Source organism: Cajanus cajan, chromosome 1 (assembly GCF_000230855.2).
Source record: "Cajanus cajan strain Asha chromosome 1, NIPB_CcT2T_4, whole genome shotgun sequence".
Classification (NCBI taxonomy): Eukaryota; Viridiplantae; Streptophyta; class Magnoliopsida; order Fabales; family Fabaceae; genus Cajanus; species Cajanus cajan.
The window spans coordinates 23,984,178-24,040,786 of record NC_138517.1 but is presented as its reverse complement, the minus strand read 5'-3'; the positions used below and the strand labels follow the sequence as shown (position 1 = coordinate 24,040,786).

Here is a 56,609-nt window from a genome sequence, read left to right as displayed (position 1 = left end):
TGTTGATTGTCTCATTACCTTCTACCTATAAACACTTTAAAGAAATTATGTTGTATAGCAACAATGATACCTTATCCTTTGAAGATGTTAAATCTAATTTGTTGTCCAAAGAAAAGTTTGATCTTGATATCCACTTTGAGGACAAGGGTGAGGGTTTAAGTGTTAGGGGTAGAACTCAAGAAAAAGGGAGTACCAGTAACAAGAAAAGTAGATCCAAATCCAGAGGGCGTAAATCCAACAAAACCTGTCGTTATTGCAAGAAATTTGGGCATGATATCTCCGACTGCTTTATCTTGAAAAAGAAACAAGAAAGGCAGGAAAAAGGTAAAAATCCTGCTGAAGCTGCTAATGTTGAAACTGATTCTGATGGTGATGTTATGATATCTGTCTCTTCTGATAAGAGGAGCAAAACTGAATGGATTCTTGATTCTGGATGTACATTTCATATGTGTCCTTATAAGGACTTATTCACCACTCTTGAACCTGTTGATAGTGGTGTTGTCTTGATGGGTAATGACACCCAATGCAAGATTGCAGGAATAGGTACTATTCAGATCAAGACTCATGATGGCACTATCAAGACTCTTTCCAATGTTCGCTTTATTCCTGACTTGAAGCGAAATCTAATTTCTCTTGGCACCCTAGAGTCTCTTGGGTGCAAGTATTCAGCTGAAGGTGGAGTTCTAAAGGTATCAAAAGGTGCTATTGTTTTATTAAAAGCTAATCGTATTGGTAGTTTGTATATCTTGCAAGGATCTATAGTGACAGGATCAGCAACTGTCTCATCTTCTATGTCTGATAAAGATGCCACCAAATTATGGCACATGCGCCTGGGCCATATGAGTGAAAAAGGCATGCACCTTCTGAGCAAGCAAGGTCTCCTTGGTAATCAAGGCATCGGTAAGTTGGAGTTTTGTGAACATTGTGTGTTTGGGAAGCAGAAAAGAGTTAGCTTCTCCACTGCAACTCACCGCACAAAAGGTACCCTTGATTACATTCATTCTGATCTTTGGGGTCCTTCTAAAGTTCCATCTTATGGAGGATTCCGTTATATGATGACTATTATTGATGATTTTTCTCGTAAAGTCTGGGTCTATTTTCTAAGGCACAAAAATGAAACATTCCCCACTTTTAAGAAGTGGAAAACTCTTGTTGAAACTCAGACAGGAAAGAAAGTCAAGAAGCTCAGAACGGATAATGGATTGGAGTTTTGTGAAGGTGACTTTAATGAGTTCTGCGCAAATCATGGTATTGCTAGACACAAAACCATTCCAGGTAAACCCCAGCAGAATGGTGTTGCAGAACGTTTAAACAGAACTATCCTTGAGAGAGCTCGTTGTATGCTCTCAAATGCTGGGTTATGGCATCAACGTGAGTTGTGGGTCGAGGCAGCATCTACAGCTTGCTACTTGATCAACCGATCTCCACACTCTTCACTTAATTTCAAGATTCCAGAAGAAATTTGGTCAGGTAATCCTATTGATTATTCTAATTTAAGAATTTTTGGATGTCCTGCATATGCACATGTTAATGATGGAAAATTAGCTCCTAGAGCTATTAAGTGCATATTTCTTGGTTATGCATCTGAATCTAAAGGTTATCGTTTATGGTGTTCTGAGTCTAAGTCACGAAGATTAATTCTTAGTAGAGATGTGACTTTTAATGAGGATGCATTATTATCTTCTGGAAAACAATCATCTGTGTCTTCTTCCAGTACTAATAATCTGCAAGGTACTAGCGAGAAGGTGGAGTTAGAGTTAAAATCTGTAGCTCCTAATGTTGATGTTCCATCTTCCTCTACCACTGAGTCTAGCATTGATGATCATGGTGATGATCATCCTATTCAGCAACAGGAAGAATATAACATTGCACGAGATAGGACAAGAAGACAGATAAAATTGCCAGCTAGATACATTGATGACAATTTGACTGCTTATGCATTGTCAAATGCACAAGAGGTAAATGATGATGTTGAACCTGCCAGCTATAGTGAAGCTGTTTCTTGTGTTGATTCTGCTAAGTGGCTAGTGGCTATGAATGAAGAAATTGAAAGTCTTCACAAGAACAACACTTGGAATTTGACAAAGCTCCCCAAAGGCAAACGACCTCTAAGGTGTAAATGGATCTATAAGAAGAAAGATGGCATTCCAGGGGTTGAAGATCCTAGATGCAAGGCGCGATTAGTCGTTAAAGGCTTTTATCAAAAGGAAGGTATTGACTTTAATGAGATTTTCTCACCTGTTGTTCGTCATACTTCCATTCGTATTTTGCTTGCTTTTGTTGCTCTGTTTGATTTAGAATTAGAGCAACTTGATGTAAAGACAGCTTTTCTACATGGAGAGCTGGAAGAAGAAATTTATATGGATCAGCCTGAGGGATTTGTTGTTCCTAGTAAGGAGCATCTTGTTTGTCAATTAAAGAAATCTTTATATGGCCTCAAGCAAGCACCCAGACAATGGTATAAAAAATTTGATTCCTTTATGATTGGGCAAGGTTATTCCAGGAGTAAATATGATGATTGTATTTATTTTCAACAATTTCCTGATGGAACTTTCATATACTTGTTACTTTATGTTGATGATATGTTGATTGCATCACGTGACAAGTCTTTGATCAGCAAATTGAAAGCTCAACTCAATAATGAGTTTGAGATGAAGGAATTAGGTGCAGCTAAGAAAATTCTTGGCATGGAGATTCATAGAGATCGACAAGTTGGTAAATTATTCTTATCTCAACAAAAATATATTGAGAGATTACTTGACAGATTTAATATGAATAATTGTAAACCTGTTTCTACTCCACTTGCTGCACATTTCAAGTTATCTTCAGACCTTTGCCCACAAACAAAAGAAGAGATGGAGCGTATGTCACACGTTCCATATGCTAGTGCAGTTGGCAGTTTAATGTATGCTATGGTGTGCACTAGACCTGATTTAGCATATGCTATTAGCATGGTGAGCCGATACATGCATAATCCTGGAAAGGATCACTGGAGTGCTGTAAAATGGATTTTTCGGTATCTTAAAGGTACTAGTAATATTGGCTTGGTGTTTGACAGAAACAAAGCTACAACTAATAATGTTGCAGGTTTTGTTGATTCGGATTATGGTGGTGATCTTGATAGAAGAAGATCTCTTTCTGGCTACATTTTTACTCTCTGTAATTCTGCTATCAGTTGGAAAGCTTCACTTCAATCTATTGCAGCATTATCTACAACAGAAGCAGAATATGTTTCAGCAACAGAGGGTGTGAAAGAGGCTCTCTGGATCCGAGGTTTGGTCAAAGAACTTGGTCTCACACAAGATGTTCTTACTGTATTTTGTGATAGTCAGAGTGTCATTCATTTGACTAAGAATAGTCGTTACCACGACAAGCCCAAACACATAGATGTTAAACATCACTTTATCCGAGATATTGTTACTATTGGTGAAGTTCTACTACAAAAGGTACATACATCTGAGAATCCAGCAGATATGCTTACTAAGCCACTTCCGAATGCCAAGTTTCAACATTGTTTGGGCTTGGTTGGTCTCTACAACAAATGATTGCCCCTCTGGGGCTTTATCTGGCGATGAGCAACTTATTAAATTTGAGCCAAGGTGGAGATTGTAAAGTTATGGCACAAATTTCTTCCATATTTCCTGTTTTAAGGAAAACACGTTTCCTTGATTTTAGGCCATGATTCCATGCATGGTTTCCTCTTTTTCGCTCCTTGTTTTGTTCCAGGTTTCCTTATTCTGGGTGCATACGCTTCTTCTCAATGCCTATATAAGGCATCAAGCATTTGGAGCAAATTGCAATTGATTCAGCAATCTACACACTTGAGAAAAATCATACATAGAGAGGAAAGATTCAAGAGAGTATTTTTAGTCTATATTTGAGAGATTATCTTTGTTCTCATGATATTAGAGAACTTCTTGTACTCTCCTATTTCTACATAGTGGAATTATCTTGCTCTTGATCGCCCGTGGTTTTTTCTCCGTCTTTGGAGTTTCCACGTAAACTTGGTGTGTATTTATTTTTCTTGTCTCTCTACTTACTTCTCTCTATCTCTAATTAACTTGATCCGGTGCTTCCGCATTCCGCTCATTCTTTCTGATACCCAACAGTTATAAAATAATTGTTGTTGAATGTATAGCATATAGTTGTACAAGTATGAGATTATATAATTAATTAATTATTGATAATTTAAAAATAATTAATTAATATTATTTATATACTAATAATATGTATGAATTAATTTTTAAACGATATTTAACAACTACATATTTAAGCATGTTTGGCTAGTAACAATTTAGGAATGAGTGATTTTTTGAAAAGTTTCATAATATGTGTGTGAGTAAGAGTAAAACATATTGAAAAATTTTGTATTAGTTTGTAAAGATAATCATTGATTTTAAAAGCAAACAAACATATCGAAAAATGAAGAATTCTAACTATTGAAGGGTTCTAAACAATGAGTTAAGGAAATACGATCATGTAAAGTATCATGAAATACAATCACTGAGACGTCAAATATAAGAAATGTTACAAATATTCTTTTGTTTTTACTATATTTTGCCCCCTTATAGAAATTCTTCCTTTTTTAAAGGGCTTGAAGATTCTCAGAAAAGATTTTGTCTCTCTTGCAATGGCATAGGATCCTCTCTCTGTTCACTTGCTCTCATAAAGGTCATAAGTAATAACTAAAGTCCATTATCAGCTTAAGGTTAATCTCAAGGCTTGATTTCCAATCATTATAAAATATATTTATTATTTTATTCCATTTTATCTCTTAATATTTATAAATCTTCAAATATTTATTATCCAAAGGCTATGGTTCGTTTTGTAAAATGAACTTTATGTCAAGTTAATAAGATAATATAAAGAAAATTTAACTATAGATACTTGTGTAGTTGTTTATTTGTCCGAATAATTAGTAGTAAGACCAAAAAAAAATTAATGTATTGTTTTATTTATCTTTAAATGTTTATTATCAAATGGCTATAATATAATATGTCATAATGTATACAGAGAAGAGAAAGAATAACTTATACTATCTTCTTACTTCCTAATTCAACTTTCTCTTTAAAATAAAAATACATTATACTAATAAGATGAGATAAAATGTGATAAAATTATCATATCTTATTTTCACTATAAACAATAGTTATAACATAATAAAATAATTATCTTATTCTATTCTATCATATTTTGACCACCAAATTGGTCATAGAGTGTTTGCAAACTTTGTATAATTGATGATTTCTATAATTTAATATCTAATATTATTTTTTAAAATTGTGTAGAGTTGAGCAGAACAAAATTTTGTAAGAAGTTGACACCTAGCTAGCAAGTAGCAACATAGGAAAGACTTTTATTATACTATACTGTAAAAGAGTGTGCTATATACTAATCTAGAATATACACGAGCCTAGAATTTGAAAGGAAACCTAGACTGTATGAGAAACAGTCTTACCATAGCTAGAGTATTTTGATACTTCTCTTCATGACTATTATGTCTTTTGTACACATTTTCAATGCATTGAGGAATATTTTCTTAATCAGTGTTTTGCATAATTACATCTCACTACACTATGGGAAAGGAGGATTCTAAGTAAGTTATTTTGGATTACAAAGTTGATTTTGCAACCGACTTTATTGTGGACGATATAGTTAGGTGGTTATTTCTATGTAGTTTTTAATCAATGTAGAAATGACACATTTTAAGTTGGTTAAGGTTATAACTAACTTAGATGTGAAGACATTCTAAAATGGAAGGAAGAGCCAACTTGGAGATAGTTATTTTTTTTAATGTTTATTTGCTTTTGTATGATACCATATACCTGCTAACAATACACTACTAGATTTTAATCCTTTAGCAACATTTTCTTGTTTACATTTGTTAAAATGTTACTATATAGTAAATAAATATATTATTTTGTAACACTTTTTAAAAAAATGTCATTATAAGTAGAGTAACATTTTTTATTTCAATATTATTCTTTCTAATTGTTTTCAAAATCAAAGTCTCATATCGAGTAAAAATTTTTTACATAAGTTATTTTACAATATTTTTTTGAAAAATGTTACTATAATTGCTTCTAAAGTCAAAGTCCTACATCGAGTAAAAAAAAGTATATTTCTCTTATATCTAATTGTAACTCATAATTAAAGTCTCACATCGAATAGATTAATGACTCATAAAGAGTATATATACTCATATAGTTATACTTAAGATAAATGAAATTTGATATTCTATATATAATTAGTGGTGACTAACTAAAAATGTCTTTCCCTAAAAACTTAAGGAAGGCTAGAAGTTTAGGAGACATAAAAATATAATAATTGGTAGTAATATTTAAATTAAAATTAATTATTTTATAAAGTTATCAAAATCTTGGCAACATATATCATTAAAATGTTACAAGAATACTACTTTGATAACATTTAAAAAATGTTATCTAATTATGCAAAAATGTTATTAAAAGTCTTTAGCAACATAGACTATATACAACATTTGATAATATGTTGCTAAAATAAATTAGCAACATTTATACATAATTAAGTAACATTTTTTAAATGTTGCTAAATACCATTTGTGTTGTAGTGATAAAACTTTTATAGGTAGATAAACAATTATATTATTTACGAAATGAAGCATTAGAGTAAGTAATTCAATATAAACAATAAAACTAACATTGAAATTTAATGAATTGACATAAGTACTCTAAATTATCCATAACACATCAACTATAAGAAGAGCTTCTTATATTAGCTTTTTGTATTACTAAACTACATGTTGTAACAGTGTGTGTTTCAGGTGTTTTAATTTAATTATATGTGATATATGATTAAAATATTATTGTGTTTTTATTGATGTTGCTTTAGAGCTCTGAGGGTTTAGAGATGTTGAGAGTTAAGTTGTCTCTAAGATAGTTGAATTAAAGTTATGTTGGTTTAACTTAAGGAAGAGTATATAAGATTTTTCTTAAAATGAATCTCATAAGTTCATGTTTTAAGAAAAACTAGAGAAAAGTTCTTTTGAGTCTGAAAAACTCTCCTTCATTCTTCTTTTTTTGAATTCTCCCTTCAACCTTCCATTGCAGCTGATCTGACTACTGGACTTAGAGATTTTAGTTCCTAGAGTAGGATTCTCGATGTTGAAATTATGCAGAGGAGCCTTCTTCTTCTTCCCCTCTTCTCTTTTGGATCTACTAGAGGTAAGGAAAGTTTGTGAATTGGATTTCATTTGATGAATAACTCTTGTTTCATCGCCTAGAATCAAAAGTTGCATATTGATTTGGTGAAAATATTGGATTTGAGATGCTTTTGAAAAGTGCTCTTGAATGATATTCTTAAGTGACTTAGGTGATTCTTACATTTTGATGGTTGCATGTGTTGTTTTGTGTTGGATTAGTGTTGTTTATCATGCATATGTGTAAAATTATATGTTTCATGTTGGTATCCTTTTGAATCTCAAGTGATTGAGCCAAAATGAGATTATGCTAAAGTGTAGAAATTCTCGTCACGTTGGGCGTGCATGCCTTCATGGCACTAACATGGATCAAATCAAGGGCCCTCTATTTCATTACGTTGGACATAGGATTGGTGACACCGAGCGTAAGAAGAGAGAAATTTCTTTGACTTGGTCAAGCTGGACATGAGGTGAGAAAATCATCTCTACCTGAATTGGGGTCGAGCATGGGTATAGCTACACCAGACATGATTGTCTAGGGGATCTTTGATCTCACCCATGTCAGGGGCGAGTTGAATGGTGTCGATCGTGGGCGAGACAAAAAGCCTCTTATCTCAATGGTGTTGGGTGCCCAAGGAATGACACTGAGTTGCTTGATAAAATGTGATGTTTTAAGTTTATTAAAAGATGAAGAATGATGATTGAATTATATGACGAACATTGTATGATTATAACTCATTATGCATTTAGTTGATATAATGTATAGTGATGTTTTTGTTGCTAAGATGTAAGATGATAAATGATTAAGTTGCAAAGTCGTATGATGTTATAGTTGAATAAGTTGTTAAGCTGTTAAGCATGTGGTAAATATACATGTCCTAGTTGAGATACTTAAAAATTAAAGGAGAGTTATGTTGTTTAAAGTTGTCCCCTCTAGGATTTATATGGAACAATATGGAAGTGTGGTCGATCCATATTGTAATTGAAGTGATTAACTGAGTAAGGTATAAGGTCAAGAGCTTAGTTCCTAACTGAGTATTATAAGGATGTAGTATTTGGAGGATAGTCGGTAGGTTGATTCCATAGAAGGCTTAGTGATGCAAGCTATTGTCTTGGTAGACTCATATCCAAGTTATTCTACTTTAACAAAAATACTAGACTTCTTAGTTTAAGTGGTAAAATCCAAGAAATAAAATTAAGTTGTATACCTAACACGCTAAGATACCTAATGTTGTTTATACTCACTACTACAGGAGGGACATTTTACATCGGTTCATTTAGATAATTTACATCGGTTCTAAAACCGATGTAGATTCAGGCGATGTAGAATGTGTAAGATATTTTACATCTGTTTCGAAAACCGATGTAAAAAGTACGTAAAACTACATCGGTTCTCATGCAAACCGATGTAGTATATTCAACACTTTTTACACCAGTTTATAGCATAACCGATGTAGTATATATATATATATATATATATATATATATATATATATATATATATATATATATATATATATATATATTTTGTTTCCTTCTTCTAATTATTACCGAACAATTAAAGAAAAAGAATGGCCATCAGACTTCAACATCCAGTGATTCGCATCTTCGTTGATTAAACATATATAGTAAGAGTACAATTGAATATATATTTTGAAACATACTTGTGGTCTTGTACAACTAGTATGAGTTTAAACATATATTGTAAGAGTACAATTCATAATTTGCATCTTCGTTGATTCGCTCAAAAGGAAAGTACAATTGAGAATTCAACATCCAGTGATTGTACATGAGGAATGGAAGCAGCTCATACCCAATGCCTAAGAAGCCTAGAACCATATATAGTAAGAGTACAATTCATAATTTGCAGCAGGGAACCAATCTCAGACCCATCACAATGATTTTTTAGAACCTGAAAATACAAGAAGCATTCATTGGTGACAAGAATTACAGGGAATATTAAGTTGGTATTAAAAAAGATACTTTTACATTATAGAAGAACACAAGAAAAAAAAAATAGTGATCATAGGCAAAACATTTTTTCAACAGCTAATGCATATGAATATGATAGGACACGCCTGGATCTGAATAGTCTGGAGAGTCCATTATTTACCCAGCTATAATCTCTGAGTGTAGAATCTTTTTCTTCTGAAATAGCAACCTTCCCTTGTATAGTCTCTTTCAGTTTACTTTCAATCTTAAAAGAGTCTGTGTGAGCTTTATATCGGTTATGATAGTGCATATACTGATATAGATCCCTCTTTGCCCGTTCAGCTGTTTTCTCTTGCTCTTTGTAGCGACCACAGCTATGACCAGCTATACTTGACCAAGTATGCTCTCTACCAGTAGCTCCACCACACAACCAACTGCATAAAAAGGGAAATTGTTATGCAAAACATAAGTAAATGTCAACTTGAACAATCAAGTAGGTTCAACTTCTGATCCCTATTACCATATTTTTATAACCAACAAGATAAAATTATTACATAGAATACGCTAATTATGAGAGAAATACTGGGTGAAAAAATACGATGCAGGAAGGAAGAAAACTCACCAAAATGCTTGCCCACAGATACAGCTAACCAAGTTACAACCACCATTCTTCTCCACAGGTTTGTGACACTTGGGACATGGTTTTGTATGAACTGTTATCCAATTAACAGTTTCTGATTCATCTCGGCACTTATTAGCCCAAAGCTCCCACATCAAGCATGAACAAGGGGAGTGTGCTTCTGACAAACATCTAAAGCAAAATTGTACAACAGTAAAAGGGGATTCCTTTAAGATACAATAAGCCTTTCCAAATCCCAACACCTAAAAACTTAACCGACAAAGTCTGGACGTTCACACACCATGTGACGCAGCCCGAAAATTCAACAAAAACTTTGGCAAAACAGTTGTAAAAGGCGAACCTTCAATAATCCTATCTCAATAGAAGAACAAGAGGTAATGCACTTGACGAATATAACAATCAATTCAGAAACAAATAGAATCAGATAAGGGGGAAAATAGAAATAAGAAAAGACAGCAACAGAGATAAAAACATACAGACGTAAATCATGGGGAGAGCGAAAATGCGAAAGAGTGAGGGTTTTGACAGGAGAAAAAGAAAAGGTTAGAAATTTGGGGCGTGCGGTATCGGAAGGGAATAGATACCTGAGTAGTGGGACCCTTGGAAGAGAGCAAGGCGTAATCTGGGTCGTCGTTTTCGTAGGCATCGACGGAGTCCTCCTGATCGGAGGAATAATGGTAATCGTCATCGCTGGTGGCGTAATCCTCCATCTCCGGCAGCGCCACCCCAATGCCTATTGAATTAGAATTGATGATGAAAAAGGTTGGGCTGGCAATTAGGGATTGGGGATTGGATCGAATCCGGTGATCGGAAAAATCAAAAACTGAAATTCCGACGAGAGCGCCGGCAGGAGAGAGCGCAGCTACACACACGCCACTCCACGCAGCAACACATATATAGAGAATAGAGAATGAAAGAGAATGAAAGAGAATGAGAGAGAGAGAGAGAGAGACGCACAATACAATACAACACAACCTATGTGAGCAGCGCCTCCACGGCTTCATGAACGAACCTAACGGTCTCAGAGTCGCCGCACGATGCAATCGGGCTTGAAGCCCTCGCGGTGGAGGACGGCGAGGCGCATGGCCTGTCGGAGGTTCTTGGAGTTGCAGATGTTGTCGATGAGCATGGTGTAGGTGACGAGGTCGGGCTTGAGGGCGAAGTCGCGGCACATCTCTTCGATGAAGGCGTAGACGGCGTGGTCGAGGCGGGAGGCGGAGCAGAGGGCACGGACAACCCCTTTCCTCTCTTTCCCCTTTCTCTCTCTTTCATGCACCCATGGCCGTCGAGCTCATCATGGCCTTTAGGAACAACGACACCTTCGCCGAGGAGAATGTCGTTCGCGAAGCAGCCTCGGGGTTAGAGAGCGTCGGGAAGCAGTGGCGGCGTCGGGGGCGAGGCCAGAAGAGAGGATGAGGTTTAGGGTTTGGTGGATGGGGGAGAGGGATTGGGAGTGGGAGGAGGCGGATGGTTTAACTGCGCGAGAAAATTAGGTCTCATTTCTACATCAGTTTTAAGCAAAACCGACGTAGAACAACTCCCTGAATTTTATTTCTACATCGGTCATAAGTAAAACCGATGTAAATATGTTTATATTTTCTATTTATTTACAAGTTTGCCACCGCGTTTATGATTTACATCGGTTCTACTAGAACCGATGTAAATATGGCGATGTTAAACATTATTTTTGTAGTAGTGACTTGACCTAGTTGTGATAGGTCAGACACTATGGTTTAGTAGGGTCTAAAGTTGTTAAGTTGTTTGTGTTGTAAGTTGTTGAGTTGTTAATTTGTATGATGATATTGTTAACAAGTTGAAAGTTGTGAAGTTTGAGTTACATTGAATGTTGATTTAGTTGTTTATGTTGTATTGTTGCAAGTTATTGTTGTGAATGTTCTTTCACAAGCTTATCATTTTTTTTGTGGTTGAAATTATAATGATTATACTTTGTATGAGAGTAAGATAGCTAGTTCAGCTAGTGGAGGGTCACACAACTGATGACCTATTTTGGTGATGTTACTCTATGTGACATAATAGTTGTATAGACATTTAACCGATGATTAAAAATATTTTGTGTATATTTATGTAGTTTATGTGGATTATATATGTGCACATGATGTATATGTAACCCAATAAAAGAGTTATATTTTTTAGTATAATATATGTTTATTGTCTTATACATTTATAGATTACATGAATAATTAAGTAATTGTTACATGATAACCTTAAGATAGTTAAATGTTATTTAAGTAATTTCATTTCATAGTAATTAGATTATATTAAATATAGTGATAGGTCAGATCATTACACATGTACTTTGAATTAAAGTGAAAATTTAGTTGCAATTTCAAGCCTACTAACTATAGTTTAAATCTAGATTATGATATAACATTTTAATTTCCACTTTATCTCAAACTTTAGTGAAAAAAAAAATGCTTAACAAGATAACTTCATAATAAAGTGTTAAACTACGGGGACAAAAGTGTAATCTATCCCATTAATTTTAAATATCAGCGCATATATTAGATTAAACTTTTAGCAATTAATTGAAGGTGATAGCAACTAGTAAGATGAGAGAGCATGAGCCATGAGAGTGCGTACAATTGACCAAAGACATTAGAATTGACCCATCAAAAACCTCCATATATTCTGTTCTTTCATAACAGTTAATTATATATATCTTAATGGCTTTGGACCACATACCAATGATAAGTCCTGCATGATCAGAAGAACCTAAACCGTAGGTGGATTTTCATTCGGATGTAAAAAAAATCTTGGATTGTTTGCCATGAAAATCAGAGAAAAAGTTGCCCATCTAATGAAAGTCTAGCTATGATCCTATATCAACAAAGTAATCTAGATTCAACTAATAGAATAACTAAATTTCTATTTATGGTTGTTGGATAGTCATAGTTGTTGAGACTCTTGTGATGAAATTTATCTTTCCTGAGCTAGTTGTGTTGATTTTGAGTTGACACACTCAAAATTTTCATCAATATTTTTAAGCTTTAATATCTAAAATTGTCTTGTGCAATTTTGAAGATTTAAATCAATTATATATGTTTAATCAAAATATATTGTAATTTTATCATTACATCATGTAAATTATTATTTTTTCATATATTATTTATACTATTAACAAAGACAATACCATTTTTAGTAATTATTTTCTAACATGAATCCCTATGGAGATCTTCATCACTATCATGTTCACTTTTATATATGTGAAATATTTATCCTTAAATAATTGAGTTCAAGTTAGACTCATCATTATTCGGTTTCTTTTACTAAAATGATAAAAAAAAGATATTTTCATAATTATCAGACCGAAGTTAATGATATATTAAGGATTCTAAATCAAACACCACCATCTATTTAATAGATAACAAAATTTTAGAATGTCAAGTTTGATCGTAATTCATTTAACATCACTTTTGGAATTTCTTTGCCACTTTTATTAAAAGGTATTGTAATTTTTTTAAAATAAAATACACACAAAGACAAAAAAAAAGTGTCTTTTATACTAGTAATTATTATGTAAATAACGAAAAATATCATTATATAAATCTCAACCATAGATAGAATTTCCTTTCTTAACAAAAGAAAAAATTGTAACTTATTACATCTTTATCAAATTAATTAAGAAAGTATTCGGTAGAAGAATTCTTTTAAGGTTGTTAAGAATCTTAAGTTAAAAATGTTAAATTTCGATGTCTAGTATGACAATTTTAAAATTAATTCTTAAGAATCTAACATTTACAAGAATATTTTTTAATTAAGTTTCTCACAAAAAAAAATCATAGCAAAGTTGTCAATATATCTAATATTTCCATGAAAGAAGAAAGTTTATACATACATTAGATGTTTTCAATATATTTATGATATTCCAAGAAAACACATTATTTTCAAAAAAAAAATATAATTATAAAAAATATAATTTCCAATACTAAACACCTCCCAGAAATAAAACAGTGAACCAATTCATTTTTCCAATGATGAGTACCTTCCTCCAATGTAATTCTCCTACATTCTTTGGTGTAAAATACAAGAAGCAATTCTTTACACATTGCATTACCATATTCACAATATGGGTAAGATCAATATTCCCATTATTATTCATAGAAAAGAGAATTAAGAACTAAGTAACGCGCTTTCTTTTCCTCATTTCCCTGCCGCAATCCCCATTTTCCATTCTGTAATGACTATTTCCTTTTCACGGATCCTCTTTCTTTCCCAATTTTTTTTTTTTAATAAATTACATATATTTTTTTACACGAGCAATATCTTTTTTTCACAAGAATAATACACCTGATCAAGTCCATTAACTTCTAATAAACTTGAGATCAAATTCGACTTCTCATGTATTTTATATTTTTCTATATAAAATTATATTAAAAATAGAGTAAACTATCTATAATTCCACTAAAATACTTTAAAAAGAAATTAAGGGGTTGATTCACGCTTAAGCAAGATCAGGGGTTCGAATCTTGCCTTGTGTATGCAGCCACGTTAAATCTTGGGGCCAGCTATCCCATCTTTTGAGGTGCCTCTAACGTAGCAGGAAATTAGTCACTGCTGTCGGCGGTGGATACTCCATGAACGAACAAAAAAAAAAATTAATTGAGTCTAATATTACATGATATATATGGTTTGATATTTATGTTGAATGATTTATTTTTGCAGCTTCTTGGAATTGTCTAGGTTTTGGTCCCATCTGAAGTTTGAATGAGTAAAATATATGAAGCAAGTTGTGGGTCTAGTTTTTGATATGGGAATGGGTCCCTTATGGATCGAGCAATGAACCTGACCTCATTCTCTCTTTTCAAGCCACCAAAGCTACAACCTAAAAACCCCATTCCCATTTCCTCGAATATTTTGTGGTAATTGCTATGAGAGAAGAAGACATCATCTTGTACTTATCCATGTCTTTCACTTACTTTTTCATTCTTATTCCTTTTCTCTCACCACATCACGTGAATGTCTTGCTTTCTTAATTACATCCAAACCGAGAGTGTCTTAAGTTATCCTCAAGAGAAAAAGGGCAATTAAAAAGTGAGTCAATTTTACACTAATATATTCGGCTTCACCACTATTGTTTTTCACCAAAGATATTTGTAATATAAAAAAATATTTGTAATAATATAAATTTTATAAATTATCACACCATTAAACAAGTTTTATAAAATAATTTTATGTCAAAATCTATTGTTAAATTTAAAGTTGTTGTTACTCTACTAATATTTTAGTTTGTATATTGTAAATTAATAATAATTATTGGTTTTAATATTTTTCAAAGTATATTATATGTGGTCAAGTAGATTTCTACTCTACATAAATTAGAGTAACTATGTCAAACAAAAACTTTTTGGAAACCATTATTCAATAGTATTTTTAATTGATTTTTTTATGAAGATATTTTTATCTGTTTTTCTTCAACAAGAACATTTTAAAAAATGAAGTATATATCCACTTATCTCTTTTGATCTATTGTTTTATTTTTATTTTTATTTTTAGATTAAATTTTAATATTTTTAAAATAAGTTATCAATAATTTAAAATATTTTTTATAATACAAAATATTTATTAATTATAAATTTTACATATTTATAAATATATATATATATATATAAATCAAATATTATATTTCAATAACTTTTTGTATAATGCAAATTTAATTGATTCAGTTATTGAATTATGTGATATTATACTTATGATTATATATATCAAATTTCACATGGTTTGGACATTTCAAGATATATTATTTAATTATTTATATTTATATAATTTAAATATCATATTATGTTAAAATATAGTAATGTGATGATTTACTAAATAATTTTTGAATCATGTAAAATTTAATATTTAAGATCTTGTGTATAAAATTACACAATTCAATATTGGATTTATTAAACTTGCGGTATACAAAAAGTTATTAGAGACAGAATTTGGTGTAAGTGTTTAGACTTACACCTATGTCAACGAATTTGAATATATGTGTGTGTAGGGAGGAATCCACTTATTACGAGAGTAAGTTTTAATAGACTTATTTAACTCAATAATTCATTCTTAATATTAAATTTTAATAATTTAACCATTCAATTAAAAATTCTTAATGTATATATCAAGCTTATAAATTTTTTAAAATTGAAAATTGTATGATAGTTTGTTATATGAATTCAAATAATGTATAAAATAATTTTATAATTAACCGTCAACTTGAATGAATGAAAAGAAATATTAAATACTTTTTAAATGATTTAAAAATTTGAAGACTTAATTTAAATATTAAAAATTTTTAATTTATAATAGTTGAATCATTAAAATCTAATGTAAAACATAAATTATTGAGTCAAATAAATTTATAAGACTTACTCTTAAAATAAGTAAATCTTCTATATATATATAGATAGATAATAAGTACAAATATAAATATAAATGTTAGTTACATTTTTAAATTTTGACAACTTTTTATCCATAGACATGTTTACGCAATTTCTCAATTTCTTAACAAAGTTGAAAACTATGAATAAACTGATAATCTTTTTGGTTAATATTAACCAAACTTTTAATTTATTGGTACAGTTATAAGACTTACTTTAGGATACAGAAGTTTACCTAATTTTTCAAGATTAATTTTTGTGAATATTAAAATAATATTTGATCAACTATAGTTATATTTAATTTTTAGTTATCAATTTTAGAAGATTACATAAATATGTCTATACATAAAAAATATATATTAACATTAAAGCGACAAGGGAATCGTAAAAACAATAAACCGATTTAACTTTGTCGACATGTATTTTTTTTTTTTGGTGAATAGTCTATATGTATTTAATATAGGAAATAACAAATTTATAGTAATTAAATTTAATCTGTTATAACAACTAGTTCAACCCAACTTTCCGTCCCATATTGATCACAAAGTTTAATTAATTGGATCAAAATAATTAAACTATTAATTTGATTTTAAAAATAAACCACAATGAGTATCATGATTAAGTCTACAAAACGTCTAATTTGGTTCATTTTTATTCTAACAACAATTCCTTGTAGAAGCAGTCACTTTGATTATTTAGGTCATGTCATAATAATTATGAAAGAATCACGTGATTAACTAAATTCAACTACTTTATCACGCATCATTGTAATTAATTACCAATGCAATTCAAATTCTTGAAGAAGGGGAAAGAAAGCAGCCACCTCGTGTGTGAGATTAAATATTACTTCCATTAAATCAGGGGCCAACAGAAACTAAAAAAAAAAAAAAATTCTTTAGTTGCCTATTTTGACTTAAATGAAAAAAAAAAATAGTATTGTTTTTCTGTTAAATAATTAAAAGATTTTTTTAACAACTATTGTATAAGTTATGAATTAAAAATATATAAAAAATATTTAACAAAAACATCAAATATTTTTAATTGGTATATTTAAAAAAAAAACTAGTTAATGAAAATAATTTAATTAGAATAGCCTAACAAAATAAAGTCTCTTTACATTATTATCTAATTATATATTCTTATGCATAAAATAAAGTGTTAACTTTCATATGTAACATTATTTCTGATTATTACAGTGTAGTTTTTTTCATTACATTAATAATGTATAAAAAATAAATTATAATACATATATATATATATATATATATATATATATATATATATATATATAAAATAAAATAAACCACTAAAAGACTTAATTGTGAAGACAAAGTATTTACTTAAGGTGTTAACTTTATAATCAAAAGAGTTTTATTGATATCTTTTATAACATATATACTCTTTTTAATTAATTAAAAATTATAAAATTATGAGTGAGATACATTAATTAAAAAGTTAGAGATTCACATAATTTTTTACTAATTTATAATTAAATTTAACCAATGTATTAAAAATAATGTGTTAAAAGTGTGTCGTATTTCTCTTATTTTTATGAAATTTTTTATTAAAAATAAATAAATAAATAATTTAATCTTAATTTTTCTATATTAATTATCTATTCATATATTACTTTATAATTAAATTATTATTTTGTAATAATAATATAAAATATCATGTTTTAAAGTATTTTTTAAACTAATTAACAATGTATTAAAATTAAATCCATAAATAAGTACATAAATAGAATGTCCCATGACACAAGTTTGAGAAGTGACTATTACTTATGGAATTAATTAAAGCCAAAATATGTTAATCCACGGGTAATCATTAATTATAGAATCCATTCTCTCTTTTTTGGGTGCTGCTGATGTAGGATCCATCGTAATCATTCATGTAACATTTCGTTATTATAAGTTAAAAAATACGCCAGACTTGGTCAGAAAAGGAAATAGTGTTAGTGCCACACTCTTACTTAATTTTATTTTTTACTTTTTTATACCTTATTTGTTTTTTAACTTATAAACTTCAAATATGTGTTTTGTCTTTAAAATTTAAATATTATTATCAGTATTATTTTTATATTTAATATTTTTAACCTCTTATCTTTTGATACATATTTTTGTATTTATTTAAATATTTTTAATAAGATATTATTAATAGTTTAAAATAATTTTATATTACAATATAAATTATTTATTATAATATACAAAACATAATTATTTGTTCAGAATTATTTATTTATTATAAATTTTAATTATATAATTAACATAAATAATTATCTTATGCAAATTAAAATGGTATCCCATTTCTCATGTTAAAAGAAAAATTAAATTTTAAAATAAGTGTCATGTTAACTTTTTCTTATAATATTAAATATTAATTATTTCTTTTTTAATTATACTTTTAATTATATTTTATAGAAAATGATTTTTATTTTACATCGTTTTATTTTTAACAAAAAAAGTAAGATTAATTTTATAAATTTATTATTGTCCTACATTTATTTATTAGCTTTTCTTTATATATATGTATGAAAAGAAAATTATAACTACACTTATTATGAAATAGAGAAAATAATTAGACTCGCATATTTTACTAAATAAATAATTTTAAAAAATAAATATTAAGAACATCTAAATAAAAAGAAATTAAATAAAAACCAAATTACTTTAAATCAAATTGTAACGACCCGCCTAGCCGCCACACAGCGCAACACCACACAGAAAAGAGCATGCATATATATAAGCAGCTAAAATATATACACAAGGTCTAATTTGGAGCTTAAAGAAATCAAAGTACAAAAATTACAGCTCAATTACTACACTAAGTAGTCAAGACAGCAAAAACATCAAAAATACATCCATTGCATCTGTCAGCTACAAACCCGCCTCAAGACACTAACCTAACCCTGCTCTGCTCCCATACACAGTATGATCATTATAGTCCAAACTACATGAAAACAACAAAGGGTAAACTAGTGAAAAGAATCAGCATATATAGATATATAAGTACAACAATTAGAAACAACTACAGCTTATCAGCACATCATCTAGTTCAGCAATCATCAACATACAACTCATCACATATACAGCTCACACCATTCAGCAAAAGCAGTAGTAAACACACAATGCGTCGTCACGCATATCAGCTCGGAGATCTCCTTCAACAGCTCAGCCTTACGGCCTACAACATTTTATATCAGCATGCAACACAACACAACAATAACAGCATATAACAACATATAGCACAACTTGACATTATACAGCACAGCTTAAATAACTCACAGCACAACAATATTATAAATCAGCTCAATATTCATCAATAACAGCTCAGCTCAGCATATATCAACATTTATCATCATTTCACAACATATATCAGCATATAAGTGAATGTCACACCCGCGCCCGGCGCACTCATGATCGCGCTCGGCGTGGCCCAACCAAAGAGCACCAGGACTCAAACGTGCCCGGCGCAATTCCAATTATGCCCGGCGTGCTAGGAGGCAGAGACTCCAAAGAGTCTCACCCGCCCGTCGTGCCAAACCCGCGCTTGGCGTAGGGAAGGCAGAGACCTCCCCAAGGTCTCACGCCCGGTGCAATACCAATTGCGCCCGGCGCCACCTCTTGTAGAGACTCCCAAGGAGTCTCCACGCCCGGCGAGACTTAGTAACGCCCAGCGCAGTACCAGAAACCAAAAAGCTAAGTTACCTACTGATATCGCGCCCAACACGGTCCAACCACGCCCAGCGTGGGCCATCTAGAGGCTCTCATTCTCAAGCTCGCCCGACGCACACAACCTTGTGCCCAGCGGGCTTGCCCAATAGAGTCCTCTGATAGTCACGCGCCCGGCGCCAAGAACTGCGCCAGGCGTGATACCAAGCAGCAACTCACCAAGTTCACAAATTTTCTTCAAAACCTGTGAAAACAAGTCATCCAAACACATGCAATCGGCCCAAAACTCCACATTTTCATCACACAACCCGAAAATTAGCTCATTTCCAGCATGCAACCACAAATCATCAAAATCCTCAAATTTTCACCCAAAACCCCGAAAACGAAAATTTCTCCCATCTCAGCCAACAATCATCCATCATCGAGCAACTAATGAGTTTCTACACTCATTTCCACACAATCCAACAAAACCTAGCTTTCCTTACCTCGGTGTGAAGACTCCGAGCTCCGGGAAGAAGAAAAAGCTTGAACGGAAAAGAAGCTTGAGAAAGCTCCGCATGGCTCAGCTAGAAATTTGATACTCTTGACCAGCACCTAAGCTCACCAAAGAAGGAAGAATCACCAAGTGAGTAAGAAATTTGGGGGAAAAATAGTGTATGAGAGAGTGAGAATGAGAGTGTGAGTGATAGTGAGGGAGAGAAAAGGAAACGGAAATGGGGGTCTCACAACCCCCCTCCAACAACAGGAATTTTCGTCCTCGAAAATAGACTTACTTGGGAAAAGAAAAGGGTACCACTCCTTACACTGCTGCTCAACCTCCCAAGTAGCCTCACCAGTAGTTGCATCCCACAACACCTTCACCAGAGCAATGGACTTGCCCCTCAACTCCTTCAGCTTGTGATCAACCACAGTTATCGACGACTTCTCAAATGTCAGATTCTCCTTCACCCGCACATCATCCAACTCAACCACATGACTAGGGTCATGGACATACTTCCTCAGCTGGGATACATGCATGAAATATATCGTGTAGGTTTGAAAGAGACGGTGGCAAAGCCAACCGATAAGCAACCGGACCCACACGCTGTATGATCTGGTAGGGACCAACAAACCTAGGTGTCAACTTCCTTGCCTTCAGCGCTCTACCCACACCAGAGGTTGGGGTCACCTTCAAAAATACAGAACAGAATAATAGAAAAAGATATATTAATATCTTAAACATATATTATTAATATCCTAAAAAAGATGTATTAATATCTTAAAGATATATTGATAATATCCTATTATCCTAAAGATACATTGTTAATATCCTATTACGTCACTAGTACAAAATATACATTCTACGTCGATTATTTTACGGATTTTACGTCAGAAAAACGTGCAACGTGGAAGCGGGAGACGTAAAATTTACGTCGGACATAACAAATACGACATAAATTTATGTCGGACATAACAAATCCGACGTAAAAAGTTGTAAAAAAATTTAAAAAAAAAAAGAAAAGAAAAATGATTGCAAGAAGAACGGCCCGTTCTGCGTGGAGAACGGGCCGTTCTGCACGGAGAACGGACCGTTCTCCAAGCAGAACGACCCATGCTGCAATCCGGACTTGGCTCTCCTCCTTATTTTCCTCTGCTGGTTTTTCCTCTGGCTTCTCTTCTCTGTTCTCCTCAGGCTTGACTTCAGCCACTGGTTGTTCTTACTCAAAATATAAAAAGGAACACACATAATAAGTACAAGAACTAATTAATGTAGATCAAGTTATAACACTATCAGCAAGAAAAAATGTTTCACCAAGAAATATCACCTGTTTTTGCTTCCTCACCCATTTGCCGTATGAATGGAGACTGAAATGTTAGAAAAATTATAAGGAAGGAAGGAGTATAGGAGGCGGAGGGATTTCAATGCGCGGGAGAAGAAGTTTTTGAAATGTCTCCAAATCTCCAGCTGCTAGTGACCTTCTTTTAAGGGCAGTCATGTGCATTATTTACGTCGGACAAGGGGGGTCCGACGTAAATTATGCAATCTACGTCGGAGGGTAATTGTGTCCGACGTAGAATGTATAATTTACGTCGGACCCCCCTTGTCCGATGTAAATTAGTTAGCTTTTATTTACGACAATGTCACCGCGTATTTATAACGTCGTATTTTGAGAGTTCTGTCGTAAATGGGGTGACATAAAATCCTATTTTTGTACTAGTGCGTGTTTGGCTCCCATGAATCAGAAAAAAAGTTTTCAGGCCATGAAAAGTTTTAAGCATAGTGCAACTTTAACACGTAAAAGTATTATATTTTCAATTTTATTTTTTCATTTAAGCCACTATAACCCCGTTTGTGACAAGGAAATGAAGGAATCGGGTATTTTCATTTGAATAAGTACAAGAAAGTTCTCCAATTACATTCCATCAATTTACAACTTATAAGATGCGACTCCAATATACATTTTCTATACACATTTAGAATCCTAGCTTCTTGTCGCCATGGATAAAAAGAAAATATACATTTTGATAATTAGCTGTAACACTTACATAAGTATTTAAAGAAGGAAAATATATACCAGCATTTCTAAAGTATTAATTAAAATGATTATAATAAAAAAATATTAATATATTTTAGGTAATTACAGTATCAATAATTTTTTTAATTATTTTTAATTAATATCTTTAAAATACTTATTAGTAAGATCTTAAAAAAAAAAGACAGCAAAGGATGAAAACGTGTTTGAATCACAATCTAACCTAAAATCTAGAAGCATAAATACTTAACCAAACTGATGTTTACATTCCATCGAAAATCAAAACGCTCCGACGTATGAACATGAGAAGAGGTAGTTGGCCCTCCTTTGAACTTGGAACAAAAGATTATTAAGTGAATTGAAAAGGAAAAGATCATTTATAAAAATATTATTGGTAAAAATTAAATGTAACATTAAATAATTTATCATTCATAAAATTACGTTACTTTTAAAATTAAATCCATCTAAACATATTTTATTTCAATAAATTCAAAAAAGAAAAAAAACTTTGGTGTTACATGCAGAAAGCCAAAAACTAAATCTTCTAATCAACCTCTACTAAATCTAAGCTTGACAAATAAAGTTTTAAGTTAGGAAACATTATTGAACTTCAATTAATCATCTCAATCAAGAATATAGTTTGGTCCAAAATTTTATAATATATCATTAGTTGTATGCTATAACTTGCTCAATTTAGTAGTGAAGAGGGTCATCATATCTCTTTCTTTACCATTTTATGAATAAAAAAATGATTTTTTTTTTATTTTTTTAATGTAATAGGCATGATGGAGAATGATTCCAACCGCACGCGCTTAGGGACCTCGTGATAAACATGAAATTAGTTTAATAGTGTGTAAAAGATCATGGAAACTCATCGGAAAGGGAAATAACATAAAATGAAACATGTCATGGGGTCATGAAAATGAAACATTGGAGTTTTGTGATGATTATTGGCAAATTAATGCAATGTAATGGGTTATGTAAGGAGAGGCAGGGACTGACTTGTTTAGTTATCAGTCTACGTAGAAGGATAGGAAAAAGGTACCGAAGAATATATTGAGTGTTTTGGTAGTTATACCAAATGTTTTGCACCCTTCACAAGTGTGTACAATTGTTTGGCTACTTGACTCTCATAAACCTTCTTTACTCAACAAATTTTGAAATGGATTCATGGTTTGGAAAATTAGAGGCCTATTTTTTTTTTCGCTTTTTTTTTTTCATAGTATCTTTTATTAGGGATGGTTTTGTTTTTAGTATAATCACATTAAATATGTAAGTACAATCAAGTGTGTATATTAACTTCAAGATTGTTTTAAAATGGATAGAAGTTGTATATTAACAACTAATTTATTGTTATTCATGATTTTTAAGATAAGTAAAATAAAATTCAATTTTATTTAGATAAATAAATATTAGATAAATTTTTATACAAACTGGTTTTATTATTTTTAAGATGTCAAATTTGAACCTCTAATTTTTTTTAAAAAAAATTAATGTTATCTTTTCCTCTAATATTGTTAGTATCAATTTGGACAGAAGTACAATATTGAATATTTTTTAATAAAAAAATTAAAGGGTTAAATGGAACCTTCTAAAAATAATAAGATTAAATTAAATCTTAAAAATAAATAAATAAATTTAAAATATAATTATCCCATTCAAAATAAAATTTATCTCTTCTAATACTTTAGATTTAAATGACTAAGCTCTTTTGTTTGTGCCTCTTAGGATATCCCACCAATTCAAGAGGCTGAGAATGCTATATACTTGCATTTATATATATATATATATATATATATATATATATATATATATATATATATATATATATTAATGTCTATTTTTAACCTTGTGCTTTCTAACTTTACATTTAAACCTTGAAATTTTAATTTTTAATTTTTTCAGAATTTTAAATTTAATGTTACAATTTGTCTCTTCATATTTTAGTTCTTTCCGCTTCTCTTCTATCATATGTTAAATTTCTGCCCTCTAAATAAAATTTTTTTTTTTTAATGTTCCATCCCCATGGTCTATTAAAAAAATAATAGCTTGAAATGGAACAAATGGGGCATTTATAATGGTAACTTGGTAATTTCAGTAATGAAATGTTATACTTGATGACTTAGATAGATTAGGTCAATGTGTTTTTTACTTCCACTTTCAGCCAAACACCAATAAAGAAGTATGTTAAAAATGCGTATTATGTTGACGCATGAGCATCAACTGAACTACCAAAGTCTTTAAAACTCGTATGAAAACGTTACTAGTTGAATATCCATTGCATCATGTGTTGGATCTTCTATCATTATGAACAAGAAATCCCCGATAATAAAGAATTGTTAGTGACACTTTTTTTTTATTAAAAAAAATATTTTTTAATAATTATTTTTATATTATAAGTTGAAATTTATTTAAAATTAATTTAAAATTTATAAATACCGTATTTCATTTAATTAGTGTCCTTTAATTTAGCAATAAAATTTACTAAAATTTGTAATTTTAAATTAATAATAAAGAGATTATCAAGAAGAGTTTTAGCGACAGCGTCTCCAACACTGTCTTAATAAAATGAAACGAAATAGACATTAGATTTTGCACTCAAATTCGATGTGCTCGTGTCGTGCCCTCTCCAAGATTTAATTATATTCTTTATTCTTTTAGTTGTGTGATTTTGGTTTTTAAATTATTATTTTGATAAATTAAATTTATGTGTTCTAAATCAACCAAACTTATTTTGTCAATTTTTTTCCTCCTAAAATTTATTTTCTCATCATCTATTTATTCAAATATTTGAGAGTTTAAACAATTTAAATAATTTAATTTAAGAGTTTTAAATGGGAAAAAATGACACTGTGATCCAATATGTTTAGTTGTTTATTCTTTACATATATTGTTGCATGAATATTGAGGAACTTCTGGCATGATAATCCTAGGTTAGATTTTATTTATATTTTCTACTACATTGTGTTGAGTTGTAAAGTGTAGAAACCTTCCAAGATCGTTTCACTTTTATGATATCAGGGTCGTTAAAGTCTTCTAAGCATTCTATGAGGGTGATCCCATTATGTTTCTGTTAAGAAGTTGTTAGGTGTTAAATGTTGTTTTGTGTGTTGTTGTGGAATAGTGTTACTTATGGTTTATTGATCTTAGCATAGAATGGTTGGTGAACCTTATTTTGATGAGAACCAAATAGTTAAGGCCATGAAGATGAAGGCTATGACTATGTATTAGCAGAATGTTGTTTTTTTCTTAGATGAAAGTAAATAGGGTTATAACTAAGGCAACTAGACTAATTGTATCCTAAAAGTATAGGGTTTGGTTGAGTTTAGGCAGGGTAATCCGCCTTAGTTTTAGGGTGAGACTGATGGTAGTTAACTAGTGGATCAGTGAGATGGAGAAGATTTTAGAGTGATGGGATGTCCGGAGGTCAGAAATCTGATATATGAAATGTACATGTTGGTTGAAGAGGATAAGTATTGGTGGAGGGGTACACAGAAGATGATGGAGGCAAGTGAGATAATGGTGGACTAGGAAGGCTTTAAGAGGATATTCATCGAGAAGTACTTTTCGAACAATGTGAGATATGCTAAGGAAACTGAGTTCCTGAGATTGCACGTAGGGAACATGTCTGTATAGAAGTATGCTATGAGGTTTGAGAAACCGGCTTATTTTTATTCTCAGGCTATCTCTGAAGCTTGAAGGTGTAAGAAGTTCAATGAGGACTTGAGACATGAGCCCAAGAGAGTGGCGGTTCTTATGATCATCATTGAATTTTCTGCCTTAGTGGAGAAGGCAAAAATAATGGAGAGATTAGAAAGTGGAAGCAAGGTGGTGAAGGGACATGAAGGGCCAGTTGGGTCCAAGATGGGTGGTCAACAATAAAATCCTTATGATAGACCTTCTTAACATTAGAGGTGTTTTGTTACAAGGAGACCACATATGACTTCACAAAGTGGAGCTCTTGGTGTCTAATGTTATAGGTGTGGAGGAGCTCATTTTGTGAGAGATTATTCTCTAAAGAAGAAAAAATACTTTTAGTGTGGCAGGCTAGCCAACATAGCCAAAAGACTATACTATGGGGGATAATCAACCCAAGGGTGCATAGAGGGTGGAACGACCTATTACTACACGTTAGGTCTAACAAGAGCTGAGGCTTCCACTTCTTTTGACTTAGTGAAGGAGAAGGGGAAGATTGTTATAAGGATATTTATAATGTCTTATATTTCAGATACTGTTTTTAAAATAGTAGTCTAAATTTTTAGTTATTATTTTAATATATATATATATATATATATATATATATATAGAGAGAGAGAGAGAGAGAGAGAGAGAGAAAGAAAGAGAGAGAGAAAGAGATAAATGTAAAATAGAATTATATAATATTTATTCCTAATTTTATTATTATCCTATTAATAAAATAGAATCATATAATATTTATTCCCAATTTTATTATTATTAATAATAATAATATGATTCTTAAATTTTAGTTACCATATTTAAAATTAATAGATAAACACTAGTGTTTTATATTTTATAAAATTTTATATTTTCGGTAGACTAAAATAAATAAATAAATAAATAAATAAATAAATAAATATATATATGATATTCTATTATATTATAAATAATTATAACATTTTAATTATTATAACTACATGTGAAACAAATTAGATATAGTATACTATATATAATAACATATACATATAAAATGGAATGGTTCAATAGCTTGTGTTTGTGAGACCCCTTTTCTCCTTTTCCTTTTCTACCCCCGACTCTCTTTGCTTACTCACTCTCATTTTTCCCCTTCACTCATACTTTCCTTACTCTCTTCTCACTTCACTGATTTTCACTTCCGCTGTTTGGATTCAAGGTGGTGTGGTTGAGTAGGTGAATCGGAGCTCTTCTTCTTCTGATCAGTTGCTCAAGTTGACCTTTCTCGTTCAAGCTCCATTCCTTCTCTTTTCTTCTCCGATCAAATTCCCGGAAGCTCGGAAATCTTTGCCTGAGGTAAGGGAAGCTAGGTCTTGCTGCTTTTGGTTGTGAACGAGTTCTAGGAACTCAAAATTGTTGGCTGATGTTACTGATTTTTGGCTGAAGTGCTGAAAATGAACTTTGGGGTTTTTAGGGTTTTTGATGAATTTTGGGTCTCTCATTGTTTCATGGTTGCATGTGTAAAAAGGAAGTGTTTTTGAACTGTTGGATGAAAATGTGGAGTTTTGAACTGATTGCATGTGTTTGAATGACTTGATTTGTGCAGTTTTGATGAAATCTTCGAACTTGGGGAAGCTGCTGTTGAGTTTGCGCTGGGCGCGATGACAGTTGTGGCATGTTATCTGGTGCCGCGTTGGGCGCACGTTTAGCATCGCTGGGCATGGAGGCTCCTTGGGAGTCTCTGCCAAGAGGGTGCTGGGCGCAATGCGAATTGCGCCAGGCGCGAGACCTTGATAGGTCTCTGCCTTCCCCACGCTGGGCGCGGGTTAGGCCACGCTGGGCGCGGGTTAGGCCACGCTGGGCGCGTGGGACCCCTTAGAGTCGCTGCCTGGGCTTGCGCTGGGCGCAATTAATATTGTGCCAGGCGCGTGAGAGACTTGAGCTCTCTGGCTGGGTCGCGCCGGGCGCGAGTACCCTTGCGCCGGGCGCGCTGGCCTCTGGTGCTCTCTGGTTACGCCACGCCGGGCGCGACCATGAGTGCGCCGGGCGCGAATGAGGGGGATGATTTTTATACCAATAGCTGTTAAATCTGACTGAAATTGTAGATAGATGTTGTTTAATGCTGAGCTAAGCTGAAAATTGATATTAAGCTGAAATAGATGAATATAGTTGTACTGAGCTGGGCTGTTATTGATGATTTTAAATGTCGTATTATATGATATTGTTGTGCTCTAGAATGATGAGTTGAGTTGTGAGTAGTAAGCTTTGTCGAATACTACTTAGTTGTGCCGTATGCTGATTTGTTGTGCTGTGCTGTGAGTTGTTTTGCTGTGTTGTTTATTGTTGAGCTGTATGCTGTATTATAGCCACTATTGTGGTGCTGTTATAGCCGCTTTGTCAGTGTTGTTGTAGCCACTATTGTGGTGCCGTTATAGTTGCTATGTCGGTGCTGTTGATAGCCACTATCGTGGTGCTGTTATAGCCGGTGAGTGGTGCTGATATAGCTGATAATTGCTGATATTGTTGAGTAGTATAAGCTGTACAAGTGTGCTGACAACTGTAGCTGTTGTTTATCATATTGTTATATATTTGCATGTTGATTTTTAATTACACTGGCTTACCCTTTGTTGTTTCCATGATGTTTGGACTGCAATGATCATACTATGTATGGGAGCAAAGCAGGGATAGGTGGGTGTCTAGTGGTGAGTCTTCGGCGGACTGGTGGAGATGATCGTTTTTATGATTATTTTGTTGTGGAGCTACTTGGGATAGTAGCATTTGATTGTAATTTTGTACACTTTAACTCAGTTCAGACTGGATCATGTATATGTATATTCTAGACTCTATATGTATACATTTGTTCTTTTCTGTGCGGTGTTTCAAGTGTGTTGTGACCCGGGTCATTACAGTGTTATTGTACATAAGAGCTATAAGTTCCATGTCATAAGTTCAAGTCATGTCATTGCTCTATATAATTTTATATATTATAGTAATTAAATCATTTTTAAACAAATGAAATGCTTATGTAAATACATGCAGATAATAAATTATGTAAAGAAAACGGGAATTAGAGTAGTATTTAATTATGTTATATTTTGTGTGTATTTATTTAGTGAGGTGTTCCTAACCTCATTTATTTGCTTAATCTATGATAATTTTTACGCATAATAATTAATAAGGTGCTCCTAGTTTGTGTTGTTTTATGATATTTATCAATGTCAATTATTTGATTAATATTCCATAATACATTCCATTTACGTAATTTAGTTCAAGTATTTTTTTTATATTAATATTAATTATAATATAGTTTTATTAAGAATATCTTAAATTTATTGTTATTTATTCATTCATTTATAAAGATAAAAATTATCTCATGGCCATAAAAATGAAAGTTTGAATTAATTTGTAGTTAGAGGTTTACCTTGAGAATTTAAATGAGTAAAGATTTAAGGTGAAATAACCTTTAGTTATTACTTGTTATTATAATGCTCATTTATCTTGACTAGTCACTACAAGTATATTCAAATTTTTATATCAAGAAAAATTAATATATATTTACTTGTATTAAATATTTCTATGCATATTATGTGATTGTTGATATTTATTGGATTATTGTTCTCACTCCTTATGTTTCTTGTTTAAAATTTGTAATTAATTTATATAGAAAATAAAGAAATAAATAAATATATATATATATATATATATATATATATATATATATATAGATGGATGTGTCAGCCATTCCAAGACCTTTTCCCTTAGTGATATCTGCAGTATTTGTTAGAACTACATGGAGTGTAGACGCGGTAGCAAACGCAGTCACAGTCAATGGAGTGGCGATGTCAACTTTTACCTTCTCTCCAAATCAAGAAATCCCTACAGTGATCGACGGCTCAATAATAGTCACTTTCTTTTTACCACCCGCTAACCATGTGAGTCCAATTATAAATTTGTTTCAACCACCCATGTAAATATTATAGTAGAAGTAGAAAAGAATATAGGCACGTAATGTAAATATGTTTAGAATAATATGTAATGTAAATATTAAAATCGTATGTGAGATATACGAAGTTATAATTATGTACGTCATTATAAATATTATCTGTAAAAAAAATTTTGTTATCACGTATAATATTAATAATAATATACTTGTATTTTCAATATATATATATATATATACGTATAATATTGGGATTAATATGTATACAATTAGACGTTACAATATTTCTTCTATTTGATTTAGGTGCTATTGACTTTTTTGTATTTGTTACTTATGTGGTAAGATTGGATTCATCTGTTAGTTTTCATGTTGATCTGCTTGTATCTACTCCTCCTTCTACTTTTTTGATGACTTATAAGGTGTGTTTGAGGTATTTAGTAGAGGTGTATGGTCACTGTTATAGGTGAATCTCATTTTTTTGCCTTTGGTTGAGTTAGACATGATCTTAGAGATAGATTGGTTGTTTGCCAATCATATTCTTATAAATTGTGCTAGAAGGAAGTTGATCTTTTCAAAGATTGAGAATGATGGATTGGTGATTGCTAAGGAGGTGGATGATCTCTTGGGAGAAAGAGCCCAATGTTTTATTGTTTTCTCTTCCTTAAGTGTTAGAGACTGAAAAGTTGGTTGATGCAGTTGAGGTGGTCAAAGATTTTCCTAAGGTGTTTCTAGATGAAGTTTCAGGGTTTTCTCCTAACAGAGAAGTTAAGTTTAGTATTGACTTGGCTTTAAGTGTAGGGTTAGTGTTAATAGCTCCTTATCGAATGGCTCTAGTTGAGTTGGATGAGTTGAAGAAGTAATGTTGAAGAGCTCTTGGGAAAACAAGTGGTTAGACTGAGTGTATCTTTGTGGGGTGCACCGATGTTGTTGGTGAAAAAGAAGGATGGTGGTGCTCAAGTATGTGTTGATTACAACTAGTTGAATGAATTGACTATTGAAAATAAATATTCACTACCTATGATAGATGACTTGATGATCAATTGAAGGGAGATTTTGTGTTTTTCAAGATTGATTTGTATACCACCAAATAAGGGTGAAGGCAAATGACATATCCAATACCATTTTCAAAACTTGGTATGTTCATTATAAGTATGTTGTGATGTCGTTTGGTGTGACAAATGTCCCTACTGTGTTCATGGATTATATGAACATGATATTTAAACCCTTTATTGATAAGTTTGTGTGTTTATAGATGATATTTTTATTTATTCAAGATCTCTAAAAAAGCATATGAAGCATTTGAGATAGTTGTCGGAAGTGTTGAGATAAGAAGTTGTATGCCAAGTTATCTAAGTGTAACTTTTGGCTTAGTAAAATGAAGGTTTTAGGTCATGTGATTTCTGCTAAAAGGATTTCTATGGATCCTAGTAAGGTGGAATTTTTCCTACAATGGAAGCATCCTCAAACAATTATATAGATCAAAAGTTTTGTTGGGTTGACGGGTTACTATAAGAGATTCATAGAAGGTTTCTCTAAAATAGTAATGTCTCTAACTCAACTTACAAGGAAGGGTCAGTCTTTTGTGTGGATAGATGACTGTGAGGAAAGTTTTCTAGAGTTGAAAATAAAGTTGACTACTTTTTCAATGTGGGTGTTGCCTAACCTTGGTGAATCTTTGATGTTTTCTGTGATGCTTCTCATCAAGGGTTAGAATGTGTGTTAATGTAGAACAAGAGAGTAGCGGCTTATGCTTTTAGACAGTTGAAGATTCATAAGAGGAGTTATCCCATTCATGATTTAAAGTTAGGAGTTGTGGTGTGTAGACATTATCTTTATAGATAATCAAAGTTCAATGTATTCAATGACCATAAAAGTTTGAAGTATTTGTTTGATCAAAATGAGTTGAATATGAGGCAGGGGAGGTGGATGGAATTCCTAAAAGATTTTGACTTATAGTTGATGTACCATCTTAGAAAGGATAATGTGGTAGCATATGCTTTGAGTAGGAAACTCATTCACATGTCATCTATGATGATTAAAGAGTTGGAGTTGATTGAGAAGTTTAGAGATTTGAATCTATGTGTGATAATGGATTGAGAACACATTAGTTATGGGTTGACTATCATTACTAATGAGTTCTTGGAGCAAATGAAGGAGAAGTAGAAAGCAAGATTCAAATTTGATAAATACTAGAGAGTTGTTGGGTATAGAGAAGGCAATGGGGTTTTTACATTGGGGGAGATGGGATTTTAAGGTTTCAAGCCTGAATTTTCCTGCATCAAGATTTTGAGCTAAAGAAGGTGTATTTAGAGGAAGGACAAAAAAGTTGACTTATTTTGCATCCTAGCATGACTAAGATGCACTAGGACCTTAAGAAGGTTTTATGGTAGTTTGGTTAAGAAGGTTTTATGGTAGTTTGGTATGAAGAGGGAGGTGACAGAGTAAGTGGTTGCTTGTCTTAAAACAAAGATGGAGCATCAGAAATTGGGTGGTTTGTCAGCTCTAGGTACTATATCTATGGAAAACTCTACCTTTCTCTTAGGTGGTAAACTAAACAACATTCTTAGGGAACAATTCATGAAACTCTCTAAGGATATGTTGTGTTGCACACTTGGAGCATTACACTTACATTTGATTACAATTCATACATCAACCACAAGAAAAAATTAGGAGACTATATTTCTTGTAGTGCACTACTTGATAGGGAATTGCGCTAAGGATTTTTGTTGAGATCAAACTACAATTTGTGTTGGAAATTCAATCCTTATATCCATGTTCATTGTTCTTTATGAAGAAGCAAAACTTCACTAGTCTAAATCCTATAACAAAACATCAAAGATCCTATGATATACAACATGCTTGATTATTAAGGACAAGATAAATACTTGGATCCATAGCTTTGTTTCTAATCTAAGCCATTTTTAATAACTATCATGAAATCTCATAACAACTGATTTTGATCACAACCAAAGGGAGGCCAATAGCTTTATGATTCTACCTGAACCAAATATCTTGAAATTTCCTAGGGACCTTAGCCTTTCTTCAGATGGGAAGAGAGCATAAATTTTCTGTTATTTGGTATATAACCTAAATTTTTTTTCCTAATAAACTATCATTGACATTTGTTCATTTAAACTTGTATCATCTAATTTAATAGTTTAATAGACTCACTTAAAATTTGACCATATAAAATAAATTGTCCAAAAATGATATGTAACTAATATAATTATTTATAATATTAGCTCATAATAATTATAAATTTATAATAATATAAAATTCCAACCATCTGTAGTTTATGTTTGGGGACAAACTCATAGATCTCTACTTGCGTGGTTTGTTATACTCGGAAACTCACCCATTTCTGGGAAAATTAAGAAACTACATATAGCATCTCGATCATCAACTGAGGTAAAGTTTCAATTTATGCATGGGTAAAACCACATGCGAATTAAAATGGTTGTTGCTATCACTTGGTGTATAGTAACCAAATCCCATATAAGACTTTATTGTGATAAGTATAATAGGTACAAGGAATCCGATATACATAACAAATCACAAACACACAGAATTCATTCACAAAACCTATATAATTTCACATGAACCTTAAACATAACAATCATATAGAACAGTCAATCAAATAATTAATCATGCAATCCAATCAATTCAAGACATAAATTCGGGTGCTTGAGGACGTTCATTAACTCATTTAAAAGACATGTGTGACACCCTCTACCCCATCATCAATTCACAATTAAATAATAAGAAAGATTTCTTTTTTTTTTTCTTTTTGGATAAATAAAACCTTTCATAGTTTAATAACATCTTTCATGTATAAAACAATTGTTTCAAATATTATAAGGTAGAAGATTCACATTCGTAACTCATCAATCATAAAAATTCAACATATAAGTATTAAGATTCAAGAAATCATATAAAGGAAAATATAGATTAATTCCAGCAAAGGTGGCAGAGCCTCCTAGTTAGGAATTAATTTATAACTTTGAAATCATATAATAAAATAGTATAATAAAGATGTACATTTTGGTCTTTTCTCAGGAACGTTCAAAATTACATAAGAAGAGAAAATTAAAGCTTTTTAATATAATAACATCCAAAATAAACCTAGCTATGCCCGACGTCACATCCTATCAGAGCATGCCCCACTGAAGCCTTTAAGCCTCATCACCAACATCCCCATGATGCTGATCATCTGCAACATAATTTAAAACATATACAAAAACAACAAGGGAGTGAGAAACATCTAACTCAGTTTCAGGTGAAGAATAAAGGTTAGATAGCACCCCCACACACACACCACAAATATAAGTCACATGTAAACAATACACATACATAATCAATATTACAAATACATTCATTTATCATGCAATGATGTCATGGACTCATCTCATAAATGCATGCATGTGGCGCCATAAGGAAGTTTCACATATCATCACTGGTGACCCTAAGGCACACCTGCACAACTGTCGGTGACCCTAAGGTGCACCTGGTTAGCATATCATCAACTGTCGGTGACCCTAAGGTACACCTTGTTAGCATCAACTGTCGGTGACCCTAAGGTACACCTGGTTAGCATCAACTGTCGGTGACCCTAAGGTACACCTGGTTAGCATCAACTGTCGGTGACCCTAAGGTACACCTGGTTACATCACTGGTATGCGGCCTCAGCGGCACACCTGGAATAAGATATGCATATGATGCATGTCATACATTCATTATTTCATGAACTCAACATTTAACTTATTACAGAATTTCATTTAGTACATCATGTCCTCATTTGTCATAGTCTCATAATCATAGTTTGTCTCAATAGTCAATTCTTAGGTCTCATGTCATTTGTCCATATTTCACATGGTCATGTCATCAATACTCCTCATAAGGTCCGCATAGGTATTCACAGAGATTCAGAGAGCATTCTTATTCATATTAAAACTCATGTATTATTAACATTAATTTCATATTCATTTATTACTTCAACAAAGAAAAAGGTAGAGTAAATAGAAAATCAGACAGAACAACGGCACTTTCAACAAAAACAAAGTAGAATAAATAGAAAATCGGACAGAACAACGGCACCTTCAACAAAAAGCAAAGTAGAGTAAATAGAAATTAAACAGAATAACGACAAAGGATTGGGGGCCAATCCGACAAACAACTATCCAACAATTATCCCCATACCCCTGAGCGAGGTTCTCACTCCCCCCCTTACCTGGATAGGCGGAGTTGGAACTTGGGCAGGGTCTCCTCCTCTGGATCCCCTTTTTCTTCCCTCTCTTTCTTTCTTTCTTCTCTCTCTCTCTCTCTCTCTCTCTCTCTCTCTCTCTCTCTCTCTCTCTCTCTCTCTTCTCTCTCCTCTTTCTCTCTCTAAGATTATCACTTCTTGCTCGGTATAAAATTTTCACCCCCCCTTAGCCCTATTTATAGGCCTCCTGGCGCAACCGGAACGGCCGTACTGATTTCGGAACGGCCCGTTCCGGATCCTTCAAACGTGGGCAAATTTCTCAACTGGAACGGCCCGTTCCAAAATCGGAACGGCCCGTTCTCAAAAAGCAGAACGGCCCGTTCTGAAACCAGAACGGCCCGTTCTCAAACCCAGCAGAACGGCCCGTTCTCCCTCCGGAACGGCCCGTTCTCCTTGTTGGAACGGCCCGTTCTGGGCCCGTTCCCAACCTAAAATTTTAGCTTATTTTAAATGCTCAGAACGGCCCGTTCCACTTTCGGAACAGCCCGTTCCGAGTTACTCAAATGCCCCTAATACGTTTATAAAATTACGAAAATGCCATCAATAATTACGAAAATGCCATTACTAATAAAAATATCCTTTTAAGGAAATTGGGGTGTTACAATTCTCCCCTCCTTTTAGAAATTTCGTCCCCGAAATTTACCTGAAAACAAAAATAGATAAGTTTCTCGCGTCTTGCTTTCTAACTCCCATGTAGCACTTTCTTCAAAATTTCCTTATTGATGTACAACTCTATCAATCTCTCCAAGAAATGTCTAATGTTAATAAGTTCAAGGTGAGCAGACCTGGTAAGCTTATCCATTAATCCAAATAAGATCAAATTTCTTAAGAATATCATACATAACTACAACTAAATCCATAGATACAGAATCTTATTTTCAAATTAGAACGTCTAAAGGTTGTATTAAATCTGAAAGTTTTTGGTGTTCTACCTTAACTTTCTAACATACTAAGCAAGCATACACAAATTCCTCCACTTCCTCCGTCATCTTAGGCCACCAAAACATCTTCTTAAGATATTGATACATCTTAGTAACTCCTAGATGAATACTAAGACTGCTCTTATGACCTTCTTCCAAGATTGATCTCTTAAGTTCTGGCACATTTGGAATATACAACCCATCCTTAAATCTCAACACTTCATCCACTCCAAATTTAAACTTACTTTCTACACCTTGATTCAACTTCTCTACTTCTCTTTAGACCACCATGTTTCCGCTGCGCCACTCTGATACATTTCAGTAACTCTTAAATAAATGCTAAAAATATTCTTATGTCCTTTCTCTAAGATCATCTTCCTTAATTTTGGGTTTACGAGGCACATAGATTATATCCTTGTATCCCGAAACACCATCAACTTCCACTTGTAAAAGGCTATTTATATTCCTACCAATCTTTTTCACTTGGGTCACTAAGAAAGAATCTAACTCCTGAGTCTTCTAATCTCATTATTAATCCTTTCAACATATTCAATTCAATGTTCCTAAGGGTGAGCTCACACATCATGCTTAAGTTTCTAATCTACTCAATCAAACTCAACCCTTATATCATCAAAATGATAGATAAATGCTCATCCTACTCAGGACATTTGTCACCACATTAGTTTAACTTGTATAATCTTCTCCAATGATTAGGCACCTAATTATAAGTTCACTATGTACTCATACTCGGTCTTCAAGTCTTACCACTTTATTTATACTCCAAGAAAACTCTTATTCACTACCTTGTCCTATAATCTCATACCTGGCCACCAAAATGAATCGACTAATATACTTATTCAATATCCTTTGAATAATCCATTCGTTAATCGAGTCATACATAGTCCCTTACTACAAGGAGTAATTTCACAAATCAAACTTAAATTCCTAACTTGAGCCAAAAGATATATCTCTTTGATCATAAAGAAAGATAAATATAGATATTTCCTATTCAAAGCATCGACTGCTATAGGTTTACCCAGATAACAACTAAGATTAAAATCTTAATCCTTACAATTTCCAACTATCTCTTCTATTTCATATTCAATTCCGTCGGATCAAACAGATATTTAAGATCCTTATAATCACTAAATATCTCAATAATGTTTTTAAAATCTCAAGCGTAACTATTACAACTTCTAATTCAAGGTAATTTCTCTCATGAATTTTCCATTTCCTAGATGCTTAAAAACATAAGTTACTACCTTTGCATCAATAATCCACCCAAACCTGTCTTCAAAGTCATCACTATATCCCACATAAGACTTACTAGAGTCAGGTAATATTATCACTAGTCAATTTTGCCATAAGAGTTAGAACTACTCTTATACTTACTATCTCACATAAAGACAATACCCCTCATAGTGAATGTAGTCAAGGGCAATGCTATCCTAGAAATTCTTTCAATAAATCTCCAATAGTAAGCCTCATAAAACTTTTATTCTCGCTAACTTGCTTAGATATCTTTCTACTTAAACATAACTTCTACCTAAGACAGATTCATGTTCACCTTAACTGAAATTTACAGGGACTAGAAAACTTAACATACAACCGTCTTGGATATATCTTCACCTTCAACTACAATATGATCATATCACATCCTAAGATCAATATCACTAACCATACAACATTCACCATTTGATCCCTAAGGTCTTCTATTCACATATCGACATACATGCACATCAAGTCATATTAGAATGCCTACTTTAAACCTTCATATATATCATCCATAAGCATGTACATGAACAACCTTTACCACATAGCATCATATAACCTTAAACAACCTCTCAATCTACACGAAAACACCTCAAAACATGTCAATTCTTATCCTTGCATTGCCTACTAGCCCGAAAACATTATTATACAGACTAACTTCTATTTTTTAACAACTATCAAAGAAAACAACACATAAAGAGTTCTACTCATCCACGTGATATCAACCTATCACTAAGTGAATAGGCTACAACTCTTAGTGAGACATGAGATTTAAAAAAAAAACAAATCATCTTCTTAGCTAAAGAAAACTTCAAAAATCACAACAAATATATTCAGTGCTTATAACTATACCTCTAATTACCAAAGCAGCTATACTGGAGTTCTAGACCTCTGTTTTACCTGATTCCAATTCCATTAGAAAGATAACATCCAAGGCTACCACTTTCCTGAAGACTAACAAAAATTCTAATTTTGTCAGTATAGCACTTGTACTGTCACAACAAAACATCTCCTACACCAGACAACAATAGTGTATCAACATCTAAAACCACAAAAATACCTCAATCCTTCCAAACTTACTCCTTTCCACCTGAAATTCATATCAAAGTTTCCCACTACAAATCTAAACCAAATAACTCACCTATTCAGTACAAAAGGCTTAGAAAATAAAATTTTCATGCAACCATCAAACTCTAAAAAAAATCATCAACACTTCAATCTCTCCTTAAGAATACCAAAACTCCAATTTTCAACATACCTCATCTTTGGATTCAATTGCTACAACTATAGCTTTCAAAAATTTCACCAATCATAAATTCATAATACACTTTAAAATAAATCAATGTCTTACCCAAATCTAAGGCCTCAATAGTTCCCACAATATTAACAACATATTTCGTCTACCACTACTCGCACATATGCTTGCAACACAAGCGATATTACTCAACCACCACTTCTTACGTAAGTATCAAACAATTAAGCAATCATAAGAATGAAGAAGAAAGGTCATAATGGTATTAGCTGATACTATCATGACTATCATTCCTCTAATTAAAAAAAAATAACTTAACAATATCAAACTTTACAATATCAACACAAGGAGAACATCATCATCATCATTATCAAAGCAAAACATCATCAAAGCAAAGCATCACCAAAGTATACAACAAACAAAACAATGTCAGAGTACACAACAGAATCTCGATAAGTCACGGCCGATTAGATCGACCTGCTCTGATACCACTAAATGTGACACCCTCTACCCCATCATCAATTCACAATTAAATAATAAGAAAGATTTCTTTTTTTTTTCTTTTTGGGTAAATAAAACCTTTCATAGTTTAATAACATCTTTCATGTATAAAACAATTGTTTCAAATATTATAAGGTAGAAGATTCACATTCGTAACTCATCAATCATAAAAAGTCAACATATAAGTATTAAGATTCAAGAAATCATATAAAGGAAAATATAGATTAATTCCAGCAAAGGTGGCAGAGCCTCCTAGTTAGGAATTAATTTATAACTTTGAAATCATATAATAAAATAGTATAATAAAGATGTACATTTTGGTCTTTTCTCAGGAACGTTCAAAATTACATAAGAAGAGAAAATTAAAGCTTTTTAATATAATAACATCCAAAATAAACCTAGCTATGCCCGACGTCACATCCTATCAGAGCATGCCCCACTGAAGCCTTTAAGCCTCATCACCAACATCCCCATGATGCTGATCATCTGCAACATAATTTAAAACATATACAAAAACAACAAGGGAGTGAGAAACATCTAACTCAGTTTCAGGTGAAGAATAAAGGTTAGATAGCACCCACACACACACTCCACAAATATAAGTCACATGTAAACAATACACATACATAATCAATATTACAAATACATTCATTTATCATGCAATGATGTCATGGACTCATCTCATAAATGCATGCATGTGGCGCCATAAGGAAGTTTCACATATCATCACTGGTGACCCTAAGGCACACCTGCACAACTGTCGGTGACCCTAAGGTGCACCTGGTTAGCATATCATCAACTGTCGGTGACCCTAAGGTACACCTTGTTAGCATCAACTGTCGGTGACCCTAAGGTACACCTGGTTAGCATCAACTGTCGGTGACCCTAAGGTACACCTGGTTAGCATCAACTGTCGGTGACCCTAAGGTACACCTGGTTACATCACTGGTATGCGGCCTCAGCGGCACACCTGGAATAAGATATGCATATGATGCATGTCATACATTCATTATTTCATGAACTCAACATTTAACTTATTACAGAATTTCATTTAGTACATCATGTCCTCATTTGTCATAGTCTCATAATCATAGTTTGTCTCAATAGTCAATTCTTAGGTCTCATGTCATTTGTCCATATTTCACATGGTCATGTCATCAATACTCCTCATAAGGTCCGCATAGGTATTCACAGAGATTCAGAGAGCATTCTTATTCATATTAAAACTCATGTATTATTAACATTAATTTCATATTCATTTATTACTTCAACAAAGAAAAAGGTAGAGTAAATAGAAAATCAGACAGAACAACGGCACTTTCAACAAAAACAAAGTAGAATAAATAGAAAATCGGACAGAACAACGGCACCTTCAACAAAAAGCAAAGTAGAGTAAATAGAAATTAAACAGAATAACGACAAAGGATTGGGGGCCAATCCGACAAATAACTATCCAACAATTATCCCCATACCCCTGAGCGAGGTTCTCACTCCCCCCCCTTACCTGGATAGGCGGAGTTGGAACTTGGGCAGGGTCTCCTCCTCTGGATCCCCTTTTTCTTCCCTCTCTTTCTTTCTTTCTTTCTCTCTCTCTCTCTCTCTCTCTCTCTCTCTCTCTCTCTCTCTCTCTCTCCTCTTTCTCTCTCTAAGATTATCACTTCTTGCTCGGTATAAAATTTTCACCCCCCCTTAGCCCTATTTATAGGCCTCCTGGCGCAACCGGAACGGCCGTACTGATTTCGGAACGGCCCGTTCCGGATCCTTCAAACGTGGGCAAATTTCTCAACTGGAACGGCCCGTTCCAAAATCGGAACGGCCCGTTCTCAAAAAGCAGAACGGCCCGTTCTGAAACCAGAACGGCCCGTTCTCAAACCCAGCAGAACGGCCCGTTCTCCCTCCGGAACGGCCCGTTCTCCTTGTTGGAACGGCCCGTTCTGGGCCCGTTCCCAACCTAAAATTTTAGCTTATTTTAAATGCTCAGAACGGCCCGTTCCACTTTCGGAACAGCCCGTTCCGAGTTACTCAAATGCCCCTAATACCTTTATAAAATTACGAAAATGCCATCAATAATTACGAAAATGCCATTACTAATAAAAATATCCTTTTAAGGAAATTGGGGTGTTACAACATGCAATTAAATTTACTACATAGTTGAGAGACAGCCCGGTTACCTACAAATCTTGTACACTATATTGTGCATCCAAATTATCAATCCATCCAAACATCAAAATCAATCATCAAAACCCTAACATTAAGCAATTCTATAGCAATAAAAAGAAATTTATTAATTCTCTCAACACAAACAAGTCAACCATTACAAAAACAAAGTCTCAAGTATTCACAACCTGTTCAAAAAACATGCTATGTAAAGTCATAACAAAAACTTATAGGACTAATAGTGAATCTTGCTATCCACAATTTAAATCACATACTTGATAGATAATATTATTTTATTTTACCTAAACTATAGAAAACCCGTGTGTTGTATGACATTTGTGTGTGAACATATAAGTATATTGTCATTTAATTAAATGAAGCATAATAACGTGTGATATCTCTATATTTTTACAAGTATTTTGAATTTGTCTTTCACATGTTCATATACGTGTATAATAATGCGATAATATATGTTAGATCACCCACGAAGGAGCCTTTGGTAAGCTCAATATATATAAAGCTTTTGTGCTAAATAAAATAAGAATTTTTTTAATAAAATATCTACTTTAAAATATTATGTTTTTAAGTCATTCAAAAATATTTTTCATGTCTATCAATATTTGATATTCCATATAGCAAAGAAGTTATTTTTTTTCTTAAATTGAGTATCGAAATTTAATTTTATAAATAAATAAAAATACGACCTACAATATTTTTTTAATGATTAATAAATGGATCAATAATAATAATAGGTGTGTTGTGGTCAATGTATATTCTCCTTGTCAGCTACACTACAAGAAAAATGTTGATTTCCGACGGAAATTTCCAACGGAAATAGGTAAATTTCCGACGGATTTTGCTTTTTTCGACGGATTTCCGACGGATTTCAATCCGTCGGAAAAAGTGGCGTCGGAAAAAAAATCCGTCGGAAATAATTTTTCCGACAGAATTTTCTGACAGAAAATTCCGTCGGAAAATTCTGTCGGAAATTTCCGACGGAAAAATCCGTCAGAAATTGCTGTCAAAATTTCCGACGGAAAAATTCGTCGGAAATTGCTGTCAAATTTTCCGACGGAAAAATCCGTCGGAAATTATAATTTTTTTTTTAATTTTAATAAATTTATTAATGTAACAACTCTCATATTTGGCTTCTCAAGGGTTCTATTTCACAATATTTCACTGTTTAGCGTGTTTTATTCTTAAATGTGCAATTTCTGGGAGACTTCCCAGAAGGTCACCCATCCCAGTACTACTCCAGGTCAAGCACGCTTAACTGTGAAGTTCTGATGAGTAAGCTACCGAAATGTCTATGTATGTTGTCAGTATAACTTGTACAAATTAATTCATTTAAGTCATCCTCAAATATACAATCTCATATTTGTACTATAATAATAATATATAATAATTTTATATTACGAATAATAATAATAATAATAATAATAATAATAATAATATATTTAATTATTCTTTATTTATATGTACTTACTTTTATAATTAACATCTACTTACTTTTATTTAAAATTATAATTTAAATTATTTAATTTTATAATTTATAATGATAATATAATTTATAAAATTATAAATATTTATTTATTACATACTTATAAATTAAATTTTAATATTTTAAATAAATTATTAATTAATTTAATATATTTATTTACCTTAAATCAAACATATAAAATTTAAAAAATGTATTTATCCTTTTTTTTTTCTAATTATCAACTATTAATAAATTACTAACTTAAAATCTTATCTAATTATATATAATATTTTCATATCAAATTTAAAACCAGATATTAGTTATACAAAAATATTAAGATCATATAGTAAATTGTCAATAAGATTTTAGTTAAATAATTTAAAATAATTAATATTTCAATTATATTGTTAATTAGCAAATAATTTATTTCAAAACTAATTAATTTTTTATATTAATTATTAGTAAAATTTAATAACTTTTAATTTAACAATTAATTGGATCGATGAAATTCAACACACCATGAGTTATTGAGCGGAATAACTTTACCAAGAGTTATTTTGTAAGTTATCTTAAATCAAACATATAAAATTCAAATAATGTATTTATCCATGTTTTATTTTTTAATTATCAACCATTAATAAAATACTAACTTAAAATCTTATCTAATTATATCATAATATTTTCATATCAAATTTAAAACTAGTTCTTACATTTTCGACAAATATAAATTTGTCTGAAATATTCTATCAATAATATAACTTTTCTTACAAAAATTTTCTCATCAAAAATATAAATTTTTTGACAGATTTAATTTTATTTTATAAAAAATCATCTTCGATTAATAACATTTTGTATATATGATTTAAGAGTAAAAGATTTTCAATTGAACGGTTAAATTTACAAAATTCACATTTAATATAAAGTTATTGAGCGGTGTAACACTTAGTAAAATTATACCATTGTAATTCACATATATAATGTAATATATTAAAACAAATAATTTTTTGATAAAATAAAATTTGTTGCATGCATGTTTTTCTTTTGTGTTTTTTATTTATTGTATACGTTGATTGAAAAAATCAAAATTGTAAAATTGTATACATTGATTAAAAAAATCAAAATAAGAAAAATCATAAGATTTATATTCTATTTAGAATTGTTATTATAAGATATATTTTAAAATAAATTATCATCTAAAAATATATATTAGATATTAAAAACAGATTTATATCATAAATAAATTAAACTTTATTTTTATAAATTTAACATATAGATTTTTATATTTTTAATAGTGTTAAATTATTATAAAATAAAAGTCTATATAATTGTAGTTCTACCCAAATATTTAAAAATTATCTATGATAGATAAATAAGTCACACTTAAAATATATATTTTTAAAGAAAGTTAGGTTCAAACCAAGTAAATTATAATAAAATATAGTATAACCTAATTTATTTTCATCTTTAATACTAATCGTAGATATAAAAAACTTGTAATAAATAATTATAATATATATTTATACCTTTAAAAGATATATAAAATTTTTAATACTACAAATATATATAAGAAATTAAAAATAATAAATTAAAAATAAGAAATTAAAAATAAATTAAAAATAAGATTTGCGACGGAAAATTCCGTCAGAAATTTCCGACGGAAAATTTCGTCGGAATTTCCGACAGAAAATTTCGTCGGAAATTTCTGACGGAATAATTCCGTCGAAAATTTTCCGGCAGAAATTTCCGACGGAATTATTTTTCCGTCGGAAATTTCCGACGAAATTGTCCGTCGGAAAATTTCTATCGGAAATTTCCGACGGATTTATATTTCTGTCGGAAATTTCCGACGGAAAATTTTTGACAGAAAATTCTGTCGGAAATTTCCGGCAGAAAATTCTGTCAGAAATTTCCGACAGAAATATAAATCCGTCGAAAATTTCCGACGGACCATATCCGTCGAAAATTTACATTTTTCTTGTAGTGGCTAGTGGATAAGCGGCGGTTGTGGGAAGAGATAATTATGTCTAAGCGTGGTTTTGAGAGTTGTTTATGGTGTATAGTGGGGGATTTCAACACGGTGAGAAGACTGGATGAAAGAAAAGGGGGATTGGTGACTACGGTGCACGGGATATGGAGGAATTTAATTCGTTTATAAGAGATATGGAGTTGATTGATGTACCAATGGTTGGGAAGCGATTTACTTGGTTTAGGAGTGATGGTTCTATGATGAGCAGGTTGGATAGGGTGTTGGTCTCAGAAAGCTGGAGTGCTCACTGGGGTGCAGGATTTGTGGAAGTGATTCCGCGTGATGTATCTGATCATTGTCCTTTGATTTTGAATCATAAGGTGCTAAACTGGGGTTCTAAACCGTTTCGCTTTAATAATTGTTGGCTTTCCCATCGTGGTATTGAGGGTGTGGTGAGGGCTGCATGGGAGAAACAGGTCCAAGGTTCGTGGGCTGCCCAAAGAATACGAGGAAAGCTCTTGAATGTTAAAAATTCTCTAAAGAAGTGGAACATTGAGGTGTTTGGTAATGTGGATACCACGATAAAAAGCTTGACTAATGAATTAAAGGAGCTGGATGTTAAGAATTAGGAATACGTTCTTACAGAATCAGAAAGGAGTAGGCAAAAGGAGTTAGTAGATGGGATTTGGTGTGCTCGGAGGAACAAACTAACCTTGCTAGCTCAAAAGGCGCGAATTCGTTGGGGTAAATATGGTGATTTAAATTCCAAATACTTTCATGCTTGTATTAGGGGAAGACAACGACGTAACCAAATTATAGCTTTGAAGATGGGTGAGCGTATGGTAGAGGAGGTCTATGAGATTAAAAAAGTAGTGAGGTCATATTTTGAGGAGCATTTCAAAGCAAGAAGTTGGCTTAGACCACGATTGTCACTTGTTGGTTTCCCGGTGTTGTCTAATGAACAAAATGTAAGGTTGGTTGGTGACTTTACTGAGGAGGAGGTGTGTTGTTTAATTAGGGAGAGTGACGGTGGCAAAAGCCCAAGACCTGATGGGTTCAATTTTGCTTTTTTGAAGAGATTTTGGCCTCTTATGAAGGTAGATGTGATGGATTTGCTTGTTGAGTTTCATACTAACTTGAAGATTCCAAAGGCTCTTCTGTCTTATTTTGTGGCTTTGGTCCCCAAGGTTCCTTGCCCTCAAGGTATGACTGACTTTCGTCCTATCTCGTTGCTGGGGTGCTTGTATAAAATTATCTCTAAGGTATTGGCGAATAGATTGCATGGTATTCTTTCATCAATCATCTCAGAGAATCAGTCTGCTTTTATTCCTGGTAGACATATGTTGGACAGTGTTCTAGTTGCTTCTGAGGCTATTGATTACGCTCAGAAATATAAGAAGCCAATTTTAGTTATGAAGATTGATTATGAGAAGGCATATGACTCTGTGGAATGGGGCTACCTGTTGTTCATGCTCCGAGGGTGTGGTTTTCACGAGAGATAGGTCCGATGGATGGAAGCTTGTGTATGTGGGGGAAGCCTATCAACCCTTGTGAATGGGAGTCCTACGGAAGAAGTATCTGTGGGTAGGGGATTAAAGCAGGGTGATCCATTGGCACCATCTATGTTCTTAATTGCTGCGGAAGGCCTTAGACTGTTGATGAGTAGGGCTTTAGAGATGAATCTTTTTAAGGGATTACACTTAGGCGGTGAAGGTTCACCGATTTCTCTTTTACAGTTCGCGGATGATACTCTGATTATTGGAGAAGCTACTATACAGAATTTGTGGTGCTTAAAGGCCATCTTGCGCTGTTTCGAGTTAATTTCAGGCATGAAAATTAATTTCCACAAGAGTTGCGTGGTCAATATTCATTCTGGGGCAGATTTCACTAACTTGGCGGCTTCTTTTTTACATTGCAAGGTGGGTCAACTACCGTTTAAGCATTTGAGCTTACCTCTTGGTGCTAATCCTAGGAAGTTGTCTACTTGGAAACCAATGCTTGATGGCTTACGAAAGCGTCTATCCTCTTGGAAGCATAAACATTTATCCATTGGGGGGGCGAGTGACCTTAATTAATTCGGTTTTGAATGCTATGCCCATCCATTTCCTTTCATTTTTTAAAGCTCCAAACTCGGTGATTAAGGAAATTGTGGCCATCCAACGTGATTTCTTGTGGAGAGGTGTCAAGGATGGCTCAAAGATTCCTTGGGTAAAATGGGAAACGGTGTGTAAGTCAAAGGTTGAGGGTGGACTAGGAATCAAAGATGTCAGATTGTTCAATTGGGCACTACTAGGGAAATGGGTGTGGAGGTGCATGCTCTCTCCGGGTATGTTGTGGGCTAAAGTTCTTCATGATAGGTATGGTCGTATTGAGTCCTTTTCAAATTGCTCAAATGTGGATAGGAGGGCCTCTTGGTGGTGGAAGGATATAGTGTGGGTGCTACAACAAGGGAATTTTTGGTTGGACGAAAAGACTAAACGTTGTATTGGTGATGACACTATGACCCGATTTTGGGAGGATAAGTGGATAGGTGGTTTGCGCTTGTTGGATGTCTTTCCTCGTTTGTACTCCTTTGCCTTGGACCCGTTGTCAGTGGTGGCAGATAATGGAACTTGGGAGGGATCTACGTGGGTGTGGCAGGTTAATTGGAGAAGAGAACCTTTTGTCCATGAAGGTAGGAGTGTGAATACCTTGTTGGATATGCTTCAGGGCTTGCAGGTTATCTCTTCAAGGCAAGACTATTGGAGATGGATTTATGATAAGGACGGTGTATTCTCGATGAAAAGTGCGTACCTTTGGCTACAACGCTTGGTAGGTGGAGAACTCAGATACTCTTCGGATTTTCAACTAGTTATAAAAAGTCTTTGGAAATGTAAGGCTCCGATCAAGTGCTTGGTGTTTTGTTGGTAGGTGTTATTGAATGTGTTCCCGTGCAAATCATTGTTACAAGTACGTGGTGTGGAGTTGGATAACAATTTCTGTTCTTTTTGCTTTCTATTTGTTGAAGACCCTCTTCATCTCTTTCTAATGTGCCCGATGGCTTTTAATACTTGGTTAGTTGTTGCTAATTGGTTGGAGGTTGTGGTGGTCTTTCCCAATTCTTTAATTTCTCTTTATTTATATTGGACGAATCTTGGTATATATAAAAAACATTCTCACTTTTTGCGGGTGGTTTGGGTTTCTGTTATCTGGTCACTATGGCTTCATCGAAGTGTTATTATCTTTTAGCAAGGTACTACAGATTGCAAGGAAGTGTTGGATAATATTAAATTGCGTTCATGGAAGTGGATTAATAGTTCTGTCCCTGGTTGTTCTTTTAGTTACACAAGTTGGTATTATAACCTGGGTTTGTATTTCTCATAGTTTCTATTCTAGCTTTGATTCTAATTATGTCTCTGTGTCTCTTGTAACGGGTTAGAGTACCCCTTGTACTTCCTTTAATTTAAATTTCTTTTGCTTATAAAAAATAAATAAATAATAATAATAATTATTATTATTATTATTATTTTATTTAATGACATTCTCTTAGTACTTTTTTCTTTTAAAATTGTTTAGCAGTATATATTTATATATCAATAGTAAAAAAAATCCACCATCGAGTGTATGGATTATTAATGTTGAGTATTTTTAACTTAAGTAGTGATTTCAAGTTAAAGTTTTAAATATATAATTATCTTAAATATTTAAAAAGAGATTTGTCACCGATATAACTCCTCTTGACTCAAATAATATTGTTTCATGTAAAAATATATGTAATCTATTTAGTAAAGATTTTACAAATTTAAAATTACGCGTGTTTTAGTTTCTTTATATCCTACGAATATAAATCAGTATTTAGTTATTATCTTTGAAATATTATATCAATCATGTCTATTGAAAATAAAATTAAAAGGTGGAAATGTATATAATTGAAGACTAAATTGTACATTAAAAAATTATTTAATAATGAAAAAATGATTGACTTTAAACTTTTGGAGATTAAATTATAAAATAAATATAATTATTATTTTATGGACGAAATTGTGGGTTAATTCTAATTTAAAAATATAATATAAGGTAAAGAATTTGTGTAATAAATAATTGCATGTCAGAAATCAACATGATATGTAGGTACCAAAGTTTGAATCCTAGAAGAGAAACTTTCACGTTTTTTCATTCAAAAAGCCTTAACCACTTAGGAACTACATGGGTTATATATATACGACTTTAGACTGGTATTTTTGTCTAGTTCAACCTTCAATGAATAATTTAAAAAATGCCGATTATATAAAGAGGACAGACAATATCCGTTAATTAATAAATTGATTTTTAGTAGAACCTATTAGATCAAACTAGTTTAGGTTCATTTTTCACCACCAAGGTAAATTGTTATTTCAAGATTAAGTGCAGCTTTTGTTGAACTTAATTTTAGAAGAATAACTATTATGTTAACAAAATTTTCTCGAAAAATTGATATAGCTAATCATGGGAAAATCAAATTGAGATTTGGTGAATTTTCAGACGATAAAAATGGTGACCGGTGAGAGTTTAATCGAAGATTTACTGATATAATGAAGAGGGTCCAAATCACATGAATCTAAATAATTTTATATTAAATATAAATTTTATAAATTTAATTTTTTAATTAAAAGTTTTTTATTCGTAAATTATATATATAAAATTTTATATTAATTCAAGACAATTTGATATTTTATTTTTATAAAACTAAATTAATATAATATATATTTTAAAATATAATAAAATATAAACATTTTGATTACTTTTAAGTTGTTATTCAATTTTAACAAAATTTGATATAAATATATAAAGTGATATAAAGTTTTAATATAGGGTTAGTCTAGTGGTTAGGTGGGGAGGGGTTGTGATAGTTAGAACCATGAGGACTTGGATTCAATTCTCATTGTGACCATTTTGTAATCTTTCCTATCTTTACCAAAATAAAAATTCAATAGTTAGAGTTACAAAATTCACATTTAATATAAAATTGTTGAACGATGTAATACTTAGTAAAATTTATACCGGTATCGTTTGAACCATCCTCGATATAATCATATTATAATTATAAATGTTTTAACTGATATTTTTATAATAAAATTATGAATTTTATGATAATTATTTTAAGAAATATATTTTAATTTTAATTAATGGATAATATAAAAATTTATATAGTAATAAAAGAGAAAAATTAAACTCTATTATACGTGAAGGGCATGGTGGTAATCGGAAAGGTGAAAGTATGATTAAATTGAAATTTGGTGAATTTTCAGACGATAAAAATGGTGACGGGTAAGAGTTTAATCGAAGATTTACTATATTGTGATATAATGAAGAGGATTCAAATCACACTAATGTAAATAATTTTATATTTAATATAAATTTTATAAATTTAATTGTTTAATTGAAAATTCTTTATTTATAAATTATATATATATATATAATTTTATATTAATTTAAGATAATTTAATATTTTATTTTTATAAAACTAAATTAATATAATATATATTTTAAAATATAATAAAATATAAATATTTTAATTATTTTCAAGTTGTTATTTAATTTTAATAAATTTGATATAAACATATAAAGTGATATGAAGTTTCAATATAGGGTTAGTCTTGTGGTTAGGTGAAGAAGAGTTGAGATAGTTAGAAACATGAGAACATAGGTTCAATCTCATTACGACCATTTTCGATATAATCATATTATAATTATAAATGTTTTAACCGATATTTCTATAATAAAATTATGAATTTTATGATAATTATTTTAAGAAATATATTTTAATTTTAATCAATGGATAATATAAAAATTTATATAGTAATAAAAGAGAAAAATTAAACTCTATTATATGTGAAGGGCATGGTGGTAATCGGAAAGGTGAAAGTATGATTACTTTTTAATGCGTATTCATCTTCCTGTGACGTATTTTCGAACTAGCTAGCCACACGTGTGACGTTCATTTCTCACTCTCAAATCCACGTTGACATCTTAACCTTTCTTTTCTAACAATTTGTCACTGTCTCGCGGCGGTTTTTCTTTCTTCAATTACCCAAATTTAAAGCATACATCTATTATCTATATATTAACCCTCCTTCACAACAATATTTATATATAAGCTGGGTCAAAACTGATCAACAAAAATAATTCATTTTTTTTTTTCATAAATTAAAATTAACTTATACATAAATTAAAAATATGGTTATAGAAAGTTTCATAAAAATAAATTTATATATAAGTTAATCCTAATTTATTAAAAAATTATTTTTTTCTCTTATTTTTTCCTCTTAAAAATATCTACTATCTACATATAAAGTTATCTGAACATGCCCTTATCCATATACGTATTCAGCGATTCAAACATGATACATATCATTTGATGTGTTTTATGTTGTTTTCTTTTCTGTATTTCTCAGAAAGAAAGGAACAAGGAGGTAACCGCCATAGGGTTTGTGTTAACACAACTAACGAATACTACTAGTTCATACGTATGATACACATAGGTTATTAATAGTTATTAATAATTATTATAAATAAATAAACATAACTACGAACCATATAATTGTGTTTTCCGTGTACAAATGATCAATATAGAAAGAATCTTTTCATCATGGATGACGAGAAGACAAGTGGCGACCCAGTAAACCAGTTGACCCTATTTAACCGCCTTCAAAATGTTAAATATATATTTCGACCAAAAAAATTAAATAATAAAAAAGCATACAATAAATATTCCACCAAATTTGAAGTATTCAAAATCAGTTAACAAGTATGGGTCCTGTTTGATTGTTCTTCTTCATGATGAGCACAAACCATACCAAACTCATGTGGCACAGAGACGTGTTTTGACCATACAATCAGACTCATTCATTCAAAAACATTTTTTTACCTCTTTTGGAAAACAAGCAAATATAGTATATTCTTATGGCACCATTTATAATATTCTGAAATAAATTTCAATTTGTGGCCTTTTTTGTTTCTTGTAATGTGCTGTGTGGAAAAGTACTTAAATTTACTTATCATTGTTTAATAGACAAATATGCAAGTTGCGTTAAGCACTGTACCAATTTACACCTAACTCCATAGTGCTGAAAAATCACCAAATTGTGCAAGGATTTTCATACCAAGTAATTCTGGATTCTCCTGTAACAAATATGAAAATAAATTTATTTTTTTTAATTATATTGTTAATTCAAAGTATTTATTAATTTTGTTGATATCTAATTTCTACTTTTAATGCATACACAAAAAATTTGACTTTTTATGGTGATAGAGTTCAATTCAAACATCATCTTCTCTGTTTCTCTTTCTATCTCTAAAATGACACCGACATACCTCAAGATTTGCAAAATGACTGCAGCAATGTGTTAATTAGTTAGCTACAATTTGCACTTTCTATTCATTTCCTTTAGTCAAACTCAAAGCCAGTTTAGGTGTGAACTTAAATACCAAAATTCTCAGCGGCGATATACTTTAATCTTTTTTATTGTGTATTTTTCAAATACTTTAATCTTCAGAAAATCATAGACAATTTGTGCACCACGAAAATTAAACTAGTTTAAAAAATCGTGTAAAGGTGGTGGTGGTGGTGTGTGTGTTCACGCGCATGGTAGAAGCTAGAGTACACCGCACAAACCAAAGGTTATACACATACTATATACTTTATATTATAGTTTGCACTATTTTAATGGAGGCTGGCTACCTTAATTCCACATGCTTAATTTTGCACCCCTTTATTATATAACCGTTTCATTCTCAATAGCATCTCAAAGGGTGTCCTGAGAAGGAATCACACACAAAAAATTTCAGGTGGGTCTTAGCAATTCAATTTTGATTCAAAAATAGTAAGAATAACCATATATAGTATATAGTTTTCATGTCCTTGCTAACGGTGGCGCACCAAAGGGGTTCAGGCGAGTTTATCCGGTTCACGGCGAATCGTGACGGCGACGATGGTAATAGTGAATATGGTTATGGACATGATGGTGATGGTGGTGACGACAACAATAATAGCGGTGTGTCGGAGTCACTAGGATTGAATTTCAACCAAGTGATGCAACACGGTGGTGTGGCAATGCAAGGTGGTTCTTTGGCTTCAGGGTACAACAGGGGTGATCCAGAGTTTAGAGAAATGGTTTCGGCTTTGACACACGTGGTGTCATCAGGGTCTAGCCAGAGGAACATCGAAAGTGGTTATCCTATGATGTCTGGTTTTGGATATGCATCTTCTCTTTCTCGTTTCTCTTCTTCTTCTTCTCCTTCTCCTTCTTGGGTTGGTCACAAAAGAGGGAGAGAAGAAGCACAAGAGAGTGGCTCATCACATAACTTGATGCAGCAACAACAACAACAACAAAGTGCCACAAGACTCTTCAGAAACGTTGGTGACTTCATGGTGCCTTCTCAAGGAGACTCATCAACAGGTGCAATTACTTCACCATATCACGTCATCAAATTAACCATTAAACATGTTTTGCATATATACAATCATCACAATCACAATTCAGATATCATTTCATTTCATCCTTTTGTCATGTTTTATATCTTAAACAACAAATGAGGTATATATAGCTATATGTATGTATATCATAGTTTGCATTATCTTAAACTTTTTAACCAAGTAATTTTATCTTTTACAAACACACCAACTTGTTGAATAAAACATGCAGCATTAATCTGTATTAAGCATACAATATTCATTACTCACCCTTATTTTCATTGAATTTCCTTTCTTACCATGTAGTACAGAGGAGCATCATTCATGAATCCTATATTGCATGCATAAAATACTTCATTTTTTTTCATTTTTTTTAAATCTAGAAAATTTTCATTTTTCAAAACCATTTAATAAACTGAACATACTGATTACTCACATACTCAAATACCAAAAGGACTATAAAATAGTGCTACAACACCATGGTTGATAATTAACCCATTCAATACACAATGTGATTTTTCTACACACCGGTGCAAATCTTTTGTATGTTTCATCTTACCTCTCACTTAAACCAGTGACAGAAGAACATCCCACCTCTACAACTGCTTCTTCAGTAACCGCCATCATGACAGCAGTTTCTGATACTGCCATGACGACGGTTACTGAATCAGCTTCATCCGGAGGTGGGGAAAGGAGGAGAAAGTACAGAGGAGTGAGGCAGAGGCCATGGGGGAAGTGGGCAGCAGAAATCCGTGATCCACACAAAGCAGCAAGAGTTTGGCTTGGCACATTTGAAACTGAAGAAGCAGCAGCTAGAGCATATGATGAAGCTGCATTGAGGTTCAGAGGCAACAGAGCAAAACTAAACTTCCCTGAAAATGTTAGAGCAGTTCCACCTCTTCAACCTTTTCAAGCCACCACTAGACTAACTGTTTCCGACTCCTCCACCTCCCAATTCCGGCCACTGGCGGCGCCGCCGCCTCCATTCATGCAGCCACCACAGATTCAGGCTTCCCCTGACTTGATCAGAGACTACTTGCAATACTCTCAGCTTCTACAGAGTGACTTTCAACATCAGCAACAACAGCAACAACAACAAGAACAGCAACAACAACGTTCTAACTTGCTTCAGTGGTACTATAATGCACAATTGGCATCACTTCAATCACATTCATTGTTACCATCATCACCTTCATTGTCTTCTAATATGTCACCAACATCATTCCCTTCATTCTCAACATCTACTCAGTTGTCCTCTGCTTCATTTCCCTTGTTTTCAAGTCAACAAATGGGCTATTTACAGCCACCGGAAAACCGCCCTCCCGCCGGCGGCCGGCCAGAGTTTCCGCCGTCAACATGGTCAAATACCAGTGGCCATCCACCACCTTCTGGTTGATACAGTGTCTCCATTTCCTTCATATTTTCCTTTTTTTGTTTTTTCTATTTTTTTTTCTTTCTCTCATACTTAGAGAATGAATAGTGATAAAAGAATTGCTTTTCTTATTTCCTTTTGATGAAACTTCAAACTTAGATGCAAATACTTAGCTGTTCTTAGTGTTATATTTTTCAATCAAAATTAAAATTTCGTGTTGATAATTTGTATATCAAAAATTTACACTAAAGATTAATATAAATTATCAAGATGAAAATCTAATCTGATTGATGATCCATATTAAAAGTATGTAAGAAATTGTATTCAAATTTTACTCTTTCTTCTTTTAAGAATAAAACTTAAATATACTTTGATATTATTTTCCGATAAGAATTAAAATTTTACTTTGAAATACACACACTAACATTTAATGTAAATTTTTAGTATATGAATTATAAGTGGAACTCCATTTATGAGATGATAATAATACCAAAGAAAAACAACTAACTAAATTTATTCAAGTTTGTACCTTTTTTAAATGATGGTTAATTCCCAGAACTTGTAGATTGGGATTTAACTATTGTTTTGTTCCTATTCATGTAAAGAAGATTATATGAGAACAGAAAAGGTGGGAGTGATTGAAGGTTATGGATGATAAAGGATGGTAGGTAAAGACAAAGCAGCATTTAGGTTTAGGGTTTAGGGTTAGTTTATTTCCAATTATGAATGGATTTGATGTAAACATTCTCTCAGTTATCCGTGGAAAGACGTAGAAACCCATAGCTTTTACATACCCTGTCTGCTACCTGCTATACAGCCACGGTTTTTTTTATCAAAATGTTCGTATACTTTAGTTCTTTTTAAATAATATATTTTGTGGAGATTTTGTCATGATGATGATTCTTTATCTTTTGGGTTATTTTGGATGTGTTCATTTATTCCAATCTTAATCAGCAAGAGTAATGTGTTTAATATATTAGTCATGAGCTCATCTTGCACTAAACCTCTGTTTGGTATAAAAAAATAAATAAATAAATAAATTAGAAAGAAGGTTTTTAAATTTGAATTAAAGAGAAAAGGAAAAGAAAGAAAATTTGAATTTTGTTTGTAAAAGTTATTTTTATTTTTAAATCAAACAAAAAATAAGTTTGTATTTGGGTTTTCTTTTCTCTCTTTTGTTAATTTGTTCTGTTTTAAATAGAACATAAGATAACTTTACTTGAATACAATAATGATGAAATTATTCCCAAATTTTAAACAATCTCATCATAATTATTTACTTTTCATTCTTTTTCACCTCACGGCTTTTCATCCTTTCAACAGTTTTTATGCTTTGTGTGAGTCATATATTAAAATTTCATGGAGCTATAACTATTCACTTGGAGATTTTGATGATCAATGTGTTAAATTTGGAGCCATAACAGTTTTTATGCTTTGGTGCATAATCAAGTGTGTTAAATTTATTTCTTAAGGCTATGCAATCTTTATTCTTTAGGCTAGATGTAGGCTAATATTGAATGAAATACTGAGTATGTGCATGTCCTTGTCATTCATTACACATCTTCAACATGTAAAGGCACGAAATTTCTACAATTGGGTTAATGCATATCTCGTTAAGTTTGAATTTTAGAAAAATATACATTACTTTTCAAAAATTCTTTTCCAAAACACTTATTTTAATATAACTAAAGAATAAGTTGATTCAAATCAATAGTAAAAAATTTCCTCTAATGTGATTAGTGAGTTGAGAATTCAAAATTAACTCTACCCATAATTAACTTTGGAGATTTAAATATTCCAAGGTTAACTTCCCAATTATGTTTTCAGTCAAATAAAAACTGAAATAAAATAAAATAAAATAAAGTTCAAGCTAACTACAATGGGTTGTTATTAACATAGTCTTGAGGTATGAATGTGGTTGTTTGTGTACTGAATTTCTAAGTTGAGAAGTGGATCAGTCAAATCATGTGGATCCTGAAATTGAGAAGATGAAGGACTTTATGCAAGTTTTAAGAATCAACTTGTCCAAATATAGCTTTGAATTGCAATTGGTCTTTGAACTTTATAGTGTAGCTTATATGGTTCAAGGCTTCT

The 56,609-nt window shown here is 32.1% G+C and overlaps 3 protein-coding genes and 1 long non-coding RNA gene across 7 annotated transcripts; 2 read left to right on the top strand and 2 right to left on the bottom strand.

The window, feature by feature from the left end:
* Nucleotides 1-8,889: 8,889 nt before the first annotated feature.
* LOC145959021 (putative E3 ubiquitin-protein ligase ARI2) lies at nucleotides 8,890-11,206 on the bottom strand. Of its 3 annotated transcripts, XM_083076917.1 has the most exons (5): nucleotides 10,707-11,206; nucleotides 10,334-10,482; nucleotides 9,732-9,920; nucleotides 9,291-9,543; nucleotides 8,890-9,089 (listed from the first exon to the last, which is right to left on the bottom strand). In XM_083076917.1, the coding sequence occupies exons 2-5, from the start codon at nucleotides 10,435-10,437 to the stop codon at nucleotides 8,985-8,987; spliced, it is 651 nt and encodes a 216-aa protein (XP_082933043.1). In that variant the 5' UTR covers nucleotides 10,438-10,482; nucleotides 10,707-11,206; the 3' UTR covers nucleotides 8,890-8,984. The 3 variants fall into 3 exon arrangements, with proteins under 3 accessions (XP_082933043.1, XP_082933039.1, XP_082933049.1); XM_083076913.1 differs by lacking the exon at nucleotides 10,707-11,206 and having other exon boundaries at nucleotides 10,334-10,673; XM_083076923.1 differs by lacking the exon at nucleotides 10,707-11,206 and having other exon boundaries at nucleotides 8,894-9,089; nucleotides 9,732-10,100; nucleotides 10,334-10,666.
* A 22,630-nt stretch (nucleotides 11,207-33,836) lies between these two features.
* LOC145959017 (uncharacterized) lies at nucleotides 33,837-41,738 on the bottom strand. The gene is made up of 3 exons (XR_014434626.1): nucleotides 40,614-41,738; nucleotides 35,132-39,595; nucleotides 33,837-34,114 (listed from the first exon to the last, which is right to left on the bottom strand). It is a non-coding gene; the product is annotated as an uncharacterized LOC145959017 (long non-coding RNA).
* A 5,065-nt stretch (nucleotides 41,739-46,803) lies between these two features.
* On the top strand, nucleotides 46,804-47,622 carry LOC145953263 (putative mitochondrial protein AtMg00310). Its single transcript, XM_083067174.1, has one exon. It carries the CDS (start codon nucleotides 46,804-46,806, stop codon nucleotides 47,620-47,622), a length of 819 nt encoding a protein of 272 aa, XP_082923300.1.
* A 4,627-nt stretch (nucleotides 47,623-52,249) lies between these two features.
* Nucleotides 52,250-54,681, top strand: LOC109790502 (uncharacterized). 2 transcript variants are annotated; one of them, XM_020349667.3, is made up of 3 exons: nucleotides 52,252-52,518; nucleotides 52,623-53,129; nucleotides 53,719-54,681. In XM_020349667.3, exons 2-3 carry the CDS (start codon nucleotides 52,763-52,765, stop codon nucleotides 54,537-54,539), a joined length of 1,188 nt encoding a protein of 395 aa, XP_020205256.1. In that variant the 5' UTR covers nucleotides 52,252-52,518; nucleotides 52,623-52,762; the 3' UTR covers nucleotides 54,540-54,681. The 2 variants fall into 2 exon arrangements, with proteins under 2 accessions (XP_020205255.1, XP_020205256.1); XM_020349666.3 differs by having other exon boundaries at nucleotides 52,250-53,129.
* The last annotated feature ends 1,928 nt before the right edge of the window (nucleotides 54,682-56,609 follow it).

Bases quoted from the DNA above. Each gene is read 5' to 3' on its own strand.
- LOC145959021 (XM_083076917.1), bottom strand. From the start codon at position 10,437: ATGACGATTACCATTATTCCTCCGATCAGGAGGACTCCGTCGATGCCT. The intron at 9,544-9,731 runs GTGAGTTTTCTT...CTTTTTATGCAG, and splicing joins ATCTGTGGGCAAGCATTTTG to TTGGTTGTGTGGTGGAGCTA. The intron at 9,090-9,290 runs GTAAATAATGGA...TTGTATTTTCAG, and splicing joins CACTCAGAGATTATAGCTGG to GTTCTAAAAAATCATTGTGA.
- LOC145953263 (XM_083067174.1), top strand. From the start codon at position 46,804: ATGCCCATCCATTTCCTTTCATTTTTTAAAGCTCCAAACTCGGTGATT.
- LOC109790502 (XM_020349666.3), top strand. From the start codon at position 52,586: ATGTCCTTGCTAACGGTGGCGCACCAAAGGGGTTCAGGCGAGTTTATC. The intron at 53,130-53,718 runs GTGCAATTACTT...CACTTAAACCAG, and splicing joins TCAAGGAGACTCATCAACAG to TGACAGAAGAACATCCCACC.